The sequence below is a fragment of the Pinus tabuliformis genome, chromosome 7, assembly GCF_031772625.1.
Source record: "Pinus tabuliformis cultivar Carrire ecotype Pingquan chromosome 7, CPIR1, whole genome shotgun sequence".
Classification (NCBI taxonomy): Eukaryota; Viridiplantae; Streptophyta; class Pinopsida; order Pinales; family Pinaceae; genus Pinus; species Pinus tabuliformis.
This window is the reverse complement of record NC_142293.1, coordinates 206,598,068-206,670,156: the sequence shown is the minus strand read 5'-3', so window position 1 is coordinate 206,670,156 and position 72,089 is coordinate 206,598,068. Positions and strand designations below refer to the sequence as shown.

At 37.7% G+C, this 72,089-nt stretch overlaps 2 protein-coding genes across 2 annotated transcripts; both read right to left on the bottom strand.

Moving 5' to 3' along the window:
- Positions 1–3,755: 3,755 nt before the first annotated feature.
- LOC149246583 (uncharacterized) lies at positions 3,756–4,208 on the bottom strand. The gene has a single exon (XM_089441874.1). The coding sequence runs from the start codon at positions 4,206–4,208 to the stop codon at positions 3,756–3,758; it is 453 nt and encodes a 150-aa protein (XP_089298000.1).
- A 54,913-nt stretch (positions 4,209–59,121) lies between these two features.
- Positions 59,122–62,807, bottom strand: LOC149246582 (uncharacterized). Its single transcript, XM_089455715.1, has 2 exons — positions 59,833–62,807; positions 59,122–59,724 (listed from the first exon to the last, which is right to left on the bottom strand). Exons 1-2 carry the CDS (start codon positions 62,714–62,716, stop codon positions 59,264–59,266), a joined length of 3,345 nt encoding a protein of 1,114 aa, XP_089311841.1. The 5' UTR covers positions 62,717–62,807; the 3' UTR covers positions 59,122–59,263.
- Between the last annotated feature and the right edge of the window lie 9,282 nt (positions 62,808–72,089).

Genomic DNA, 72,089 nt, shown 5'->3' with positions numbered 1-72,089 from the left:
ATCTGCTTGGCATCAAGCCACGAACTGTCCTCAATAGGATGGTTCTTCCACTTGACTAGGTATTGCAGATACTCCTTCCGCCGAGTTCGTTTAGCCACCTGAGTGTCGAGAATGCTCTCGATCTCGGGAGGTTGAATGTAAGGCATCTGTCCCTTCCAAGCTTCTCCTCCATCCTGGGTATTTCATGTAGGTCGCGTGGTTCCATCTTCTTCCTTCTCTTCTGGGTCAGCCGTGTAGGGGAACAGGTCTGCTACGTTAAAGATAGGTGAAATGCCTATTCCAAGTGGCAACTGTATCTCGTAGGCATTCGTCGAAAATTTCTGAAGGACTTTGCAGGGTCCTATCTTCTTATACTTTAATTTATTATACGTACCCTTAGGGAAGCATTCTTTGCGCAAATGCACGAGGAATTCATCCCCCATGTTAAACTGTACTTCCCTTCTCTTCAAATCTGCTTGTTGTTTATACTTTAAGCTGTTGTCCTGCAATCTAATTTTTACCTGTTCATGTAAATCTCTCATCGCGTTAGCGAAATCTTCTCCATTTGCGCTTCACCTTTCCTGTAGTCCAAGATCCCGCAGTTCATGCACTCTGCGAGGATGCATGCCGTACAGGCTCTGAAATGGGCTGAAACCTATGCTGCGGTTAGGCGAGTCGTTATAAGCGAACTTTGCTTGTGCAAGCGCTCGATCCCACATCCGCGAATTCTCTCCAACCAGGCTTCGTAATAGGTTTCCCAAACTCCTGTTTACAACCTCTGTTTGCTCGTCGGTTTGCGGGTGATATGCAGAACTGTAACTTAGCTGTGTGTCCATTTTCTTCCACAAGGTACGCCAAAAGTGTCCTGTGAACTTCACATCCCTGTCCGAAAGGATAGATTTAGGCAATCCATGTAACCTGACAATCTCATTGAAAAACAAGTGGGTCGCGTGGGTGGCATCACTGGTTTTTCTGCAAGGAATAAAATGAGCCATTTTTTAGAATATGTCCACTACTACCATTACCGAGTCATAACCGCACTGTGTCTTAGGTAGACCTAAGATGAAGTCCAAGCTGACTGAGTCCCACGGTCTGCCTGGAACAGGTAACGGTGTATACAGTCCTGTGTTTTGACTGTGACCCTTTGCTAACTAGCACACTTTGCATCTGGCCACAAATCGTTGTACATCTCTTCGCATCTTTGGCCAAAAGTAGAAATGACTAAGCTGCTCGAGTGTCTTGTCCATGCCGAAATGTCCGGCCAAACCTCCACTATGCTTCTCTCGAATAATATTCTCCCTCATTGAGCAGTCAGGTATGCACAACTATCCTCCCTTAAACATCAACTTCTCCTATAGATTGTAGTCCAACCAAGGACTGTTATCTCTCACTAAGGGATTCTGACATGCCTCATAGGCCTCCTTAAAATCTGTATCAGTCTGGTATAAGTCTTGTAAGTGCTCAAAACCCAGCACCTGCATAGTGCTTTCCTACAGAAGTAGAGCTTTCCTACTTAGCACATCCGCCACCTTATTGGCCTGCCCGCTAATATGCTTCAATACGAAGTTGAAACTCTGCAAATACTCCACCCATTTTGCGTGTTTGTGGTTCAGCTTGTGTTGTTGCATTACATACTGTAGTGCAGAATTATCTGAAAACAACACAAATTCATTTCCCAATAGATAATGCCTCCAGTGTTTTAATGCCTGTATAACAACATAGAACTCCTTATCATACGATGAATATTTCTATTGACTTTCATTCAGCTTCTCACTGAAAAACGCTACAGGCTTATCCTCCTGGTTGAGTACAGCTCCAATTGCTGTCCCGCTAGCATCACAGCGAACCTGAAATAACTTCTTGAAATCTGGTAATCTTAGGATCGGCCTCTTAGTGATCTTTCTCTTTAACAACTGGAAACTTCTCTCCGCTGCCTCTATCCATCGAAAAGGTTGGCTGGCCTTTTTAATGGTGTCCAACATAGGTGCACAAATTTCGCTAAAATTCTTTATGAATTTCCTGTAAAAACTCGCTAATCCGTGAAAGCTACGTACCTCAAATAAATTTTTTGGAGATGGCCAATTCACTATCATTGCCACCTTCTCCGGATCCATCTTCAGTTCATTCTATGCTATTACAAAACCCAAATAAATCAATTCCTTCTGTAGAAAGGTACATTTCTTCAAATTTATTAGCAGTTTATTCTGTTGTAATTTCTCCAGCACTTTCCGTACATGTTGAAGGTGTTCTTCCCTTGTCCTACTGAAAATAAGTATGTCATCCAAGTATACTATCACAAACTTCCCGATGTACTCCTTCAACATCTCATTCATTAACCTCATGAATGTACTAGGCGCATTGCTCAGCCCAAATGGCATGACCAGCCATTCGTACAACCCCTCATTCGTCTTAAAGGTTGTCTTCCATTCGTCCCCCTCTCGTATCCGAATCTGATGGTACCCGCTCTTCAAGTCTATCTTAGAGAAATATGCTGCCCCGCTTAAACAATCCATCATATCATCCATCCGTCACAGTGGAAACCTGTACTGGATGGTGATTTTGTTAATGGCCCTTGAGTCAATGCACATCCCCCGCTCTCCTCCCTTCTTGGGAGCGAGAACCGTTGGAACTGCATAAGGGCTTAATCTTTCCCTTATCAATCCCTTGTCCAACAGTTCTTGCACCTACTTCCTAATCTCTTCATTGTCTTTGGGGCTCATTCGGTATGCCGCTTTGTTTGGCAAACTGGCTCCGGGTATGAAGTCAATATGATGACTTATGCTCCTTTTGGGGGGTAATTTGTCTGGAAAGTCATCTACAACTATGTCCGTAAATTCCTGCAACATTTGCTGGATTTCTGTAGGTAAATCTGATACCTCTGTATGCAACAACACTGTCCTTGCCTTCTTTACAACTGCATAACCTATCTCACTGTCCTCAACCTGTTTCAGAAACTGTTTTTCGCTAACCAACAATGTTCTTGGTTCACTTGTCTCTGTTGTCCCTTCTTCCTTGATGGGCACAAGCGTATGCTTGATTCCATCCTTAACAAATTTATAACAGTTCGTCAATCCATCGTGTACCATTTTCCTGTCGTACTGCCAAGGCCTGCCTAGCAGTATGTGACATACATCCATCAGCATGATGTCACAAACGACTTTATCCTTATATCTGCCTATTTGAAACTCCACCTCGCACTATTCATCCACCAGCAACTGATGGCCTTTTTGCAACCATGAAACTCTGTAAGGGTTGGGATGTTTCAAGCGCTTCAACTCCAATTTTTCTACCATCTCTGTGGACACTCAGTTATCATTACTACCACTGTCAATAATTAATTTACAACACTTACCTCGTGACTTACAAATTGTTCTAAACAAAGATTTACGGTGCGTCTGTTCGGTGACCTCCTTGACTGGTTTTAACAACACCTTGTGCAGCACCAGAGCTTCCCCTGTCTCTGGAGCATTTTCTGCTTCTTGGGGAGGTGTCGCTGCTTCCTCTGGTTGTGCCACATATGCACCCCGCTGTCCAGCTTGATCTACTTCTGGACATTCAAACGATCGGTGTCCCCATTTATGACACCTATAACACTGATAACCAACCCCTCTACCTCGGCCATTTCCCCTGCCTCGCTGGGATGACCTACCGCCTCTCGTGCTATCACCTCTGTCTGCTGATCTGGAAGCTTTGGAACTGCTACCTTCCTCATTGCTACTAGCAGTCCGGCCTCTGCCATATGACTGGCCTTTTCCCCTGTCGGCTCCTCGTCCTCTCTAGGCATTCTGCCTTCTGGTAATTTTCTCTTCAGCTTTCATCGCACTCTGATACGCTTCCTCAGTGTTTTTTGGAGACAAAATATTGATTTCGTCTAAAATATCTAACCTTAACCCATTAACATACCTGGCTGTTCTTTCTGCGGTATCCTCTGTATATCCGGCTCGCAAATTCACTCGATAGAACTCCTCCGTGTACTCCCTTACCGTCAATCCTTTTTGTTTCAGATTCTGCACCTGCCTGTGCAGTGCAATCTGATAGTCCTTCGGTAGAAATCTGCCCTTTAACTTGGCCACCATCCTTGACCAGGTTTTAATTGGCAACTTGTTCAATATTTTCCTCTCGTTCTGGACACTATCCCACCACAGGGTTGCGTGTCCCTTCAATTTCGTCGCAGCGAACCTAACTCTACGGTCTTCGCTGACTTCCTCGCACTCGAAATACTTATCCATCTCGCTGATCCAATCCAATAAAACTTCGATAGACAAGCTGCCGTCATAAGTCGGGAGTTCTGGCTTGGGTTTACTGCTTGCCACTAAAACAGATCTCAACAATCTCACTTCTGGGGTCTTGCCTTCTTGTCCATCTGTTGCTGCTTCAGTTTCCTCTTCACTATCATCGCCTATTTCTGGATCTCTTCGTCTCCCTGCCTCTACTGCCTCCAAACGGGCAGCAAGAATTCTAATCTCCTCTCTCAGTCCTTCCTCCGCTATCCTTCGAGCACCTCTGCCACGACCCCGCCTTCCTCTCTCCATTCCTCCAACTAACATAAACAACTGCTCTGATACCACTCTGATGTGACCCAGCCCATGCTTCCACGTAGCCTCGGCTTTACACCTGTTTCGGGCTTTATGACGTGGTGTGTTTGGTTGTTGTTTCGGCGGTTGTATGCAATATGGATAACAGATATTTTGTTTGGAAACTGGGAATAATTTAATGCATTAATAAATGCTCACCTACGATCCTCGGGTCTGGTTCCCTCCGTTTGGTCTTTGCCCAAAATGCTTTTTCCTTCCGGTCATTCGCGATGGTTCTGTTCTGTTGGGCGACTCTGCAAGGGTTTGTTTGTCACAACGTATGGTTTTTGCTCTGGCACATATGGAAATCTCTGGTTTTTCTTTGGGTATGGCTGTAAGTGAATGTCGGCCTTCCAAACTTGTTTGTGCAGTTGTCAATGGACTTCTCCTGTGGCACGAGTCTGTCTTGGCTCTAGAGGTGCGCTTGCTCGAATTCTTTTCACACAGTAAGTTCTTGGTCTCATTCTGTCATTCTTCTGCGGTTTGGTTTCGGAATTTGGTCTCTCGTCCGATGATTGTCACTTGCTATTGTTGTTATTGTCCTTTGTCTCTGCTACGGTGTGTAAATCGATTAACTTCTGGTGCCCATGAACTCAGGTGACAACATGATGGTCTTCCGCGGCTACAAACCAGGTAAATAGTTCCCTCCTTGATTTAGTTTGACCTTCCTCTGGTATTGACACTGACCAAGCCTGCTCCTTCTGTCTCAGGCTCCTTCGATTCGTCGGTGGCTCTGTTCCGCAAGCTCCTTGGTCCGGTCGCACTCAGGTTCGTTATATTTTCCTTCTGCTTATATTCTGCTTCGTTTCAGGTCTCACTGTACAGGTATGCTAACTGAACTTTGTTTGGTTTGTGCAGGTCAATGGTTCGACCTGGGTACGCGGATTTCTTACGGTTCGATCTCCAAATGTGGCAACCCTCTGCCGGTAGGCTCTGGCTCTTAAAGTCTGTCAATTTACAGTTAGGGTCTTTGAGTCTCTGTAGGGTTTGTCACTTGCCGTCTTGTAGTCGTATTCAGTCTGAATCGCTTTCAAAAGTGAAACTTAAGTCTGGTTTCAGTTCCTGTTCTAGTTGGCTGTCCCTCTTGGGTTGTAGATGATCCCTGTTATCAAACCCTAGGCTAGGGTTTGTCCTTTCGGTGGACGCTGGCACTTTTTTTTTTTTGGTTTATAAATGAGTGTAATATGTATGTGACTTGAACAACAACAATATGAAAGAAATTTTGTTGATCTCTGTTTGCTTATGAAAATATAGAGGGTTTGTCCGAAATTACCTTGGTTATGTTCTGTTTGCTCTGGCACTCTGTTTCGATATTATCTCCTCGGTGGTCTCACTGTGCTTTACTGTTCTGGCTACAATTTCGACTCGCTTGTTCTTCATTCTGGTTATGGTTGTATTTGCGTATTCGACAGTGTTTTCTGTTCGATGAGGACAAAAGGAAACACGACCTACAGTGGTCGTTTTCTGTCTGCTAGCATTGTATTAACAGTTCAATGAATGAAAATAAAATAGTACAGTATGTAGGCAATGACACAGATGGACAGTTTAGAAAAACGTTTTGTCTCTGTTTATTTCTTGATTCTAGAAAATGCTGAACCTTTTCCCTGTTTTACATTGCTACATTTATACATCTTTGGTTTACAGTTAATTGAAACTGTAATTGCTTTCAGTTGAACAGAAATAATATAGTTGTGTAACTTCTAGCTCTCAGTTCGGTTTACATGACAAGATCTTCATTTAGACAATTTTGTCTTTTCCTCTTTAAGTTGACAGAACAATTATTAAACTGTTGTTTATTACTGTCGGACAAATAACAACCCTAATCGACTATTAACTTTGACTAACACAACAATTAAAAGTAAAGAAAAATAAAATCATATCTCATGTCCTGATAAACTAAACATAAAAAAAAAATCCAAATACTCAAACAACTTTCCAACCTGGCAGAGACTTCACCCGGTCATGGTGAGCTGGATGCTCTTGCATCAATCCTAATACAAATGACAACAATGGTGAAGATGAATGTGAAATGGGACTAAAAAACGATTAGACATTGCAATAGATGTGGCCCATGCCATTGAATATATTCATCATGATTCATTTGTGCAGGTAGTGCATTGTGATTTAAAATCAAATAACGTGCTTATTGATGAAGACATGTCAGGGCATGTAACAGATTTTGGCATTGCAAGATTAATTGATGAAACCTCTACTAAGTCACTTACTTCAACACTTGCTCTGAAAGGATATATTGGCTATATTGCACCAGGTTTGACATTTAGAATGTTAAATGTTTGTTTGTTATTTCTAAATGTCTTACCAACATTTTTGTATGGAACAATAGAGTAAAATTTGATGAATGTTATCTTGAATGAAGAGTATGGATTCGGTGAGCCAGTGTCTACGAAAGGAGATATTCACAGCTATGGCATTTTGCTATTGGAAATTCTTACTAGGAAACGACCAACTAATGATATGTTTTTTGGAGACCTAAACTTGCACAAGTGGGTAAATCTAGCCTTTCCAAGCAGTGTTAAGGAGGTAACTGACAACAATCTTCTTAGGGAGGTGGAAGGAGATGAATTTGAAGAAAATAATGTATTCAATTTCATATCTTCTCTTATACAGGTTGGTTTGGTTTGTTCGAAAGATTCACCCAATGAACAACCAACTATGAGAGATGTTGTAATGGTATTGGAGAACCTTAGAAATGATTTGGGGGCAAATTTAGTTGCTTCTAGGAGATTAAGGAAAAGCATATCTAATTTTCTTAGCAATACAAATGCAACAAGGAGTGATACACATGCATCAAATGCCCATAGTTCTTCTTCATTTTAGTTTGTGAAAATTGCAATACCAAAAAATTTTAGTATTCACATTATTCATATAGTGAACCTTATTTTTTTAACTTATAATTGTTAAAGTAAACTTCTATTAGTATTTATATCTATATGTCATTATTGTCAAAGTAAAAGTACATGTTTTTGTAACACAACATTATGTGAATTGCAACTATACATTGGCTTATTTTATTATCCATTCTTAATGTCAATCTTTTTAACTATATAAAAAATAATTACACTCTTTGTTTTTGTATAATTGAAAGGACATGGTCATTAAAATAAGAAATCATCTATAACTTATAAACACATATTTTAACTTAATGAATTGATTTTATGAATTATCTTGGAGCTTGATTACTTTTTAATTTTATTTATAATTGTTCAACCAAATTTTTATTAGTATTTACTATCTATTCATAATTAATATTAATGTGAAAATCAAATTCTTCAAATTCTTTAACATGTTATTAACTAGATGAAAATTTTACATCTTATTATTATCACCCATGATGTAAATATTCATCTCCACAAAGTAAGTGCCCTTCACAAAACTTTATAGGAAATTAATTGTATTATATTTGGAGCATAAGTGAATGGATTATTATTTTAAGTTAACTATAAGTAATTTGTTTATGTTATTAACAATAGTTTAAATGTTGAATTCCCATTTAAATGTGATTTTCCTTTTCTTCATATAAACCAAATTAATAAGACATCAATAATAATTTTATTTTTTAAATATAAAAAATCTTCAATTTAAATTTAAATTATATATAATTTGTTTAAATTATAAAAAAAAGAGTTGAATTTTAATTTTAAATATGATATTTTAATTTTCCTAAAAATTAAATTGACGAACTACTAATAAAAATTGATGTTATACTATATACAATGTATTATTTAAACATTCACTTTTGATTTACAAATCATGCTAAAAGGTATGAAAATTGATATTATGAAACTAAGACTTATTATAATTTTTAGTAATTTTGATTTTTTTTCAATTATATTATAACTATATAATCTATAAATTTGCTATCCTCATACATTGTTGCGCAAATTTTGAGAGATGTCCTTAACCTTTCATCCCTTCTTGTCTTCAAAGGAATCTTGTTGACCATGTAGATATTTGGCTTCTTGTATTAAGGGTTCTTATATTTCAATGAACACTTCAATATGACACTTAATCTTATTGATAAAACAATGAGATATAGAAATTGAGGTTTTATGCTATGTTCTTATTGAGAAAGTAGTGAGTGATGAAAAATAAGGTTTTATGTTTAGTTGGTCTCTCTAGCTTCAAGTTGCTAGAGGTTAGTTGAATATGGTATAAATATGTTATTATTTCAAAATGGTAAATCAAATAGATTTCATTTCTCAAATTTCTAAGTGGCATGTTCACTGACTTGTTCATTGAATTTATCTAAAAATACCTGATTAGGCCCTATTCCAAATTCAATCAGAAATTTACAGTCTTATGAACTTAGATCTCCCTTCCAACTCGCTATTAAGGACAATTCCAATTACTTTTAATAATTTGGAAATGCTTCATTATTTTAATTTTTCTTTCAACAATCATATGGGGGCATTTCCAAAAGGAGGGTTTTTTTTTTTCCAAATAGAACAATTTCCATGTCTTTCGTCGGAAATCCTAGCCTTTTTAGAAAGATGACATTCCAATTACCTATCTCTCAAACAACAAGAGGTCGTTTTTTCATTTATGAAAGAGTATTATTGCTAATGATGGAGATATTGCTTCTATGCTATGTTTTCTACTTTTGAGATTCATTTGGAAAGGAAATAAGTGTATGCAAAATGTTGATTCTTGCAACATATCATCCAAAGGTTAGAGCAGAAAAGGATTTCATATCAAGAGATTCACATAACAACTAATGGATTTACCAACCCCAACTTGTTAGAAATGAGGAGTTTTGGTTAATTTATAAGGGAAATTTGAGCGATGGCACACTTTCTGTTATGAAATTTTTCTAGTTGTAAAATACAAGGTTGAAAAGAGTTTTAGAGAAAAATGTAACATTTTATAAAAGGTTCAACCTCCATTTTAAAGGATTAGTGTTCCAATTTTTGTCTAACAAAAGCTTGGAGAAGCATTCATAGACAAATATAGGTGACAACAATGGTGAATATGTATGTAAACTAGTAGTGAGAACACAATTAGATATTGCCATAGATGTAGACCATGCCATGGAATGCTTTCATCATGGTTGTTTTGTTCAAGTAGTGCATTTTTATTTAAAACCAAAGAACATGCTTTTCGATTAATACATATGGACCATATGATGGATTTTGGTATTGAAAAATTAATTAATGAAATCCATACTAACTCACTTCAACATTTTCTTTGAAAGGGTCCATGGGATAAATTCTCTCAAGTATGACATTTTAGAACATTAAATTTACTTGTTATATCTCATCAACAATTTTTGTACACATTGGTCAAGTAAAACTAGATGAATATTGACTTCAATGCACAATATGTATTAAGTGAGAGCATGTGTACCAAAGTAGATATTTATAGCTATGGCATTTTGTTATTGGTAATGCTTACTAGGAAGAAGCCAACTAGTGACATGTTTTTTTGAGGCCTAAACTTGCACAAGTGAGTGAAGCTAGTGTTTCTCACAGCAATTTCCTCAATTTCCTCAAAAGAGTAAAAAGACTTCTTGACGATGTTGTATACCAAGGTAATAATTTGCCTTGGATGGCTATTTCTCACAAGAATCTAATAATTTATTGTGAGTTGTTCAAATCATGTTTTTGACTATGGAAATGTATTGGACCGCATGAAAAGCCTCTTGGCACCCTAAATTTTGAAACTTGATAGCTTAACCAGGAATTTTAAAAATTTCGGGTAGAGTTTATCCAAATCAGGCGAGAATTTCCATTAATTTTTGAATAAAAATGTATAATCTTTAAACTACATGCTTGCGAAATTAAAATGTTGTAGTCTAACTTGTAGACAAATGACTTTTTTCACGGTGATTTGAAGATACAATATCAAATTCGAATGTGATTTTTTGTTATTTAAAATACATTTTTAAATGCATAAATAGATTTAACACCCTAAAAATCCATAAAGCACTAAAATTCTACAAATTAAACAACCTAAACTCAAGTTTTTAAAAATCTTTGTTTGATTTCAATTAAAATTAACCAAACAAATAAAATGAAAAAATCTATTTACTCCTATTAAAATATTATTAAATTTTACACTATTCACCCCGCAAACTTTACCATAATTAATTCTTTATTCTTTGCGTAGAAAATGAAGATTTTTTTTGACTTACAATAACTAATTCTCTCAACAGAGATGGAAGACCCTCTTGACTTATTAGCCTTCTGTCTTTCGACGAAAACATCGGCAACTAATTTTATAGGCAGAGTGGAAGCTTTTTTGACTAATGAGCCTTACATGTTTCAACGAAAACATCGGAAACCAATTTTGTTAGGAGAGTGAAAGACTTTTTAACTAGGGAATGTTATATGTTTCAGCGGAAACATCGGCAACCATTTTTCTCGGCAGAGTGGAATACGTTTGGACTCTTGAGCGTTAGATGTTTCAACATTCAACGAATACATCGGAGACCATTTTTCTCGGCAAAATGGAAGACTTTTGAGTAACGGGCGATGTGAGATTAAAATGCCTATCTTTATTAATTAAAATGCGATGTGAGAAATTTGACTCTCCTGATACTCTCCTTCAACAGACTGCTCGGAAATATTCCCGAGGAGTTGGTTTTCCTCCCACATATGCTTTTTATCTCTTACCAATTGTTCTTATCTACGAAAAATAGCATTGCATAATAATAAATTAAGTGGTGTTTTGCCATTTTCATAGGTAAGCTTTCTACCAATTTGTCTATTTTTTCATTATCAAGAAATAGAATACAAGGAAACATCTTTCCACATATTGGTAATCTTAGTAATCTCACCTTTCTAAATTTAAGTGAAAATCTTTTAAATGGTAGCATTCCACCATTACGAAAGCTTAGAAAAATAGAAAGGTTGTATTTAAGTAACAATAAGTTAGAAGGAAACATCCATAATGATTTTGAAAGCTTACACCACCTTGGCCTCCTGGACGTTAGTGGAAATAGTCTCTCTGGAAAGATTCAAAATTCCCTTGCACCCCTTAAACAACTACAAAGGCTTCATCTTCATCACAACAACTTATCTGATACCATACCTTCCAACTTAGGAGATTGTATAAATTTGGAATTGCTCGACCTCTCTCACAATAGGCTCATCGAAAATATACCACCTGAAATCACAAAACTTTCTCATATACAGTTCTACTTGAACCTATCGTGGAATTTATTAGAAGGTTCCTTACCCATGGAGATTGGTAAAATAGAAATGGTTGAAGCTATAGACATTTTTGTCAATCAATTGACTGGGCCATTCTCCCTTGCAATTGGAAGTTGCAATGAACGGTAATTATTGAACTTATCTCATAATTCCTTCCAAGGGTCTATTCCAGATTCAGTTGGAAATTTACAGAGCCTTGAAAACCTAGATCTCTCTTCCAACAACTTATCAGGTGTAGTACCAATGGCCACTCTCAAGAATTTGAAAATGCTTCAAAGGTTGAATTTGTCTTTCAACAATTTCACAGGGGAAATTCCAGAAGGAGGGTTTTTTGCAAATAGAACAATTGTCATGTCCTTCATTGGAAATCCTAGCCTTTGTGGACCACGAGTACTTCAACTTCCTACATGTCAAACACCAAGAGATAATTTTGCACTTGTTAAAAGAGTGATACTTCCAGTGAGTGGAGCTACTGCTTTTATACTATGTTGTTTACTCTTAGGATTCCTTTGGAAAAGGAATATGCCTATGAAAAACTTTGATTCCTAAAAACCCATTTTGCAAAAGTTAGATCACAAAAGGGTCTCATATCAAGAGCTTCACATAGCAACTAACTAGTTGGGAATGGGGAATTTTGGTTTAGTTTATAAAGCAATTTTGAGCGATGGCACACTTGTTGCCGTGAAAGTTTTCCACTTGTTAAAAGACAAGGTTGAAAGAAGTTTCAGAGTAGAATGTAGTGTCTTGCAAAAGGTTTGACATCGAAATCTGGTGAAAATCATGACCTCATGTTGCAACATCGATTTCAAAGGATTAGTGTTCAAATATATGTCTAATGGAAGCTTGGAGAAACATTTGTATCCTAATACAAATGACAACAATGGTGAAGATGAATGTGAAATGGGACTTAAAAATGATTAGACATTGCAATAGATGTGGCCCATGCCATTGAATATCTTCATCATGATTCATTTGTGCAGGTAGTGCATTGTGATTTAAAACCAAATAACGTGCTTATTGATGAAGACATGTCAGGGCATGTAACAGATTTTGGTATTGCAAGATTAATTGATGAAACCTCTACTGAGTCACTTACTTCAACACTTGCTCTCAAAGGATATATTGGCTATATTGCACCAGGTTTGACATTTAGAATGTTAAATGTTTGCTTGTTATTTCTAAATGTCTTACCAACATTTTTGTATGGAACAATAGAGTAAAATTTGATGAATGTTATCTTGAATGCAGAGTACGGATTCGGTGAACTAGTGTCTACCAAAGGAGATATTTACAACTATGGCATTTCGCTATTGGAACTTCTTACCAGGAAACGACCAACTAATGATATGTTTTTTGGAGACCTAAACTTGCACAAGTGGGTAAATCTAGCCTTTCCAAGCAGTGTTAAGGAGGTAACTGACAACAATCTTCTTAGGGAGGTGGAAGGAGATGAATTTGAAGAAAATAATGTATTAAATTGCATATCTTCTCTTATACAGGTCGGTTTGATTTGTTCTAAAGATTCACCCAATGAACAACCAACTATGAGAGATGTTGTAATGGTATTGGAGAACCTTAGAAATGATTTGGGGGCAAATTTAGTTGCTTCTAGGAGATTAAGGAAAAGCATATCTAATTTTCTTAGCAATACAAATGCAACAAGGAGTGATACACATGCATCAAATTCCCATAGTTCTTCTTCATTTTAGTTTGTGAAAATTGCAATACCAAAAAATTTCAGTATTTCCATTATTCATATAGCGAACCTTATTTTTTTAACTTATAATTGTTAAAGTAAACTTCTATTAGTATTTATATCTATATGTCATTATTGTCAAAGTAAAAGTACATGTTTTTGTAACACAACATTATGTGAATTGCAGCTATACATTGGTTTATTTTATTATCCATTCTTAATGTCAATCTTTTTAACTATATAAAAAAATAATTACACTCTTTGTTTTTGTATAATTGAAAGGACATGGTCATTAAAATAAGAAATCATCTATAACTTATAAACACATATTTTAACTTAATGAATTGATTTTATGAATTATCTTGGAGCTTGATTACTTTTTAATATTATTTATAATTGTTCAACCAAATTTTTATTAGTAATTACTATCTATTCATAATTAATATTAATGTGAAAATCAAATTCTTCAAATTCTTTAACATGTTATTAACTAGATGAAAATTTTACATCTTATTATTATTACCCATGATGTAAATATTCATCTCAACCAAGTAAGTGCCCTTCACAAAACTTTATAGGAAATTAATTGTATTATCTTTGGAGCATAAGTGAATGGATTATTATTTTAAGTTTAACTATAAGTAATTTGTTTATGTTATTAACAATAGTTTAAATGTTGAATTCCCATTTAAATGTGATTTTCTTTTTCTTCATATAAACCAAATTAATAAGACATCAATAATAATTTTATTTTTTAAATATATAATTTGATCAATTTAAATTTAAATTATATATAATTTGTTTAAATTATAAAAAAAAGGTTGAATTTTAATTTTAAATATGATATTTTAATTTTCCTAAAAATTAAATTGACGAACTACTAATAAAAATTGATATTCTACTATATACAATGTATTATTTAAACATTCACTTTTGATTTACAAATCATGCTAAAAGGTATGAAAATTGATATTATGAAACTAAGAATTATTATAATTTTTAGTAATTTTGATTTTTTTTTTAATTATATTATAACTATATAATCTATAAATTTTCTATCCTCATACATCGTTGCGCAAATGTTGAGAGATGTCCTTAACCTTTCATCCCTTCTTGTCTTCAAAGGAATCTTGTTGACCATGTAGATATTTGGCTTCTTGTATTAAGGGTTCTTATATTTCAATGAACAATTCAATATGACACTTAATCTTATTGATAAGACAATGAGATATAGAAATTGAGGTTTTATGCTATGTTCTTATTGAGAAAGTAGTGAGTGATGAAAAATAAGGTTTTATGTTTAGTTGGTCTCTCTAGCTTCAAGTTGATAGAGGTTAGTTGAATATGGTACAGATATGTTATTATTTCAAAATGGTAAATCAAATAGATTTCATTTCTCAAATTTCTAAGTGGCATGTTCACTGACTTGTTCATTGAATTTATCTAAAAATCCCTGATTAGGCCCTATTCCAAATTCAATTAGACATTTACAGTCTCATGAACTTAGATCTCCCTTCCAACTCGCTATTAGGGACAATTCCAATTACTTTTAATAATTTGGAAATGCTTTATTATTTTAATTTTTCTTTCAACAATCGTATGGGGGGCTTTCCAAAAGGAGGGTTTTTTTTTCCAAATAGAACAATTTCCATGTCTTTCATCGGAAATCCTAGCCTTTTTAGAAAGATGACATTCCAATTACCTATCTCTCAAACAACAAGAGGTCATTTTTGCGTTTATGAAAGAGTATTATTGCTAATGAATGGAGATATTGCTTCTATGCTATGTTTTCTACTTTTGAGATTCATTTGGAAAGGAAATAAGTGTATGCAAAATGTTGATTCTTGCAGCATATTATCCAAAGGTTAGAGCAGAAAAGGATTTCATATCAAGAGATTCACATAACAACTAATGGATATACCAACCACAGCTAGTTAGAAATGAGGATTTTTGGTTAATTTATAACGGAAATTTGAGCAATGACACACTTGTTGTTATGAAAGTTTTCTAGTTGTAAAATGCAAGGTTGAAAAGAGTTTTAGAGAAAAATGTAACATTCTATAAAAGGTTCAACCTCCATTTTAAAGGATTAGTCTTCCAATTTATGTCTAACAAAAGCTTGGAGAAGCATTCATATCCTAATATAGGTGAAAACAATGGTGAATATGTATGTGAACTAGAAATGATAACACAATTAGATATTGCCATAGATGTGCCCCATGCCATGGAATGCTTTCATCGTGATTCTTTTGTTCAAGTAGTGCATTGTTATTTAAAACCCAATAACATGCTTTTTGATGAAGACATATGGACCATATGATGGATTTTGGTATTGAAAAATTAATTAATGTAACCCCTACTAACCCACTTCAACATTTTCTTTGAAAGGGTCCATGGGATAAATTATCTCAAGTATGACATTTCAGAACATTAATTTTACTTGTTATTTCTCATCAACAATTTTTGTACACATTAGTCAAGTAAAACAAGATGAAGATTGAATTCAATGCAAAATATGTATTAAGTGAGAGCATGTGTACTAAAGTAGATATTTATAGCTATGGCATTTTGTTATTGGAAATGCTTACTAGGAAGAAGCCAACTAGTGACATGTTTTTTGGAGGCCTAAACTTGCACAAGTGAGTGAAGCTGGTGTTTCCAAACATAGCGAAGGACAAATTTCACATAAATATTTTTAACAAGGTGGATGGAGGTGAATTTGAAGAAAATAATGTATACAATTACTTTCTTTTCTACATGTTAGTTTTCTTTTCTCAAAAGATTCACCCAACGAATGACCAACTCTGAAGATATGGCAATGGTATTGGAGAGCCTTAGAAATTGTTTGGGGCTAGGAGATTGAGATGAAGCATATCTAATTTCCTTAGAAATACAAATGCAACAAGGAGTAATATGAATTCATTAAATGCTTGTTGTTCTTCTACATTTTAGTTTGTGAAAATTAAAATACCAAAATATTTTATTCTTGTTATTATTCATAGAATGCATTTTTTTAACTTATACTTGTTGAAGTAAATTTATATTAGTATTTATATGTACATGTCATCAATGTAAAAAAAAAAACTTTTGTAACACAATATCATGTGAATTGTAACTCTACATTTGGTTTATTTAATTATTTGTTCATAACCTCAATGTTTTTAATTGTATAAAAATTAGTTCCACTCTTTATGTTTTTATAGATGAAAGGATATTCTTATAAAAAATAAATTTATGACCCATAAACACATATTTAAGATTGATTTTTTTTTTTTTGTTTACTATGTTTCAATGTAATTGGGCTGTGGATATTACTTTTGATTAAAATTCAATGAAGGTCGAATTCAATGTAGAGTATGGATCAAGCGAGATGATGTCTACCAACAAAGATATTTATAGCTATGGAATTTTCTTATTGGAAATTCTGATCTAGAAGCAACCAACTAGTGACTTGTTTTTTGGAGATTGAAACCTGCAAAAGTGGGTGAACTCAATATTTCCAAACAAAGAGAAGGAAGTAATTCACCCCATTCCTTTTAGTGAGGTGGATGAAGATGAATTTGAATTAAGTGATGTTTATAAATGGCTACTTTGTTTTTGAAAGGTTGGCTTTCTTTTTTTGAAATATTCACCAATTGAACAGCGAATGCTGATGTAGGAATGGTGGTGGAGAGCCAAAGAGAGGATGTATGGGAAATCGTGGTTGCTTATGGGAGATTAGGACAAAGCATTTACAACTTCCTTAGTAGTAAAATTCAAAAAGGAATGATGCACATGCAATGGCTACCTAGATTTCTTCTATGTATTGGTTTGTGAAAAATGCAACTGTAGAAGATTATTGTTCGAGTTACACCTAATCCGACGCTTGGAGAAGCATTTGTGGCATAATATATATGAAAAAAATTGTGAATATGCATGTGAATTGAGAATAAAAAATATATTGGACATTATAATAGATGTGGCCCATGCCATCGAATATCTTCATCGTGATTCTTTTTTGCAAGTAGCGCATTGTGATCTAAAACCCAACAATGTGCATCTAAATGAAGACATGCCAAACTTGTAACATATTTTGTTATTGAAAGATTAATTGATGAATAATATAGTGAGTCACTTCAACACTTGATTTGAAAGGATCCATGGGCTAAATTGCCCCACGTATGCAATTTTTGAATGTTTAATTTTTACTTGTTTTCCTTATCAACATTTTGGTGTGCACTAGCCAAGAAAAATTTGATGAAGGATAACTGTAATGCAGAGTATCGATTGGGTGAGGTAGTGTCTACAAAAGGAGATATTTACAAATTTGGCAATTTCTCATTGGAAATGCTTGCTGGGAAACAACCAAATAGTGACATGCTTTATGGAGACTTAAACTTGCACAAGTGGATGAACCTAGCCTTTCCAAATAGATTGAAGGAGATAATTGACTACAACCTTTTTAGCAAGGTAGATGGAGATGAATTTGAAGAAAATAATGTATACATATGCCTAAGTTATTTGTTATAGGTCAGTTTGTTTCTCCTAATGAATGACCAACTACGATAGATGTAGTAATTGTTTTGGAGAGCCTCATAAATTATTTGTGGGAAAATGTAGTTGCTTTTAGGAAATTAAGACAAAGCATGGCCATTTTTCTTAGCAGTAAAGATACAAAAAATATTGATACACACACATCGAATAACCAAAGTTCTTCTCCATTTTAGTTTGTAAAATTGCAATACGAGAAGATTTTGATCTTTTCATTATTCATACAATAACATTTTTTTAACTAATTATTATTAAAGTAAACTTTTATTAGTATTTATATATATTTTTTGTTATTATGAAAATAATAAATATGTTCTTGTGTAACACAATATTATGTGAATCACAACTCTACATTTGTTCTAACTTATTATCCATTTATAATGTTATGTAGAAATTATGGTGTAGAATTGTAAGTGCCTGTGAAATTTTAATCTAAATCACAAGACACAATCCTACTTTATTGCTCTATGAAATTCCAGTCAAAATTTAGAACATCAATCACAAACATGAAATAAGAAATAACACTCATGCACGATATTTATTCCAGGGGAAAGCAAATGCTAAAACCCCTTAAGCCTGCTTGCATTAATCTGTTGAATAGAGATATATTACAACTGATTACTCAGACCAAGCACAACCTATAAGTGAATAACCTCTCTCTTCTCACAGAGAATCTCTGACCTAGGCTTAGTCAATTTCAGACTCTGTTTGAGCCCCTATTTCCTTGCGCAATTTTAGAGGAAATTAGGCCCCTATTATTAAATAATTTCCTCCAAAAATCTTGTGCAAATCCCAAGGTTGATCATTTGATTGCATGCAACATGTGTACACTCAAGACTAGTCTACAAATGATGTTACATTGTCGTGGAATCTCCATCACATCTAGGGAACTCGAATTCTTTGCATGCACTAGCTATTTTGGGATGATTGATCAGTTAACTAGATGATAACTAAGTTAAACTATTGTCCCACAACACAACTAACCTTCCACTAGTTCCTCCAATGTTAAAAATAGTTTAACTAAAAACAACTTGAAATAATTGACCTTGATTACAACAAATTAGCAATCACACATGCTTAACTGAAGTCCAAATCTGCTAACTCGAATTTACTGAGCTAACTAAGTGACAAGAGCCATGTCACCTCATTTAACTACATCCAAGTTGTCTTCTATTGGAATTTCAAAATTTTCTCATTTTGACCAAGGCAAAATCAAATTGAGACTTTCTTGCTACATTTTTCAACGCACTCTTTCCGCAACAAAGGGATTATCAACCACCCCTATCTTGTACCTATGAAACTCGAACTTCCCTCTTGAAAAAACCTTTATCAAGATGTATGCATCTTGTTCCTTTGTCAAAATGTATTTTAGCAAATTTATTTGCCCCTACACATAGTCCAGTAAATGGTAATAATGGATATCTATATGTTTGGATTGATCATGAAATATCAGATTCTTCTAGAGCTTAATGCAACTATGATTATCACAATAGATCACAGTTGGATCCTTCATCTGACCAAACTGTCCCACAAGTATCTTTCTCATCCAAATAACCTCACATGTTTCTTTACTTGCAACCATGTATTCTGCTTTTGTCGAGCTGAGTGCTATAGATCTTTGCTTCTTGTTGTACCAGGAAACCACTGCAAACCCAACATTGACAATTCCACTTGATGTACTCTTTTGGCTGGATGGAAGCCCTGCCCAATCTACATCTGTGAAGCCACACAACTTTACTCCCTTTTCCGTCCGTACCATAATCCATAATGAGTAGTGCCTCTGAGGTACTGTAAAACATGCTTAGCTGCCTTCCAATAAAATTTGTTTGGCCTAACCATAACTTAGATTAGCTTGTTGACTGCATAGCACATATCCAACCATGTTTTTATTAGATGCATCAATGAACCCACTAGCTACCGATAAATGGTAGCATCCACCTCTTCACCTGAAGTGGCATCCTCCTTCCTCTAGTTGGTTGCTAGAGTTGTCTCCATGGGTTTGTAACTCTCTATGTAGGATCTTTGTATTATCTCATTTGCATAATTTCCTTGAGACACAAATAGTTCCCCATCGACTTGCCATACTACCAACTCGAGGAAGTAGTGCATGAGACCCATGTCCTTCATTTCAAATTCCCTTGCAAGTTCCTCCTTGCAAGAACTGATTAGCTTCTAATTAACAATTAAAATAAAATAATCAAAATATGAGACAATAATAAGAAATTTACATCCTACGAAGACATGATAGAGGTTTACAACTACTTCACTTTTGGTGAAGCCAAAACTGGTGAAATAATTGTCGATCATGGTGTACCATGCACAAGGTGCTTGTTTGAGATCGTACAAGGCTCGCTTGAGTCTACACAGATGAGAATCTTGATTGAATGTATCAAAACTTTTTGGTTGCTCGATGTACACCTCCTCCTCAATAACGCCATAGAGGAATGTTTTTTTACATCCATCTGGTCGATCTTCCACCCCATATGCACGACCAGTGCAAGAATTGATCTAATGGATGAATACCTTACTATAGGAGAAAAGGTTTCCTCATAGTCAATTCCCTTAACTTGAGAGAATCCTTTGGCCATAAATCTAGTCGTATACCTCCATTTGTTTCATGATTTACTTTGAAGATCCATCTTGAACCCACTCTTGATATATCTGTTGGTCTTAGGACCACTTCCCAAAAACTTTTCTTTACAATGGATTCATATTCCTCCACCATTGCATCAAACTAAACAGGTTTCTCTACTTCTTACTCAGAAGAGGATGGCTTAGTATCTACTGTTGGTGGCTAGGATTGTCCTACTTTTTGGTCTCTATCCTATCCCAAACACACCACCTTAACCCCTGTTCTAACCCTAAAGGCCTATCTATTCGTGTACTTTTGCCCAATTGCACACATTGTTGCACTTCTCTTATGTTTTTCATATGCAAAGGTTATATATGTACTTAATCATTAAATTACAAGTTTTATATCTTAAAATGTATTTGCAACTAATATATTCCTTTCCTAAGTAATGCGATGGAACCAAAGTGTTAATCTATGTGAAAGATTGGGTTGGTGCAGGAATCGTCTTTGTATCAGTCAGTGTTCTTGCACTTTCGAGGCAACTGCCAATTCTTTGTTTGACTCACTGCTTATGGACGAGACAACTCAGTAGACCGCGCAGATTTCTTGCTAAGAGATCAATTTCCTTGTTGGGCTTGGCATTTAGAGAAGAAGGCGAGATATGAAGGCTGGACTTTGGCTGCAAAACTCTTGTTTAGATTTTTTGCAAACAACCAAAAGGCTAAATATATCATGTTGTTATATTTTTTGTTGCGGCCAACATCCGAAGTATGTATTTAATAGCGTTTCTCTATAGATATTAGAGAGCGATGCTATATTAAACTTTTGCTACCATTTGTAATTTCGGAGTATCACCATTTTTGGGTTGTACTAGGGGATCCACAATGTGTATTTGCTCTTTTTGAAACTTAGTACAAAGGAACATGCCAGTTGTGAACTTCTTTGTCTCGGTGTCACTATGATGCTCCATTTGAGTGCTTGAAGTTTCCATTTCGTTACAGGGAAAAGAGTTGGTTGGCTAGGTTCCAACCATCCTAGCTCATTCTTCCTTTGTTAAAAGTGTGTTAGATTTATTTTTATTCAAGGTTAGTGAAGCAGATCATGTTTGGATCCTTTCTATAACTAGTAAACTTTAACTTCTTGCAAGCTATGTGATCTGGATCTAGGTGCGTGTGTGGTTCATTTGCATTCACTTTTGTTTCCTTACATTCTTTTCTGCAAATGTGTGCTGCCTTTTTATTTACAAAGAAAACATACATATAGCTTCCTGCACTGGTGTGTTTTCATTTCAGTAAGATTGAAAGTTTCCTTTATCCATTGCATCTAGTTGTTTTTATTTTTGCAGGTCTATTATTCTTTTGCAAATAGTGTTTTTCTTTTTAGTGAAGCATATTCTAATATTCAAGTTCAGATTTAGATTTGATTAATGTCCATAAGCTTGCACTAATTTTTTTTACATTATTTGGGTTTGTACCTGCACTTGTTACTGGATTTAATATTGAATTTATCAGAAGGATTCCTTGAGTTAAAATGATTATTTATATAAGGTTGCAGATCTAATGTATTCAATAAACAGTCATCTCAGGAAAGAGCTTGCTGATGTTTGAGTCGAAGTAGTTTCCAAGTAAAAATGTTTCTTATTTCAATATAAATTTCCTTTGGCTATGAAAGCACTTTTCATTTCCGAGCATGTGATTATTTAATGGTTCATTTTTCTTATAGAAGTTCACTTTACAGCTTTGTTTTCCCCTTGCATTTATTTTCTTAGCTGAAATACTTTTATTTATTACAACCAATTTGGAAACCAAGTACAAGAACTATGGTTTCCTAGTACAAGAACCTCTGTTCTAGTACAAGGAATCGACATTCAGAGTATAGGAATAAAGTGCTATAGTACGAAGGCTTGGAGCTATTGTATGCAGGTCAAGGTCTTCAGTAAGGACCTAATATACATACTTCCAGTATAGAAGCTTCACTCTAGTATAGGAAGAATGCTCCAGTATAGGAACCTTGTTGCGGTACAGGAACGACAACTTGGTATAAGAAGGGAAATCTTAAGGAAGACAGGCATCCTAATTAGTTGGATCATTCCTCTGTCTTAAAACCATAATGAAGAGAATCTCAAATAGTTATTTTATCGATTCAGATTGTTCCTGATGAATTGAGAGTTTCCTTTATTTGAATTTTGCAAAGCACATTCTTTTCATTCAACACGAGAGTTTTCTTAGTATTCATTGTCATGTGATCTATCCTTTCGATTTTGAAATTTGTAATAAAAGAAGTAGGAATGAAATTAGAGAAGGTTCATATCATTTCTTGGCATTTCCTGTGCTACGCCTCGAAGTGCACGAAACCCTGGGTTGACAAATTAAGTGTTGAAAGAAGTTTTCTTAACTACAATTTTTTAGGTCCCTATAATACTAGTGATTCCCCCATTACTATTGCCATTGTATCCCTTATTATTATTGTTGTGCCCCTAGTGTCCCCATATTGTTATTATTATTCCCCATAGAAGCCCACTATTGTTATTTTTGTGCCCTTATATTATTATTGTTAGGTCGGCTTTGGCTATATTATGACCCCTTAGACTCCTATATATAGAAAGGAAGTTTTGTCATTTGAATCATCCAAGAATTGTTCATTTTTGTAATGTAGAGGAGGTTTCCCCCTCGAAGAGGCTGAATTCTAAGGCTTTGATCTTTCTTTTCTATCTTTTCTTTAGCTGGTTTCATAACATTTGGTATCAGAGCTTTGGGTTCTAGGGTTTCGCTGCTCCAAACAGGTCATTGTGGCAATTTTTTTTTTTTGGCAAGATCGAAGCTAAAAAAAAACCCATTTGAGACGATATAATGCTAAACCTTGGGTCCAAATTTCAGATCTTGTGTCACTATATTGTCAAAGATATGATCTGAGGAAGTTAAGGCTTTTGCAAGATCTATAATTTCATCTTAAACAGTTCATCGTGGAAGTTTCACTGTAACTCTTTCTCTACGAAATTTTAGAAGCAAAACAAAAATCCCATTTGCGAGAAAATCTCTATGAACCTCTCGTCCGAATTTCAGATCTTGGCTCGCTATATTTTCAGATATATGATCTAAGGAAGTTAGGGTTTTTGCAGAATCTCGAATTACATCCTAAACATGTGACCTTGGTAAAATCATCATAACTTTCTCTCTGAGCATCAGTTTGAAATTTAGTAAGAAGTTACAGAAATAGGATGGACTGTATTTTGTTTGGGTATAATTTTTAAAACCTAAGGTCGAAACAGTAACACATGACACTTCATACAAGTTCGCTCTAATGAGAAAGTATATAAGAAGGCCATTGCAGGAGGTGGCGCATAACTCTTTCTTGGAGAATCCAATTTCAATAAGACTGGTGGCATTCGAAAGAGGCCACAGAGTGATACTGTAGGTTGCAATTTTAGACATTGGAGATTCAAAATTACAAAGTTACAGTCGTTTCAATATCAAGCTCCTACAAAGTGAAAAAAGGTGTGTAGTTTTTTTTAAATTTTTGCATAAGTTGGGTTTGAAAAATTAGTTTGAAGGAATTCAAAGGGAATAGTGAAGCTTTATTATCATTAATTGATGCCCCGAAGAAAGAAAATGGAAACACCTAGTAAGCAATATGGAAGCTCTAGCATGACTCATGAAGAAGAGGAAGAAATGCAACATGATATATCAAAATTACAAGACCAAGTGCAAGAAATTTTACTCACACAAAAAGTAACAGAAGCTAATATGGATGGTTTAAAGAAAGATGTAGAAGCTAAGATGTATGGCATGGAAGCTATTAGGTTCCTATACCAATAGGAGTCATAATTTTTGAATGACTGAGATTAAACCATGTAATATGTATATACCTTTGCTTTCTGCAAATGTTTTCCATATTCAAAAAATTAAAAAATGTAAAGAGGGTATGTCCTTAAAGAATAATCAAAGGCAAAAAACAACTGAAGGTCAAAAAATATGAAAAATATGAACCCCAAGAAAGGAAAATACCATGAAAGTGAGCAAGTCAAAATGCCACTCCTAGTTACCTTGAATGCAGAGTAAAAGATTATGTGCAGCTTGTACTTTATGCCACAATCCATGATAGTCAAAATGTTTAACCTTGTTTATTTCATGCTTTCAATTTAATGTTTATAGATAGAGAATGAAAATCTGACCAAACAGTGTAATCTTGGCAGATAATTAGATTAGGTAGAGTAAATAAAAGGAGCTCAATTGTTTAATCTGAGCCCCTGGATATAATAAGGTTAGACTTAGTTAGATTACTATTGTGAAGGAAAAGAAAAATGTTTCAGAAGGGTTTTCCAGCTTAAGTGCACCCTAATAAAGAGAAGAAAAAATGGTAGGATGAGTAGGTGGGTAAGTAGAAGAATGGTTGCAGAATTGTGATGATTGTTAGATAAGAGCATAATATTCACCTTCATCATCAAAGTTCTAAGTATGGATGAAAATCTAGCATGTATTAAAGTTCACAAAGTCAAATTGATTAACCTCCCTCACTCATTACATTTTTCACTTAACTAATTTCCAAGAAAAGTCTTAAGTACCTAAAATCTTAAGTCAAAGGGGCTCAGAGCATTTCTCTGACTTCTGGAGGGACTAGACCCTCAGCCCAATGACTTATAGGTCCTAAGTACTAAAAGTCCCCTCATGAACATTCACCCCCTTCAATTCACTCATATTCCCCAACAAATCCCTTTTCCTAAGTAAAAACATCATTTCCCTAAGGAAAAGTCATTTTCCCCTAATAAACCCCTTTCTCTAAGGATAAGACCTTGCTATCCTAGAAAAAGTGTCATCCCCCATGAAAAGACCCCTTTTTTCTCAAAAACCCAAAAGAACACTTCAAGCCTAAGTATAATGTGTTTACAAAAATCAAATAAAGCAGATACATTATACTTTAGTGCTTTCATTTCCATATTAATTTCTAACTTTATAATTATTAATTCTCTAAAGTGAGTAACCCTTACTGTATAGTTATATAGCAAAAACCTTTTTATTAATACCCCGCCCCCAAAAGTTTTGAAATATAAACTTTACAAAACCCCTACCTAAATAAAAAGATTAATTAACCGATCTGCAGTTAATTAATAATCAACCTCGCCAATAAAATCACCCTCGACATCCTTAATCTTCCATAATCTATTGATTAAATTAATCCCGCTGCTCTTAAACCTTTATCAAGCCCCTTCATTAAACTTCATGTCAAAGCTCCACCTCGATCACCGTACGATCGACTTCCTTTGATCCAATGGTGGATGATCATATTAGGCAGCCTCTGATGTCCGACCTTTACCCGCCCGATATGGTTGTTTTCCCTTAGGCCCTCGGTGCTACGTGGCGCCCGATGAGTGGAATTGGGTGGCCTTCCCTCAAAACCACCCATGCCTCATAAGCAGTGCAATGGCCCTTCAATACCTCTTCCCCGCCATTTCGATAAACCGCCCATCCATTCATTTAATTGACTTTCGCGCCATATTTCGAAATTCCACCTATTAAAACTTATAACGTGAAAACCTGTGTTTTCATGATTTTCACTCGCTGACTATGTAAACCTATGAAACCCTCTAGCGCCTCCCTAAATCTCTGCAACATGATTTCACCATTTGTTTTCCGCCCAAAACTCTATTGCGACCCATTTCCCAGCCATCCCTGTGCTAGAGAGCCATCAAGCGCCCTTCATGAAGACCTGTGTTCTCTTAAATAATATTGAATTTTTCCAGGTTATCAAACTAAGATCAGAGCTTGGATAAACAGTTCTGATACTAGTCACAGAACTGGTTTATTCCAAGAATCAACAGAAAACCTCATTCAGAACTTATGCTCAGAGGATGAACACAATTATGCAAGGAAACAAGGAAGAAGACAACTAAACAGAGCATTGACAGTCAAAACAGAGCAACCAGACAGAGAATACAGTTACAAGACAAGTGAACAAAATATGCATGGACTTAACCTATATCCAATACCTGATACTGATAGACACAAAAATAAAAGAATTTACTGACGAAATACACAATAAATAGTAAACAATATACAGTGGAAGGTAAAAACACAGTGGGAATGGTGACTGATGAGCCCCAAATTTGGTAACATTTTGGGCTCATTTGGCCTAACTACCCTTGCTCAACCCTTCATTTTTCATAACTTATGCATCATTTTTTAGTATATTTATGTCATTTGTACGAATGAGGGCAGTCACTATTCCTAGGTGGCTAACACGTGCTTATTTCAGGTTTTTTTGACATTTAATGGAGCAAAACCACGCAGATGAGGGCTAGGAGACAGCCAAGATGGGATTGAGATTTTGTAGGAAGGTTGTCCACAGCATTGAATGGCCTTCCTCGTGATCTTCACCCCCAACTCCGAGCTCCAACAGCCACCACCACCGAGTTAGAAGGCAGCCAAACGGATTTTGAGGAAGCAGCAGATCACTCTTAGTTTGGTCAGCCAAATCCCACTAATTTAGGAGGCCAGCTTGGCCCTCGTAATGTATAAATGATGAGGCTGTAGCCTTCTAGAAAAGACTTTTGAAACCTTGTTGCATATTCTGAACTTCGAGCTGATAGCTCTGTTTTGCTCTTTTGTAAGCCATTAGTGGCATGTTATTTGACTTATGATTTTATCTTTTAATGGAAAGCAGGCAGATTTGAGTTCACTTCTGAGTTCTTAAAGGAGCCATAGCTCTCGGGTTGGGCCCAACCTGAGAGCCTAAGGCCTCCTTCCTTTGTATTGTTACCTTTCTTTCAGCATCATATTTCTTTTCCTTTACATGCATTTGGAAACGCAGTTTGCTGAGTTGAATTTCTTGGTGTGGTTAAGTAGGTTAGTTTTATGAACAGAGTTGCTTCAGTAGTTTAGAATAGAGTAAGGAGATTGGAGTTAATAAGAGTTCCAAAAAAGGGTTTATTGCACACTCATTTTCACCTCTATTTAGGGGCTGGAATTGCAGACAGTGCCACCCACCAAAAACAGTGTTTTACATGTTCATGCAATATTTGATACAATGTTTTCGCTGTAATAGTTTTCCATGCGTTTAGATCTTGTGGAATGATTCTTTGCTTCAGTTCCATGTATGATTTCCCTTAGCAATAACGTTGTCGTTCTTTGGTTTTACTAAACAGTTAGAATAGGATCAAGATATTTCGGTTATGTGCAGGACGTGGATGATTTGTTTTGTTTACACTGTGCAGTGCTACTCCCTCACTCCCTTATCCTTCTAAGTCATGCCTAGGCCATCTACTCATCTCCCAGTTAGACCACTTGCCTCCCTACTCTTCTATTACCCACGTTATTCTACCTTTTCGGCCTTCCATTCCCTCTACCCTCCTTTAGACAAACCAACTTAGCACACCCCCTCTTCATCTCATCTCTCTGTCCCTGAGTCATTACACACCCCTCTCCTACCTCCCTATCCATCCATGTAGCCTCTTCCACTCATCCATCACCCAAAAACCCGATTGTAGACCATCCTGTAGGAATTACTGAACTTCCTGTAGAAATTTTGAACATCCTGTAGAACCCCTGCAGACTTCCTGTAGAAGCTCATAAACACGGTTGCTTGGCATCTAAACTTTGTGAACTTCTCTGAAAGGATTTTAGGGACTCCTTAGACCCTCTCTGAGCCTTCGTGACCTCTTCCAAGCATTCCTCCCCTTGATCTATCCTTGCACAGTAAAGACCCAGTTAGAAGCACACTCATAATAATTCCAACCACTTGAACAAAAATACAAAAATATGTTTTCTTTAGATCAAAGTAGTCTAGACACATGCATCTCACCTTCCTAGAAGTAATGGCATCTCTTTCAGTAGTTTGCATTCCCACCTTTGCATCAGTAGGACTAGCTGGTAGAATTAGGGTTTGCTAGGGTTTGTGTTTCTTGTTGGCTTTCAGTTCCTTTCTGCAAGTAGGTTAATTTCCTTTGAGTTAGATTTCATTCATCAGTTAAAAAGCTTCTTCTAAGAGCTCATAGAAGTTGGCTTGAGCCCCTAGCGGACTTGTGCCAGCTGACCAAGTGACAGCTGCGACAAGAGCTAGTACTTGTGCATACAGCACCGTCGCTTCCAAGTTTGTTACGAACTACCGGGTTGATAAAATTAGAGAAGGAAGCTCCAGGAGTTGTAGCATTATTGCTACAATACTAGAGCCCACCATCTTTTTGGCGCCGTTGCCGGGGAAGCGTCAGAGTATTAGTAATTGTTGCTTTTCTTCTATTTTCCTACTCTCGCCTTCTGCTAAGTAGTTGATTTCATTTCCATTCTGCAAAAGTAGCATAGACATTTCCTACTTTCATAGAGTAACATTTCAATTCCGCAATTTCAATTTTGCAAGCGTAGATTAGCATTTCAATTCTGCAAGCGTAGACTAGCATTTCGATTCTTGCAATTTCATTTGAGCAAAGTAGACTAGTTCTTCCCTGCTTTCATTTCAATTCTGCATTTTCATTTCAGCAAGATAGTTAGTTGTAGATCAATCTGTTTCAGTTTTTGCAGGTACTAGAGGAAAAAACAAAAGCAATCAAAAGTCTTTCCATTTCATGCCTCGTTGGAATCGAGATAAAATAGGCAAATTATTACCCAACACCCCCACCACATCACTGAGTCACCCTTCTCTCTTCTGTGGCGATAGTGATCCAGAAGAACCTATAGGCGAACTTCCTGAGATATACGAAGATCCTATAGCAGAAGAAGAGTTAGAGACCACTCCATCTGAAGCTATGGCTGACCATAGGGGAGAAGATGAGAGAATAGAAGGTGCCTTCCCCATCCGAGAGACCAATGGAGACATGAAAATGAAGAACATTAGCCCCTCCGCTTTACCTCACTTCCATGGGATGACTACTGAAGATCCTGATACCTTCCTGTTTGAGTTTGTTGTCCTTTGTCGAACCTATGACAATACTGAAGATGAGCAGAAGCTGAAACTCTTCCCCTCAACCCTTAAGGATGCAGCATTACGCTGGTTCATGGGCTTACCTGGGAACAGTATCACTACTTGGGCTCAGATGCAGCAAGCTTTCAATACCAAATACCGGGACTACTGTAGGTCCAAGGAAACCAAGGGAGAAATCTTTCGGATGACCATGGGGAATGATGAGTCCTTAGAGGATTACGAGGAAAGGTTCCAACTTAGCTATAAACGGGCCAGGTGCACACTTGACCCTGAATCCCTCAAGTTGGTCCTGCTCCGAGGAGTCCCTGAAGACATCTTAGATACCCTTCACATGCTAGCTGGAGGAGATATTTACCAACTACCTTATGAGGACATAAAGACTGTGTTTAGAAACCATTCTAGGGCAGCCCGGAAACGAGGTAGAGGAGACCTCCTCTCAGCTGGTATTCTTTTCTCCAAACATGAGTTTGCAAATCAATTAGAGGATCTCAAGAGTGAGGTGAGACAAACCATTTCCATGCAACTTGATACATTCCGAATCCAGCAGAAGAAAGAGGAAGTTGAGAGGGCCTTGGCTATCTTCTGCCCTAGGTGTACGAGGAAACATCCCAAGAATGAATGCCCATTACATTCGGTTGAAGTATGTTTTGTTTGTGAGGAGGACCACCCCACAAACCAATGTCCAACCTTACTTGGGCTTAAAGCCATGTATCAAGGGACAGAAGCCCCCACTGAACCTCTCTATTTCCTTAACCAAAGGAGGCCACAAGGACCTAGACCTTACCAGCAGGGGATGCAAGGGACACCCCAAGCTTATTACAGCCCCAACCAATCTACTCCTATGCCTTCCTGGGGTCCCCCTGCTCATCCTTCCTGGTCTATGCCTCCTCCATGGTCTTCCCCACCTCAGTACCATACTCAACCCACTACTCATTCGTATCACTCACATGCCCAGCCACAGCCTCAGTGGAATGCACCTCAATCGGGGTGGAGGCCCCAGTACAATACTCCTCCCGCCATTTTGCCTCCACCACCAGCCCAACCACAACCATTACTTCCTGCTCCTCCAAGGCAACCTCAAATGCCTGCTCAACCGAACCCGAACCCCAACAGCAGACAGGGCCAGCAGGCATATACTGGGGAAACATCATGCCCTACCTATGCTGTGGAGATCCAGGAGATCAATCTGCGGTCTGGAAAGACTCTTCCGGATCGCCAACCTCCTCCCCTAGAGGAAGAGGAAGATAAACAGGAAAGTGAACCAAAGGCTACTCCACCCTTTCCTGAGAGACTAACGGCCGCCACACAACCCAACCTAGAGGAGGATGAGCTTCTGGGAGAACTCAAATAGTTGTGTTTGAAAATACCACTTCTCTAAGCCATCAAAGATGTACCGATATACAACAAACTGGTTAAGGAAAAGTGTTTTAGATACCCAGGCAGGCGAAAGAGAGATGCTTCAACCATCAATGTCATAGGACAACTGTCTGATCTTATGTTGGGACAAGTCATCTGCCCAAAGTATCTAGATCCTGGGAGTCCTGTAGTAGATGTCCACATCAATGGCACCATCATACCTCACACCTTGATTGATCTGGGGGCTGCCATTAATGTGATGACCAGAGATACCATGCTCAAACTCAACCTTCAGGGTTCCTTGAGAAAGACCTCGACAGTCCTACAACTAGCAGATCGCTCCACCGTGACTCCCGAAGGGATTGTAGAGGATGTCTTGGTCTCTGTTGACTCTTGGGAATACCCTGCAGATTTCTTGGTTCTGCAACCAAAGGCAAAGCTTACTGGATACCCTCTTATTTTGGGAAGGCCTTGGTTAGCCACTGCAGATGCTTACATAAGCTGCCGTGCAGGAAACATGACCATAAAAAATGGTCCTATGTCCAAGAAGCTAGTCCTGTACCCTCCTGCCCAACCCTCATTAGAGCATGACTTACCACTTTGGTTGGAGGAAGGAGAAGAAGACGAGGTGTACTCAGCACCTTTGTGCACCCTAGACACCACTAGGGGAGATCCCCCAACCGAGGATGATTTGATTGAGACCTTGATCCAGAATCCACCTCCCAGTGCACTGTCCTTAGAGGAATTGGTGGAGGATGCCCAAGCCAACACCTTAGTGGACCTTTGTGTGACCAACCATGTCACTCCCAGAGTCAAAACTGTGGAGTTCAGCCCTGAGATAACGTTAAAGATCAGCTCCTCCCTATCTCCTTCCCAGGAAAAGGAGCTGTGTAGTCTGTTGGCCAAGTCATCTAGATGCTTTTGCTTGGAGCTATAAGGAGATGAAAGGAGTCCATCCTTCGGTCTGTACCCATCACATCTACATCAAAGAGGATTGTAAACCGGTTAGGCAACCCCAAAGGAGAATGAATCCAGCCCTTAAGGACATCGTCAAGGAAGAATTACAAAAACTGTTGGATGCCGGATTCATTTACCCCATCTCGGATAGCGAATGGGTGTCCCCTTTGGTGTTGGTTCCCAAGAAAAATGGGAAGTGGAGAATCTGTGTGGACTACCGAGAATTGAACAAAGCTACCAAGAAAGACCATTTTCCTCTACCTTTCATAGATCAAGTGTTGGATGGACTGGCAGGAAAGAAGTTTTTCTCTTTCCTAGATGGGTTTAGCGGGTACAACCAGATCCAAATTATCCCGGAAGACCAAGATAAGACCACCTTCACTTGTCCTTGGGGTACCTTTGCTTACCGAGTCCTTCCCTTTGGACTATGCAATGCTCCTGCCACCTTCCAGAGAGCTGTCTTGAGCATATTTTCTGAGCTGGTCCATGATGTGGTGGAAATCTATATGGATGACTTCACTCCTTATGGGTCCAACTTCCAGGAAGCATTGTCCAATCTGGGAAAAGTCCTAACCAAATGCATTGAGATGAACCTGTCCCTTAGTCTTGAAAAATGTGAATTCTTGATGATTGAAGGGACCGTGCTAGGCCATACCATTTCTTGCCAAGGGTTACAGGTGGATCCTTACAAAATTGCTCTCATCAAGAAGGTTCCACCTCCTTAGAAGGTAAGAGATGTCCGAAGTTTCTTAGGATTAGCAGGGTATTACAGGAGATTCATTAAAGACTTCAGCAAGCTAGCCTCGCCATTGTTTGGCCTCTTGGCAAAAGATGTGGAGTTTAAATGGACTGACGATTGTCAGAGGGCTCTGAATGAATTAAAGGACAAGTTGGTGTCTGCCCCAATCTTGAGAGGTCCAAACTGGGCCCTACCTTTCCACATCCACACTGATGCCTCGAACAAAGCCATAGGGGCAGCCTTAGGACAAGTTGAACAAAAACTTCCATATGCCATTTACTTTGTTAGCAAAAACTTATCCAAAGCAGAACTGAACTACACTGTAAGTGAGAAAGAATTCTTGGCTGTGGTCCATGCACTGAACAAGTTCCGACATTATATCACTGGCTATCAAACATTTGTACATACTGATCATGCTGCAATTAGATATTTAATGAATAACCAAATGTGAATGCTCGTATTATTAGATGGTTACTTTTGTTGCAGCAGTTTGATTTGACTATCGTTACAAACCAGGTAAAGAAAATGTTGTTGTTGACTTTTTGTCTAGATTGGATTTTTCTGCAGATGAGGATGGAACAGTGGATGACCAGATGCCCGATGAACATATGTTTGCTATTTCAATACTCTCTGCATGGTTTGCTGATATAGCAAACTACCTTGTTTCAGCACAGTTCCCTCCGCACCTATCCTCAAGAGAGAAGAGCAGAATCGTTAGAAAAAGGGCCTCGTTCACTTGGATCGGGGGCAACCTGTTCGAGCTTGGCCCTGATCAGATCTTAAGGCGTTGTGTAAGGGAGGAGGAAGTCTTTGATATCCTCCTCACCTATCATGATGGGCCTTGTGGAGGACATTTTGCAGCAAAGAGGACTGCCTTCAAAATCCTGCAGGCAGGCTACTATTGGCCCATGCTTCATCAAGATGTCAGAAGGTATATCAGCCAATGTGACCGATGCCGAAGGATGGGGAAACCGACTCAAAGGGATGAAATGCCTCTCCAACCTCAAGTGACTCTTGAGCCATTTGAGAAGTGGGGTATGGATTTTGTGGGTCCAATCAACTCTCCTTCGAGGCAAAGGTCTCACATCATTGTGTGCACTGACTACCTGACAAAGTGGGCAGAAACCAAGGCAATCAAAGCAGCGACAGAAGAAAAGGTGGTTGAGTTCTTAAGAGAAAACATCTTCTACAAATTTGGCTACCCAAGAGAGCTAGTCACTGATCAAGGAAGCCAGTTCACCTCCAACTTAATTGAAGACTTACTAGCTCATCACAAAATCAAGCATAGGACTTCCACCCCCTATTGACATCCTCAAGCAAATGGGCAGGTGGAAGTCACCAATAGAGCATTGGAAGGGATCTTGACTAAGGTGGTGAGCAGAAGCAGGAAAGATTGGGCAGATCGCCTGGTTGAGGCCACATGGGCTTACAACACCACTTGGAAGACCACAACCGGCTTCACACCTTATGAGCTGGTCTATGGGAAGAGAGCTTTGTTGTCAATTGAATTCGAGTACAACACCTTGAGGATGGCAGCTCAGCTGGACCTAGATCTCAGCCATGCCCAACAAGAAAGGTTATTGCAGCTGAATGGATTGGACGAGCACCGAATGCAGGCCCTTCTTTACTCAGAAGTGGTTCAACTTCAGAGGAAGGTGTGGCATGACCAACACCTTAATGACAAGCAATTTCAGCCGGGAGATTGGGCGCTGTTGTATGATTCCAGGCATAAATATTTCAAGGGGAAGCTGAGAACCAGATGGCTGGGACCATATGTAGTGGAAAAATGTCATGACAATGGATCTGTTCTTATTCGGACCATTGATGAGGAGGCCATCCCCATGCTTGTCAATGGGCATCGGTTGAAGATCTACAGAAAGCCTCTGTCAAGGCAAGAATTCATCAAAACTGTGGAAAAATCAGTGCTGGTCATAGAGAAGGGTTCTGCCTCTGTTTTGGGCATACCCTGAGTTCAAAAATAATAATAATAATAATAATAATAATAAAGATCCTTGGGTGAAAACCTTTCTGAGGCGCTCAAGGCAGATGGCAAGGGTGAAAACCTCATTGAGGCACCCCTGCTGTTTTTCAAAAAAAAAAAAAAAGAGATTCGAAAAAGACCCTTGAGTGAAAACCTCTCTGAGGCGCTTAAGGCAGATGGCAAGGGTGAAAAACTCATTGAGGCGCCCCTACTGTCTTTCAAAAAGAAAAAAAAAGAAAAAAAACAAACAATAAACAAAAAAAACAGGGACAGCAAGTTCACAATGTGGCAATGCATGCAGGTTGCAGGTATTCTATGAAGGAAAAGAGGTCCCTCAACTCAAAGAAAAGGGTCCTTATTATGCTACCAGGTGACGTCACCAGCACCCCCTCCGAAAACACTCATCTTCTCCAAGGTATGGGCACGATTTGATCACAGTATAGTCTTCTACAGGAAGCTACAGACTTTCTACAGGAAGTTCTGTATTTCTACAGGAAACTTTCTGTAAAAGTTTTGGACGGCCCAGAACTAATTATGTGGGGAGATCTAACGATCGAGGACCGGCATGGAGGCATGCAAGCTACTATTTTGTCCATCACACACTGTTGTCACCTCCTTCTACCACCCCAGTTGCCATGCAATGAAAATACCTGCACAATCAAAACAAAACACTGAATTATCAGAGGAAGCACTTCTCAAATAAATGGAAAAGAAGATGCAGAGATACCATGCAATACTCATCACAGCTATCTAAGGGCCCTGCGAGCGTGATCGTGATGCCACTGTCTTCACCTTTAAACATGCACCCGAGGAGGAAAAACTGGTACGGGACATCCTACAGGAATCCCGTAGCAGTTCAGCCGGCTAGAGTGTACACCATTAAATCGCCTGCAACATGCAATAATAGAGCGGGCACATGCACCACCCGCAGCCAGGTAATAAGCATCATAACCATTAGCAGCCTGCGAAGAGGAACCACCGTGCATGTGCATGAAGCAACAACGATCAAAGCAGCAACGAGCAAACCTCATCACCGTCGTCCTGAAACCTGGAAAATCATGTCGCGGCCGCACAGGTAAGTGCCTCGCCCTTTCTTTCGTCGAATTACATGAATAATACTTTGAAATGTTTGCAAGTATGAAATGAACGGGTTGAGCAGTTGTATGGCCATTCAACTAGCCACGACGACCAGTCAGATGGTCTAGTCAGATGTGTAAAATGGTGGTCGTGGCAAGAGGAACGGGTAGTGGACACGTGAGAACCGTCCAGTCGGGGAGAAGCGCGTTTTAACAGAAATGACGGCGGTGGATTTGCGGGGAATGATGCAGCAGTCAGGGAACTTGCAGTGGAATGAGTAGATGACATCGTCCAACGGACTGGCAGGGACAACTCACCCCCGCGCCATGAATTCCGCCGGATTCAAATCTATCGGCTAGATCGCCACCTCACGCATTTATCGTCAGCCGTTTAGAAGTCGAGTGAGTGTCCGAATTCCTATGAAGCTCGTTACTCCAAGTCTTCGGCCTGTTCGAATGTCTGGTAGCGGCACAGAAGGCGCAGAACCACTGCAGTTCTCTCCAGAACCCGTGCGCTGCTTCTACAGGAAAGCTATGCTACAGGAAGCTCACTGCCACGAGGAAAATTGGGTTCTTCACGTCAAAGGTGGTGAATTGGAGAAGGTAAGCCTGACCTGTACCTCCCATGCAATTGGTTTCAAGGGTGGCGGAGTCGACGTTCTACAGTCTGATCTTAAAAATTGCAAGTATTGTCTTCCGTTTGCATGAATTGTCGTCGAAGTGTATGTAAGGTTTTATACAGGAGGTGATTTTTAAGGCTCATCTATAGATAGTCTTCGCGAATTGTGTGCGTGGTAGAGGCATAATTCTACGCTCTGTCCCAAAAGGCTAGTTCTTGAATACACACCTGCCACCTCCAGCTAACGTAGCAGGTTTTCACCATGCCGGGCGGATTCATCAGAAAGGAACCGACCGACTCAAAGAAATTAAGGGAGAACCCTGAGGTGGTAGAGCTGTTCACTCGCGCGCAATGGATGTCGTTCTGCGACAAATTGCAAGGATATGATGATGAGGTGGCAGAGGATTTCTTGCGAGCTCTGAAGCCAAAATCCAAAACACTGGCCAGTGTCAATTTCAGGGGTTTGAGTCTCAGACTCACCCCACAGTTCATCAGCCGAGTCACTGAGCTCCCAATGGGGGTACCGTGGGACAAGGAGGAGAGGAAATTAGGCCAAAAGGCTAAAAAGGAGTTCTTCCCACCAGAGGAGCAATTCTCAGAAGATAAGAACGGGGTTCGCAGAACTAGCTTACTGCCACTTTGGAGCGAATTCAGCCTCCAAATTATGGAATACATCACATGAGAAGGACGGTTTAGCATTGTGTATGGGTACCATTTTCGGCTACTCACAGAATTAAGGCATCAGATGGACCTACCTGTAGAGAACAAACTAAGTATTCCCTACTTTCTACTGCAGTCTATGACTGAATGTGCCACCAAGTTGAGAGAAGGCACACTAGACCAGGTAGCTCATCACGGGCTCATTAAGCTCCTCGTGGAGGATGCACTCCACACATACAAAGTCCCTCTCTCATGGGAAGGCTTCCGAAATCTGACTAAGGATGGTGATATAAAAATGTTGACCGAAGAGCTTGGTTCCTCCAGCAGCGAGGAGAAGGAGTCAGTACCCATAGAGAGGAAAGAAAAAGGCCAGAGACCCACGGCCAAAGCACCGAAGAAAGAGCAAAAGGAGAAACAAGAGAAAAAGGGTGCCAAAGAGAAGGATGACACACCCATGTTGACGGCCAGAGAGAAAAGATTACAAAGTAGGGTGGACAAGACTGAGCAGGTCCACGTCAGTAAAGGCACCTCGACAGCAGCCTCGACCAAGTCAAAAAGCAAAACACACTCAGCAAAACAAACTAAAACGGTGCCACCTGTTTCTACAGGAAAACCAAAACCGGCTTCTATAGGAAGCCAGAAATCAGCTGATAAAGGGCCTTCTACAGGAAGCCTTGAGAAAGGAAAACCCAAGGAAAAGAGAGCCGACATTCTTGCAAGGGAGGCAACAGCCGTGCTGGCCGCCCTCAGTACACCTCCTAAGCCAAAGGAAAAGAGAAAGAGGGAGGCCCCTCTATATTTTAACGCTAGGAGAAGTGTGAGAATCAAAACGGGCAAGCCACAGCCTCCATCCAGCAGCCCAATCACTATAGAGGATGCCCCTACTTCACCCAGGGAGAGGTCCCCCTCAAAGATATCAGTCACCTATGAGAGGGGGAGCCCGAAGACAACCACGTGGAAAGAAAGAATGGATAGGTTGGCTTCAGAAGCCCGGCTACAGGATGCTGAGGCCGCTCTACAGGAAACCTTAGCCCGGCTCAAGGAGACAGAGAGGATGGAGGGAGAAGCACCCTCATCACCACCAAGGGAAGACGAAGTAGAGCCACCAAGAGAAGAAGAGAAAGAGCATATTCCGGAGCCTAGCCCTCAGCCAAGTCTGAGCTCATATTATAACTTCTTAGAAGCTGGCAAAATTATACCACAGAAATTCACTGTGCCACTGTTCTTTGCATTGGAGGAAGAGAGAGTACGAACCCACACGTGGATGAAAATAGCCAAATCAAAAGGTGTGGCAGACATAGGCCCCTTGGAGGAGCAACTCAAGGAGGCAAGAAAGGAATTAGCTATGGCTAAACACGTGGCAAATTGCCAGCGGGTGTTCCTACAGGAAGAGAACGAAAAACTTAGACTGCAGCTACAGGAGCTAAGGAGAGGAACGGGCACATCCTCAGGGGACATCACAGCAGAACAGCAAGGTAGAGAAGGACTGCAAGTCAGTCTTGGGGAGCCAACCTCGCATCTACAGGAAACAGAACTGCAAGCACAAATTGAGATACAAGCTCTCAAACAACAGTTGCAGCAGAAAGAGGCACAATTGGCCTGCATGGCCAGTTGGGCCATGGATGCTATACAATGCAGACAGCCGGCCAAATCCTATGGCCTGTACCTGAGAGACCAGTGGCTGCAATTTCAAATCAATACCTTGGCGCAAAGGGGTATCTCTCAGCTCCAAGACCCGCAACACTTCATTGAATTATGCAATACCAGTTCATCAGAGGATAAGGCCAAACTATCAGAGTTCTACCTCCATAATTTGGCCCTTCCTAATGTGACTTCATGGGATCCCAACACGGTCTTAGGGGATATGCAGTTAATGGCATTTGCCTCATGGTTGAACAATGAAGACAAAAGAGCAGCAGAAGCCAAAGCGGTCATGAACCGAGAGCTGAATGAGCCATTACTAATTAGAGCAGAGCTAGGGGATCAAACTGCATTAATATTGGCACACCAGCACTTATCCACCGACCCTCAAGCTTTATTGAAATATATGGATCAGCAGGCCCAGGCCATAGCGCATTTCGAGGATATGGAGAGACTGTTAGGGGACAACTGTGTTCAAGCTTGCACCCGCCGATGGAACACATTGGCCCACAGTCTAAAAATCAGAGAATATCACACTCCAACTCGAATGAGGGAAGCTCTAGTACGGGTGCCCCTCTATAAGAAATCCATGCAGAACCTCCAGGCCAGCTGGATTGGCCTCAAGCTAAGCCCACCTCTGCTGTTAGGATTGATGGAAGGCAGCACAGACAAAGATGAGCATGAACAGTGGGAAGAGGTGGAAAGAAAGGCTGGGTTCCATATCAGTGAAGAGGACACTACTGCAGAAGCCTGGGATGTGAGGGTGGCAGTGAAGGCAATGAAGGACGAGGAGCTGGATTAGTTGCTCAAGGATGAGCAATCATTTTAGCTGGGGGGTGATGATGAGCCCCAAATTTGGTAACATTTTGGGCTCATTTGGCCTAACTACCCTTGCTCAACCCTTCATTTTTCATAACTTATGCATCATTTTTTAGTATATTTATGTCATTTGTACGAATGAGGGCAGTCACTACTCCTAGGTGGCTAACACGTGCTTATTTCAGGTTTTTTGACATTTAATGGAGCAAAACCACGCAGATGAGGGCTAGGAGACAGCCAAGATGGGATTGAGATTTTGTAGGAAGGTTGTCCACAGCATTGAATGGCCTTCCTCGTGATATTCACCCCCAACTCCGAGCTCCAACAGCCACCACCACCGAGTTAGAAGGCAGCCAAACGGATTTTGAGGAAGCAATAGATCACTCTTAGTTTGGTCAGCCAAATCCCACTAATTTAGGAGGCCATCTTGGCCCTCGTAATGTATAATGATGATGTTGTAGCCTTCGAGAAAAGACTTTTGAAACCTTGTTGCATATTCTGAACTTCGAGCTAATAGCTCTGTTTTGCTCTTTTGTAAGCCATTAGTGGCATGTTATTTGACTTATGATTTTATCTTTTAATGGAAAGCAGGCAGATTTGAGTGCACTTCTGAGTTCTTAAAGGAGCCATAGCTCTCGGGGTTGGGCCCAACCTGAGAGCCTAAGGCCTCCTTCCTTTGTATTGTTACCTTTCTTTCAGCATCATATTTCTTTTCCTTTACATGCATTTGGAAACGCAGTTTGCTGAGTTGAATTTCTTGGTGTGGTTAAGTAGGTTAGTTTTATGAACAGAGTTGCTTCAGTAGTTTAGAATAGAGTAAGGAGATTGGAGTTAATAAGAGTTCCAAAAAAGGGTTGATTGCACACTCATTTTCACCTCTGTTTAGGGGCTGGAATTGCAGACAGTGCCACCCACCAAAAACAGTGTTTTACATGTTCATGCAATCTTTGATACAATGTTTTCACTGTAATAGTTGTCCATGCGTTCAGATCTTGTGGAATGATTCTTTGCTTCAGTTCCATGTATGATTTCCCTTAGCAATAACGTTGATGTTCTTTGGTTTTACTAAACAGTTAGAATAGGATCATGATATTTCGGTTATGTGCAGGACGTGGATGATTTGTTTTGTTTACATTGTGCAGTGCTACTCCCTCACTCCCTTATCCTTCTAAGTCGTGCCTAGGCCATCTACTCATCTCCCAGTTAGACCACTTGCCTCCCTACTCTTCTATTACCCACGTTATTCTACCTTTTCGGCCTTCCATTCCCTCTACCCTCCTTTAGACAAACCAGCTTAGCACACCCCCCTCTTCATCTCATCTCTCTGTCCCTGAGTCATTACACACCCCTCTCCTACCTCCCTATCCATCCATGCAGCCTCTTCCACTCATCCATCACCCAAAAACCCGATTGTAGACCATCCTGTAGGAATTACTGAACTTCTTGTAGAAATTCTGAACATCCTGTAGAACCCCTGCAGACTTCCTGTAGAAGCTCATAAACACGGTTGCTTGGCATCTAAACTTTGTGAACTTCTCTGAAAGGATGTTAGGGACTCCTTAGACCCTCTCTGAGCCTTCCTGACCTCTTCCAAGCATTCATCCCCTTGATCTATCCCTGCACAATAAAGACCCAATTAAAAGCACACTCATAATAATTCCAACCACTTGAACAAAAATACAAAAATATGTTTTCTTCAGATCAAAGTAGTCTAGACACATGCATCTCACCTTCCTAGAAGTAATGGCATCTCTTTTAGTAGCTTGCATTCCCACCTTTGCATCAGTAGGACTAGCTGGTAGAATTAGGGTTTGCTAGGGTTTTTGTTTCTTGTTGGCTTTCAGTTCGTTTCTGCAAGTAGGTTAATTTCCTTTGAGTTAGCTTTCATTCATCAGTTAAAAAGCTTCTTCTAAGAGCTCATAGAAGTTGGCTTGAGCCCCTAGCGGACTTGTGCCAGTTGACCAAGTGACAGCTGCGACAAGAGCTAGTACTTGTGCATACAGCACCGTCGCTTCCAAGTTTGTTACGAACTACCGGGTTAATAAAATTAGAGAAGGAAGCTCCACGAGTTGTAGCATTATTGCTACAATACTGGAGCCCACCAGTGACAAGTCATCATAGTCAAAGTGTATCAGGGTTAAAGTGTATCAGATTGAAGACCAAGTCAAGTAAAGTAGCTATCATGAAGACAAACAACAGGGAAGATAGTTACAAAGTATACAAATTCATGTCAAAGTGAAGATAGATGAAAAAACAAAGCGGTAAAAGTAAAAGGTAAAAGTAAACAGTAAAAGTAAACATGGAGGCAGTAAAGGTTAAACAGAGATGAAAACACTTTCACCAGCAACAATGAAGTTGATCCAAAGTAAAAGTGAAAAATCAGTTAAAAGAAATTTAAGGTTAAAAGATGAAATCAGAGCATAAATGGTACATTCTTAAGAAATTTCTTGTTTAAGTAATAGTTTTGCAGAAAATATTATGGCAAATCCAAGATGTATTTTGAGAAACTCGAGGAGTTTCTTGTTCCTAAAAGGCCAATCTACAAAAACCTTTTTCATGTTTTACACAAGCTTTACCAAAAGGGATATAAGTGAATGTCTTCACAGCCTATGCTTCGGACTGTGTAAAGTCCTGTTATAGGCATAATTTTGCAGAGAATATTGTGAACAAATGGAGCAGAATTTTGGGAAAATGAGAGAGGTTTATCTCAAAAACATTCTTATCTACAATAACCTCTTTCATGTTTTACATATATATCTCGGATTGAGATATACAAAGGTATCACTGGACCCCAATTTTGCAGAATTTCTAGGGCAGAATGCACAAAGGAAGGAGGCAGTTAGTGACTTGGAAGCCTCATCATCAATTAAGAGTTGCTATCAAATTAAAATTTCTCTTCTTAGTAACCCTCAATCAATAAATATAGTGCCAAATAGATTCATTAGTTTTGAGTGTCCTTTATTTAAGTTCTATTAATGTAAAGCAATTTGAGATATTTGCAAAACCAATCTTGGTATTTTTTCAAGATATTTCAGTTTAGAATTTGTATAAATACTTCTTCATTTGAAGTATTTGGGGTGGATTCAAAGACATTTCTTTAGACATTTTCTTCTCAAGTTAAGGAGCTATTGTATTAATATTGGATTGGCTTGCTGGATCAAGGAATAAAGTAAAGACATTTCACAGGATTCTTGTGCACAACAGAAATCAAATAAGTATTATCTCTCATGTTTATTATTGCTTTCTCTTCATGTTTATAAATAATCACATGTGTTTCTATGAAATCTGAATGGTAAACTAGGAATGCTATTTCAAAATTAGCTTTAAAAGCTATCTATGTTGACTGTTTACATTCTCAATGTTTTATACTAAACTATCTTAGTTTGGGAATTCTTAATTGCTCCCTTACTTCCATAGTTTACCCCCTTAGGTCCATAGTAAAGGATTCTTAATTTCCCTTTGCTACTGATCTCCTCCTATTCTTCATCTTTATCTTGTCTAAGGATTCTTCATTGCCGTTTCACCCTGGTTAGGACTACCTCACCTATCTGAACCTGTAGATTTGCCTTTTGCTTTGCTAGCCTGCCCTGTGAACTCCTCCTTTAGTGATTGATATGATCCAGTGAAGCCATCCATTGATTGACTCCATAGCCTAATGGCTTGAAGGCCTTGTTTTATCCATCTGTTCCTAGAATCCCACCACCCAACCAAAATTAAAACCTTATGAGCACTAAGGACTAGCCTAAAATTCCACCCAAAACAAAGTTAAATTATAAAGAGAGAGCCCTCTCTGGACTTAGGTCGGCTAGAACCTAAGTCTAAAAGATTGGTTTGTGGTTACCTCAAAATTTTCTTTCTTTAACCTTGAGAAAATTCTGAGTGATAACAGAAGCTAAGATGGATGGTTTAAAGAAAGACGTAGAAGCTAAGATGAATGACGTGGAAGCTAAGATGGATGGCATGGAAGTTAGGATGGATGATTTAAAGAAAGGCGTGGAAGCTAAGATGGAATATTTTGACAAAACTTCTACAAGAAATGCATACTAATGGTGAAAGGGTAGTAAAGGAAACACATGATGAGAACAAAATAGATGTTAATCATGATTTCATAGACTAAACATTGGATCGAAGAACCACCATGTTTCAAAGATCGATATGAGGAAGCTTGATGACAAGGATCCTGCAACATGGATACTATAGATGGAGTAGTTTTTCGATCTCCATAATGTCCAAAACACACAAAAGGTATATTTGGAACCAAATCAGTTTGTATGGTATCGATGGCTTTGCTCTCATAAACAAATTGTCACTTGGGCTATTTTTATGGATGAAATGATAACACATTATGAGGATACGAAAAGCAACACCTTTTTTAGCCAATTGATAAATCTCAAACAAAAGGGTTCAATGACGGAGAACATTGAGGACTTCAAAAAATTGAATATAAGGGTAAAAGATATTCTAGAGGAGCATATGATTAATGTGTACATAGGGACTTTAAAGGATAACATCCAACATGAGGTTCGCCTTTGCGAACCTGGTTTATTGGAGAAGGCTTTTAGGTAAGCAAGAAAAATGGAAAGCAAAATTATGGCAACAATGAAGCCTACCACTCACAATCATAAAGATGGAAGTGTTGTTGCCCCTATCCATCCACAACTTACAAGGTTGACACCACAACAATTGGAAGAAAAAAGAGCAAAAGGGCTTTGTTACAGTTGTAATAGAAAATACACTAAAGGTCATAAGTGTGCTGAGAAGAAAATATTTTACATAGATTGTGAAGAGGAGGAAGAAAAGGAAGAAGAAATGTAAAAAGAAGAGGATATACACCAGGAAAAAACCCTAGAGAAATAAGAAATGAATCCAACCATATCTTGTAATGCATTGGTTGGAATTACCACTCCTCAAACTATCAAGATAGAAGGGCATATCAAGAAGAAAAAGGTAATAGTGTTGATTGATTCGGGCAGTACCCATAATTTTATTCATTTTAATATAGCCAAGGAATTGAATTTCTTCCTATATCCAACACCAGAGTGTCAAGTGATGGTTGTAAGTGGAGGAACCATAACTTGCTTAGGAAAGTGCCATAATATCAAGCTATCCATGGGAGAATATGTATTGAATAATCCAATGCTTTCAATTCCAATGGGTGGTGTTGATGTTGTACTAGGAGTCAAATGGCTACAATTCTTAGGTACAATATCTTTTAATTTTCAAAAACTTTTCATGAAATTTTCTTTAGAAGGAAAGGAAGTTGAATTAAGGGGTATCGCACGGAAACTAGGAAGGATAATTAGCTCTAACGGAATGACAAAACTTCTAAAGAAAGAACAACGGGGCATAATTGCACAATTATGTTCACTAGAGGTTCCCGCATCGAAATCATCTATTTCTCTAGATCTCCAAAAAGCCTTGGACAATCATTCCAAGGTATTTGAGACTCCCAAAGGCCTCCCACCTATTTGTGATCATGATCATGCTATTCATTTGATTCCAAGAAGTGTTCCTCCAAACATTAGGCCTTACAGATATCTCTATGCCCAAAAGAGTGAAATTGAATGTATGGTTGCAGAAATGCTAGAGGTTGGTATAATTCAACCTAGTCAAAGTTCTTTCTCTGCTCCAGTAGTATTAGTTCACAAGAAGGATGGATCATGGCACATGCGTCCAGATTATAGGTAGCTCAACAAGCTCAATATTAAATATAAATTTCCCATTCCTGTCATTTATGAATTGCATGGATCAAATTACTTCACCAAGTTGGATCTTCGTTCATGATATCATCAAATCAGAATGAAGACTGAAGAAATTCCAAAAACAACATTTAGAACTCATGCGGGTCATTATGAATTTTTGGTCATGTCTTTTGGCCTTACCAATGCACCTTCTACATTTCAAGGTTTGATGAATTCTATTTTCAAACCCTTCCTTAGAAAAATTGTGTTAGTATTTTTTGATGATATACTAATCTACAAGAAGTCTTTGAAGGATCATGTTCAATATGTTGACAGGGTGCAAAAACTATTAGAGGAGAAATAATTATATGCAAAAGCTCCAAATGTTTCTTTGGAGTACAAGAGGTGGAATATTTGGGTCACGTGGTATCTCATGAAGGTGTTAAGGTGGAACCTAGAAAAAGTAAAACCATTAAGGAATGGAAAATCCCCACATCCATAAAGCATCTACGAGGATTTCTCGGGTTCACAGGATATTATCACAAGTTTGTTAAGAATTATGGGAGAATAGAAGCACCTCTAACAAAATTATTGAAGAAAGATGCATTTTCATGGACTCCAGAAGAAATGAAGGCCTTTGAATATCTTAAAGAGGCAATGTGCCAAGCATCAGTCTTAGCTACACCGGACTTTACAAAAACCTTTATTGTGGAATGTGATGTCTCAGGAAATGGAATTGGTGTTGTTTTAATGCAAGAAGAAAGACCCATTTCTTTCGAAAGTCGTCCAATCAAAGGAAAGTATTTACAAAAAGCTATTTATGAGAAGGAAATGTTGGCAATACTACATGCACTTAAGAAATGGTGACCCTACCTAATGGGAAGGCACTTCAAGGTAAAAACAAATCATGATAGTCTTAAATACTTTTTAGAACAAAGATTATCTTCAGAAGAGAAGAAAAAATGGGTCACAAAGATGTTGGGTTATGAATTTGAAATCATCTACAAAAAAGGGAAGCAAAATGTTGTGGCAGATGCACTCTCAAGAAAGGATGATGATGTGGAAGCATTTCTTTGTGCCATTGCTATTGTCCAAGCAGATTGGATAAGCAAAGCAAGGGATGAATGGAAGAATGACGAAGAAGTGTGGGTACTCATTCAAAAGTTACAACAAGATCCTAGTACATCTGATACATTTAGCTGGAAAAATGATTCATTATGGTACAAAGATCGATTATACCTATGTAAGAATTCCTAACTCAAACAAAAGATTCTTAGGGAATTACACACCTCTCCCTTAGGAGGGCACTCAGGATTTCTAAAAGCTTACCATAGGGTTAAGAAGGATTTTTTTGGGATGGCCTTAAATTGGATATTCAAAAGTTTGTGGCGGAATGTTTGGTTTGCCAACAAAATAAAGTTGAAACAATTAAGAGCCCAGGTCTATTACAACCTTTATCCATTCCAAGCCAATGTTGGGAGGAAGTTCAAATGGATTTTATCACGAGTTTACACAAGTCTGAAGGAAAGAGTGTTACCATGGTGGTAGTTGATAGACTTACCAAGTATGCACACTTTTGTACATTATCTCATCCATTTAAAGCGAGTACAGTTTCTATTGCATTTATGGAAAAAATTCAAAAGCTACATGGAAACCCAAAGATTATTGTAAATAGAGATCCCATTTTCATTGGAAATTTTTAGACATAATTATTTTCTTGTCTTGGTACTTAGTTAGCTCATAGCTCATTTTATCATCCTTAATCTAATGGAAAAACTGAGATAGTAAACAAATGTTTGGAAGGATATCTTCGTTGCTTTGTATCTGATAAACAAACACAATGGGTCAAATGGTTTCCTCTGGCTGAATGGTGGTATAACACTTCCTTCCATACAATAACAAAAATGACCCCATTTATGGCAATTTATGGATATCATCCACCATCCATCGAATCATATTTAAGAGAAAATTCTAAGGTTCAAGCAGTGAAAGATCACATAAAGCATCAACAACAAGTTCTCCATCCCTTAAAGGATAGCCTCACCTTGGTGCAAAATAGAATGAAACAACAGGCATATCAACATCGCAATGAAAGAAGTTTTGATGTAGGTGATTGTGTATTACTATGGCTACAACCATATAAACAAATGTCCCTCAAGCAAGCTAAGAAGGATAATAAATTATCACCAAAGTATTATGGTCCATACAAGGTGTTGCAAAAGATAGGTACTATGGCATACAAATTGGAGCTTCCTACAGCTTCCCGAGTGCACCTAGTTTTCCATGTGTCATGCTTAAAGACGGTTATAGGTGACAAGCTCCCAGTTCAAACAATATTGCTAGAACTTGATGAGGAAGGAAAAATCATATTGGAACCTAAAGCAGTAAAAGAAACATGAACTCAATAGCTCGAAATTGATCAATTTCAGAGTATCTCATTAAGTGGAAGAACTTACCCATTGAAGATTCCACATGAGAGGATGAGAATTTTATACAGAAGCATCCAGAACTACTCAAGCATTGAGGACAACACGTTTTTGAAGGAGAGGGGCATGTTAGGCCCCCATAATATTATTTATTCCCCCATTACTATTGCATTGTATCCCTTATTGTTATTGTTGTGCCCATAGTGTCCCCATATTGTTATTATTGTGCCCCATAGAAGCCCACTATTGTTATTTTTTTTCTCTTATATTATTATTGTTAGGTCGGCTTTGGCTATATTATGACCCCTTAGACTCCTATATATAAAAAGGATATTTTTTCATTTGAATCATCCAAAAATTGTTCATTTGTGTAATGTAAAGGAGGTTTCTTGCTCGAAGAGGCTGAATTCTAAGGCGTTGATATTTTCTTTCTATCTTTTTGTGAGTTGGTTTCATAACACAATTCCTACACCCAATGTTTCGATGCCGTTGCGGGGGAGGAATTTCTAAAGATTGGTAAGAAATTTTTTGTTTTATTTCCTTTGCAGTGGGGGTAAGTCTGCTTTTATTTTTCTGCAATGTGCTTCTATTGTTGAAGGATTTCATAGTGCTGATTTATTTATTCATTTGCAACATTTGATTTAAGATTTCTTTTTTTTGTAAATTTAAAAGTTTTGTCATTTTTTGGACTTTATTTTAAGATGAATGCCTAAAAGGGGTAGAGGTTTGAAGCCCAATAAGGGGCGAGGGAACACTGATAAATCTGAAACTTTTTCTCATATTGGACCTTATTTTTGAGGTAGAAAGTCCAAATAGAAACAAACTCATCATGTAGGAACTGTCCACTTGGACTTTGGAAACAATAGTTCAGGTGTGACACAACCCAAGAAGGGGAAGAAGGAAACTAGTGGTGCTCCAAAGACCAATTTGAGCCATATTCAACCTTCTCACTTTAACGGCAGTGGTTTGATGAGGGGAACAAAAATGGCAGAGCACGAGGATCATGTTGACGGGATTGGAGAGAATCAGGTAATTGAGGAACAATCCACCTTTGGATTTCCAATAGTGGATCCTGAAACAATTACTAAAATGAAGAATATTCCACCGTCAGCTCTCCCTCATTTCTATGGTAAGGTGCACAAAGATCCTGATTATTTTCCTTTTGAGTTTGATATCTTATGTAGAGGCTATGATTACTCTTCAGATGCCCAGAAATTAAAGTAATTCCCTGCAACTCTTAACGACTCAACCTTGCGTTGGTTCATGGGACTCGGAGGGAGAACTGTAACTTCTTGGGACCAAATGAAGAGGGTGTTTTTGACTAAATACCAAGAATATTGCAAAACTAGAGAAATGCAAGACGAGATATTTACCATTGTGCAAGGTGATGATGAGACCTTGGAGGATTACTTAAATAGATTTGTATACATCCTCCAGAGGTCAAAACATAAATTTGACATAAGTACTATTCAGACCTTGTTCTTAGGTGGACTTATTGAAGATTCTAGGCATAATTTGAATTTATAGGACAAGGGGATATTGCTCAGAAAACTTTTGATGAAATTTGTGACTTGTGTAGGAAATTTTCAAGGAATCAACCTAGATCTAGTAGAGCAAATCGAAGTAGAACTAGTAAACTTGGATCCACAGATGCTATGATTATTGGGTTAGAGAATAAAATGGACAATATGAAAATTGAAATAATGAATACTATTAGAAAGCAAATAGATTCTTTAAAAATTCAACAGAAATTGGTAAATTAACAAGAGCCTTTGTCTATTTTTTGTCCTAAATGTAGGAAAGACCATCTTTTAAGAGAATGTCCTGCGGATCTAAAATGTGTGATTTGTGCAGAAAACCATGCCACCAAGAAATTCCCCTCCATACTAGGATTAAAATTTGTATTTGAAGGAGAGCATTCTGAACCTGAACCATTACATGCTATGGGAGCATAGAGAAATTGGCCTCAGGTAAGTGCAGGTATGGTTCCTCAATCTCCACCACATTTTTTTGGTCATAATGCACATCCATATTCCTATTATAACACTCATCACTCTCAACCTTGGCAACATGGGAACCATTATCACTATGGGAAACCCCCTCAATCCTAGCAACAAGGATGGAGAGGGTCAAACCATTCACATTAGTCCTATCCTACACAGATGTCATCATATCCTCATACATATGCACCTCACCATATGTCACAACCATCCTTTCCTCCTACCTCAACAAATTCAACTGATGCCACCATTACCTTTACCACAACTTTCTCGACCACCCCAACTTCTTGCTCAATCGGTTCCAAATCCCAATAATAAGGCGGTGAAATCGATCTGTTCTATTGAATCACCCCCTTCTCCTATCTAACAAACCTTGCCGGTTGGGATGCATGAGCTTCAATTGAGATCAAGAAGGGTAGTCAAACTAGAAAAACAAAAACAACCCATGGTGATCGTTGAGGAGAAAAACGAGGAGGAAACTCCTGGTCATTCAAAAAACAACGACACCATTCAGCCTATTCCCACACCATTAGAGTTACCATCTTCTTCAAACTGGCCTCCCTATCCAGAGAGGATAGTTATGGAGAGGAGTGACCCCAAGTCTAGTCTAGATTCTGAGTTGAGGAATCTTTGCATAAAGGTCCCTTTGCTTTAGGCTATTAGAGAGAGCCCCATCTGCATGAAAATCATTAGGGAACTTTGTCTCAAAAAGCCATGAGGTAAGAGAATAGAACCTCAAACCATTCAATTTGTTGGTCAAGCAACCAAGTTAATGACAGGATGTGCACAAATGGAAAAGTAGAACGATGCTAGAAACCCAATTGTTTTAGTTCAGATAGGCAATATCCTTGTCCACAATGTGTTAATAGACCTGGGTGCGTCCATCAATGTCATGACTAGGCAGACCATGGATCAGCTTGGGTTGGTCCATATTCGTCCTACCCCTACTGTGCTTGAACTTGCAGACAGATCAAAAATCAAGCCAGAAGGTGTGTTGGATGATATGGTTGTCTCCATAGATTCTTGGGAATACCCCACGGACTTTATTGTGCTTCAGCCAAAAAATCCTGTGGGTGGACATCCCTTGATTCTGGGACAACCATGGATTTCCACAGCGGATGCTTACATTGGATGTCGCTCTTGTGATATGTATATTTCACATGGAGACTCTAGGAAGAAAGTCACCTTATATCTGCCTGCTAGATCTATTTAGGAGATTAAGGACACTTTGTGGTTAGATTATGACAATAGTGATGAGAAGACTCAACCTATGTCTTTGATCCACCATCATACTGCGTCTACCAAGGAGGGTGAATTACTAGATTTCTTGAATAACCTGGACACAATGCCCAATTTTGACATGTTTCGTCAAATCTTTAGCCCAGGTTTTCAAGGGAATTTGGATTCTCAACCCTCCTCATCACCGATATTAGTAGCATCTTCCTGCGCTCTTTAGCCTGAGACTACTCTCGTTGAAATTAGTTCAAGAAAATCCCTACATATTAGTTCAGACCTGGACTCATCTCAACGAGAGAAACATGTTGGTTTGTTGCATGATCACATTGATGCCTTTGCATGGAGTTACGAGGACATGAAAGGCATACCTCCTGAAACATGTACTCACCATATTTATATTCAAGAGGGAGCCCGACCTGTTCATCAACCCCAAAGGCACATGAACCCTGTGCTAATAGACGTTTTGAAAGAAGAATTACAAAAACTCTTGGATGCTAACTTTATATATCCTATACCCGATAGCCAATGGGTCTCCCCATTGGTAATATATTTGAAAAAGGATGGGAGATGGCACATTTGCATTGATTATCGAAAACTTAATAAAGCCACTCTCAAGGATTACTTTCCCCTTCCGTTTATTGATCAGGTGCTAGATACCCTTGTTGGTAAAAAGTACTTTTCATTTTTAGATGGCTTAAGTGGGTACAACCAAATTCAGATCGCACCCACAGATCAAGATAAAACCCCCTTTACATGTCCATGGGGTACATTTTCTCACCAAGTGCTTCCCTTTGGACTATGTAATGCCCCAACCACCTTTCAAAGGGTCGCGCTGGCTATTTTTGTTGATCTTGAGTGCATTGAGATCTATATGGATGATTTTTAGTGTTTGGTAACTCATTCCAAGAAGCCCTCAAGATAGAAAAAATTCTTTTATGTTGCCAAGAGGCTCACGTTACTTTGAGTGATAAAAAGTGTAGATTAATGTGCAAAGCAGGAGTATTCCTTGGACATTTGGTTTTCAACAAAGGTATCCAGGTAGACCCAGCCAAAATAGAAGTTATATTGTGTCTTCTTGCACCCAAAACACAAAGGGAAGTAAAAGGATTCCTAGGACATGCGGGCTATTACAGGAGGTTGATTAAGAACTTTTCTAGGATAGCTACTCCATTTTTTCGATTGTTAGCTAAGGATAGTGAGTTTTTCTTGTCCACAACTTGTCAACAGTCTTTTGAGAAATTAAAGGAAAAATTAGTATAGGCACCAATTTTGAGAGGTCCTAACTGGTCCCTTCCATTCCACATTTCCTTTGATGCCTCATATACTACCATTGGTGCAACTTTAGGATAGGAAGAGAACAAACAATCCTATGCTATTTACTTCATTAGTAAAAATTTGTCACTCGACGAATTGAACTATACAGTGACCAAGAAAGAGTTTTTAGCCATAATTTTTGCTATCAATAAATTCAGACAATACATCACAGGATATGAAGTCTTTGTGCATACTGATCAATCTGCGATAAAATATTTAATGAATAAACCATTGACTAGCAGTAGAGTGACTAGGTGGTTACTGTTGTTATAAGAATTTAATGTTACTATTGTTGATAGACCAGGAAAATCTAATGTTGTAGCTGACTATCTTTCTAGATTGAATAATCCTGGTGAAGTAACTCCTGTTGATGATGATTTCCCTGACGAACATAATTTTGCTATGTCAACAAAGTCTCCATGGTTTGCTTACATATCCACCTATTTAGTCACCGGAAAAACACCACCTCACTTATCCGCTCGTGAAAAGCGGAATATCATATTAAAAGGTGCTGCATATTCTTGGATCCAAGGAGACCTCTTTTACACTGGACCAAATCTTATCATGCATAGATGTGTAAGAGAGGAAGAAGTGTTTGATATACTAAAATCTACCCATTGTGAACCTTGTAGTGGTCACTTTGCTGATAAGAGAACTGCATATAAAATCTTACGCGCTAGATACTTTTGTCCTTCTTTGTTTAAGGATGCCAAACAGTATGTCAAGCGATGCGATAATTGTCAGCAAATGGGTCAACCTGTTCAAGCCAATGAAATGCCTTTATGTCCTCAAATTATGATTGAGCCCTTTGAAAAATGGGCTATCGATTTCGTAGTACTAATATTGAATTGCAACAAACAAAAAATTGGGGTAATCACAATTATCCTAGGTCAAGGAAGAAAACTATAAAGGAAACCACAAACTACTTTTACAGCTGGGATCTAGCCTTTCCTCATTTCATGTTAGATATTATTTGTGAGCCCAGTTATTTACATTACCATCAACCCCTGGATTTCTAATGAGTCAACCTGTTCAAGCCAATGAAATGCCTTTATGTCCTCAGATTATGATTGAGCCCTTTGAAAAATGGGCTATCGATTTTGTAGGGCTAATATTGAATTGCAACCCCTGGATTTCAATTGCCAAAATTTAAAAGGGCTCAATCATAATCATAATTTTAAGTGTCCAAATGCATACACGGTTTCACACCCACAAGCTCGAGTGCAAAGCCCACACCCTTGGGTTCTTAGCCCACAAGTGACTTTGTGGTGCCAATTCCTCCACAACTCTATAGCGTAGGTTTTGGAGTACCTCCCAAGCTACCAATCTCAACACTCCCTCTTAGTGAGGGAGGTACTTCCAACACTAGGAAGTCTCCATCATCATTACCGATGACACTAGCCCATCTAGTGTCTACCAATGCAGCATACTCTGTAGAGTGAACCACACTATCTCATTAGTGCCTCTGCCTCATCTCATTTGAACCTAAATATCTCAACACTTCCATAGGGGTTGCTCCCTTTGAAGCTAGAATCCCTCTGAGTTAGCAAGATCTCCATTGGCGTAACATGTTACTCATCTCGTGTCCTACAAGGTCAGTCTAAGTTGCAATCGAACACGACCATCATCACTGAAATTTAGTCCTGCAAGCACTCATCCTCCTGGGTTAAACACAACACGTGCATATCCCTCCAATCTCGGATATGCAACATCCTTGCCCAAAGAAGAAACTAGCCTGCCAACATGTTGTTCATCACATGAAGGAATCTCGATCATACCAATCTCTTCCATGCTAAAGCAATCCTAGAGTTGTCCCAACGATCTATGGCAAGTCATAGGAAGTCCATGATTAGTAACCTGTCCTACAACAAACTATTGTTCACCAAGTTCACTACCAATCCACCAAAACTCCCAGCCAATCTCACTGCCAAGCCAGTCAAAACCACATCTCCATGTCTTCAGCTGAAACATCTGCTCCATGATCTAGAAAATCTCAACTCCCTTTGATTTGCTTCACTGTACACACTCTCATTTACTAGCCCTTCAAAGTAGCTTTCATAACACAAAGGTAAAAACACATCACACAAGTTGACACACTTATTTTATTGATTGTTCATGGAGCAATTGAATCTATTACAAAGAAATTTGTCTATCTTGAGAAAGCATTATGCTTCTCACATAATTCTCTACTAATGCAACTGATATTCGCCTGCCTTGATCACCTCTTGATCTCGGTTCATGCACACAAGTCTTCCTCTGCTGCCTCCTTGACTTGCTTTGCAAACCTTGTCATCTTGCTTCAATTTTGCTCCTCCTTCCTTACACAGTTGAGCCCCTTATTCCTTGCGATGATCCCTTATTTCCTAGCGCACTTCAAATCCTATTTTTAAGGACCCCATCTCCACACAACTAGTGCACAACCAATTCTTCTAAATTCTAGCGCATATATTCCTCCTATTCTTTAGGACACAATTCCTATGCTCCACAATCAAGGCTCTCTCACACTAACTCTTGAGCTATGTCTTGTCACAAACCTTTGTGCACAAAATAATGTGATTTATGTGTGTGTTTATCCTCTCTTTATAGGTGAACTTGATCCATGCAAGGACACCCAACTTAATTTAGAACTCGAGCTCTGATATCGAGTTAACTAAGAGTGTTACTCTCTCCTTCCAATCATCACTGGAGTTGTTAAATCGTGCTCTCTTCACTCAACATTAGAGATCTAACTCGTGCTTCATTCAATCTTGATTAAAGGCTAACTTTTTCTAACTGAATTGCTAACTACCACCTCGCTCTATAGTTAAACTGATGAAGACTTCGCTTTAACTGAAGCTCCAAACCTATGCATGCTAACTTGATGATTATTCCAGTAAAGTGGAAATAACTCATCCTAACTAAAGTCTAACTCATGAGGACAATTCAAGGTCTTCATTGGCTAAGGCACAAGTTAAAAGACCTTGCTTGCTACATTTTCAACAGATTGGAAAAGCTATTGTATGTAACTGCCAGCCTGTGTGATGTTGCAAAAATATGCATTGAATTCCTAGACCGAAAAGTGTGAAGACTAATAAATTTCATACCCAACATAATCTCTTTCTTATCAGATAATTTCCCAAGCTATCTCACCTAACCCCTGTCACAAGTTCTCAGAGTAAGTCTGCTTGATTTTCTATTCCAAAAGCTCTCTAGAGAGCGGGCTTCCACCATGGGAATTCAATGTGTTTTGGTCTAAATTCTAACTGAAATAATTAAAGGGCATTTGTTGGTGTGTAATAAGTTATATTTACTACAATCCATCTTGATTGCCCGTAGTTTGTTGCAACAATGCTTTGATCTCCTTGGTTGTAACATCTTCCTATGTGGATTGTTCCGCTCGAAAATCTAGTGCAAATCCATTGAGAAGGTTATGATTGTAACATCTTCCTACGTGGATTGCTCTACTTGAAATACATCTAGTGCAAATCCATTGAGAAGTTTATGATTGCTTAATTTTAGATTAACATCAAGACCAAGTCCATCCAGAGCCTTATGTGGATAAAAGCAATCTTGACTTTTTTGAACAAAACCTGTGAATGTTTAGGGCCTTTCCTTCTCTTATGCTTACCTCCACATGGAGTCCATCCAGAGCCTTATATGGATAGAAGTAATCTTGAATATTTCAAACAAAACATGTGAATGTTTAGGGCCTATCCTTCTCTTATGCTTACCTCCACATGGATCAGATCGTGAGAATCTCTCTATTGTGCCTATTGTATCTCTTGGTGCTCAACTGACCTGCAATTGGATATGAGTCCACTAGAACTTACAAGAGGATCATCTTGCGCATAACCATGAAAAGAGTAAACTCCATCTTGTTGAGATTTGGTAGCTTGGGAGATATTTAAAGCCCTAATGTTTAGGGTTTTGGAGGTTGGAGTACCACAAAAGTGCTTTGTGGGCGTGGAACCCAATCTTGGAGTTTTTTACCCATCAGCATGGGGCCAAAACCAAGAGGAGGTTGTGTGATTTGACACATGGAGGTGTTAGAGGACCCTTATAGGAGAAAGGGGTAGCGGAAATCACTCAAACTGGTGCTTTAGAAGTGGATATATATATATATATATATATATATTTTTTATTATTTTTTTTTTTTTTTTTTTGTGGTTGTAAGTTAATTTGGCACATTGAGCAGCTTGGCTTAGGGTTAGAATGTGCCCAAGTTAATGTGTGATGGAGCGACATGTGAGAGTATAAATAAAGAAGAGTTGGAGGCTATTCCAATCACATCAAAATGTATTCAACATCAAAGAAATACCTCTAAAAAAGACAGTGGATCTGAGGCAATGAAGCAAGTAGGAAGGAGCACGAGTTTTGGGAGGAATCTCTCTTGGTTTGGGTGCAAATTCTCTTGCATGCCTAGGCCGCAGATCTGAGGTGAATTTTGTCTCAATCTCCTAGAAGAAACTACATATCACCCCCAAATCATTGCTAAGGTTCTCCAATATCGTTACCACATCTTTCAAAGTTGTTCATTCATTGGTTTAATGTTTTGAGAAAATCAAACTAACTCATAGCACATAAAGTAATTGTATGCATTATTTTCTACAAATCCATATCCATCCACCTCGCTAAAAATACTTAAGAGAGATACTTCCTTCACTATGTTTGGAAACACTAGCTTCACTCACTTGTGCAAGTTTACATCTCCAAAAAAACATGTCATCTCAAAAAAAATTGGTTGCTTCCTAGTAAGCATTTCCACTAAAAAAAAATCATAACTATATATATCTACTTTGGTAAACACTATCTCAATTAATCCATACTCCATATTGAATTCAACCGTCATTATATTTTACTTTACCACTGTGTACAAAAACTGTTGATGAGGAAAAACAAGTAAAATTAATGTTCTAAAATGTCATACTTGGGACAATTTACCCCATGGATTCTTTCAAACCAAATGTTGAAGTGAGTTAGTAGGGGTTGCATTCATTAATTTTTCGATACCAAAGTCTACTATATGGACCATCATGTCTTCATCCAAAAACACTATCAGATTTCAAATAAAAAAGTACCACTTGAACAAAAGAATCATGATGAAAGTACTCCATCGCATGGGCCACATCTATGGCAATATCCAATTGTGTTTTCAAAGCCAATTCACATACATCTTCACCATTATTCTCATCCCTACAAATGCTTCTCCAAGCTTTTGTTAGACATATATTGGAACATTAATCCTTTAAAATGGAGGTTGGAACATGATGTGATGATTCTCACCAGATTTCAATTTTGAACCTTTTGTAGAACACTACATTCTAATCTAGAACTCTTGAAAACCTTGTCTTTTGCAACTAGAAAACTTATATAGCCACAACTATGTCATCGCTAAAATTCCTTTATAAATTAACCAAAACTCCTCATTACTAACAAGTTGGCCTTGGCAAATCTATTAATTGCTATGTGAAGCTCATCATATGAGATCCTTTTGTAATCTAACCTTTAGACAATATGTTGCAAGGAATTAACATTTTGCATACACTTATTTCATTTCCAAATGAATCCCAAAAGTAGACAACATAGTACAACAAAAATAACTACATTCATTAGCAATAATACTCTTTCACAAATGCAAAATGATCTCTTGTTGTTTGAGAGATAGGTAATTGGAATGCTTGTGGTTTGAAAAAGATAGGGTTTCCAATGAAGGACATGAAAAATGTTTTTTTTTGGATAAAAAAACCCTCCTTTTGGAATTTCCCCAGTGAGATTGTTGAAAGATAATTTCAAATACTAAAAATTTTTCAAATGCCAGAGGAATTGGAATTGTCCTTAATAGGGAGTTGGAAGAAATATCTAAGTTCATAAGACTCTACAAATTTCCAATTGAATTTGGAGTAGATCCTAATAAGGTATTTTGAGATAAATTCAATGAACATACCACTTAGAAAATTGTGAAATGAAATCTATGTGATTTATGGTTTTGAAATAATAACTATTTATACCATATTCAAGAAACCTCTATCCATTTGAAGCTAGAGAGGCCAACTTAGCATAAAGCCTTAACTTTCATACTCGCTACTTTATTAATAGGAGCATAGAATAAAACATCTTCCATATCCCATTTTTTTGTCAATAACATTAACTATCAAATTGAAGTTTTCGCTAGAATATAAGAATCCCTGTTATAAGAAGCCAAATATCTACATGGTCAACAAGAGTCCTTTGAAGAAAAGAAGGGTTGAATTGAAAGGGTAGGGAATCTCTCAGACATGTCTCCAACAATGTATGGGGATATAAAATTTATATATGATATAATTATAATATAACTAAAAGAAGTTCTAAATTGTTAAAAATTATAATAAGTCATAATTTTGTAACATAAAATTTCATGTCTTTCAACATGATTTTTAGATCAAAATTATATAGTTAAATATTCGTGCATTGTATACAGTTCACCATCAAGTTCCATTAATGGCTCACTAATCTCATTAATAAGAAAATTAAAAAAATCATATGTAAGATTAGAATTTAACTTTTGAATTTTTATTGATAATATAAACAAATTATATATAACTGAAATTTAAATGGATCAAATTATATATTTAAAAGAATAGAATTGTTATTGATGTTTCATCAATTTGATTTACATGAAAATTTTAAAAATCACATCTAAATGGGAATTCAAAATTTAAATTATTGTTAATGACATAAAAAAAATTAGTTATGGTTAAATGTAATATATTAATCCATTAATTTGTGCTCTAAAGATAATACAATTAGTTTCATATCACCTTTTGTGAGAGAGGTTCTTATTTTGTAGACATGAAGATTGACATCATGGATAATAGTAATAAATCACATTAAGATATAATTTTTTCATTTGGTTAATAAAGTGTTATTAAAGAATTTAATTTTCACATTAATAATAATCATAAATAGATAGTAAATACGAACAAAAGATTGGTCAAATAATTAAAAATAATATCAAAAGTGTAATTAAAATCCAATATAATTCATAAAATCAACTCACTCATCTAAAAAAATGTGTTTGCAAGTTATAGATGATTGTTATTTTTTAATTATATCCTTTCATTTATAGAAAAATAAATAATGGAATTAATTTGAGACAATTAAAAACATTGTCATTATGAATGGGCAATAAAATAAACAAATGTACAGTTGCAATGTCACAAAAGCGTGTACTTTTTATTTTGATAATACTGACATATAAATATAAATACTAATAGAAGTTTACTTCAACGATTATAACTTAAAAAAGAAACAAGTGCCATTGTATGCACAATGGAAATATTGAAATCTTCTGGTATTGTAATTTTCACAAACTAAAATGAGGAAGAACTATGGGCATTTGATGCATGTGTATCACTCCTTGTTGCATTTGTATTGCTAAGCAAATTAGATATGCTTTGCCTTAATCTCCTAGAAGCAATTGCATTTGCCCCCAAATCATTTCTAAGGTTCTCCAATACCATTACCACATCTCTCATAGTTGGTCGTTCATTGGGTGAATCTTTCGAACAAACCAAACCAACCTGTATAAGAGAAGATATGCAATTGAATACATTTCTTTCTTCAAATTCATCTCCTTCCACCTCCCTAAGAAGGTTGTTGTCAATTACCTCCTTAACGCTGCTTGGAAAGGCTAGATTTACCCACTTGTGCAAGTTCAGGTCTCCAGAAAACATATCATTAGTTGGTCGTTTCCTCGTAAGCATTTCCAATAACAAAATGCCATAGCTGTAAATATCTCCTTTGGTAGACACTGGCTGACCAAATCCATACTCTGCATTTAAGATAACATTCATCAAATTTTACTCTATTGTTCCATGCAAAAATGTTGGTGAGACATTTAGAAATGAAAAGCAAACATTTAACATTCTAAATGTCATACCTGGTGCAATATAGCCCGTAGATCCTTTCAAAGAAAGTGTTGAAGTAAGTGACTCAGTAGAGGTTTCATCAATTAATCTTGCAATGCCAAAATCTGTAACATGCCCTGACATGTCTTCATCAATAAGCACATTATTTGGTTTTAGATCACAATGCACTACCTGCACAAATGAATCATGATGAAGATATTCAATGGCATGGGCCACATCTATTGCAATGTCCAATCTTGTTTTTAGCCCCATTTCACATGCATCTTCACCATTGTTGTCATTTGTATGAGGATACAAATGCTTCTCCAGGCTTCCATTAGACATAAATTTGAACACTAATCCTTTGAAATCAATGTTGCAACATGAGGTTATGATTTTCACCAGATTCCGATGTCGAACCTTTTGCAAGACGCTACATTCCACTTTAAAACTCTTTTCAGCCTTGTCCTTTAGCAAATGGAAAACTTTTACAGCAACAAGTGTGCCATCAATCAAAATTCCTTTATAAACTGAACCAAAATTCCCTGTTCCCAACAAGTTGGCCTTGGCAAATCCATTAGTTGCTATATGAAGCTCCTGATATGAGATCCTTTTGTGCTCCAACCTTTGCAAAATGGCTTGTGAGGAATCAAAGTTTTGCACAGGCATATTTCTGTTCCAAAGGAATCCCTTTCTTTTCCAAAGGAATCCCAAAAGTAAACAACATAATATAAAAGCAGCAACTCCACTCACTGGCAGTATCAATCTTTTCACAAGTGCAAAATGATGTCTTGGTGTTTGACATGCAGGCAGTTGAAATACTTGCGGTCCACAAAGGCCAGGATTTCCAATTAAGGACATGACAATTGTTCTATTTGCAAAAAACCCTCCTTCTGGAATTTCCCCAGTGAAATTGTTGAAAGACAAATTCAAGCTTTGAAGCATTTTCAAATTCTTGAGTGTGACCACTGGTATTATACCTGATAAGTTGTTCAAAGAGAGGTCTAGACTTGCAAGGCTTTGTAAATTTCCAAGTGACTCTGGAATAGACCCTTGGAAGGAATTGCGAGATAAGTTCAATAATTGTAGCTCATTGCAACTTCCAAGTGTAGGGGGGATTGCCCCAATCAATTGATTGACAGAGATGTCTATAGCTTGAGCCATTGCAATTTTACCAATCTCAGTGGGCAAGGAACCTTCTAATAAATTCCATGACAAATTCAAATAGAACTGTAGATTAGAAAGTTTCCCAATTTCATGTGGTACACTTCCGGAGAGCCTATTGTGAGATAGGTCAAGCAATTCCAAAATTATACAATCTCCTAAGCTGGAAGGTATGGTCCCTGATAACTTATTGTGATGAAGATGGAGTCTTCTTAGTTGTTTAAGAAGTGAAAGGGAATTTGGAATCTTTCCAGAGAGACTATTTCCACTAAGGTCCAAGAGACCAAGGTGTTGTAAGCCTTCAAAATCATCAGGGATGTTTCCTTCTAAATTATTGTTACTTAAATACAATCTTTCTAATTTTACAAGTTTTCCTAATGGTGGAACATTCCCATTTAGAAAATTTTCACTTAAATTTAAGTAGGTTAAGCTGCTAAGATTGCCTATATGTAGAGGGATGTTTCCTTGTATTTTATTATTTGATAAGTCTAACATAGATAAATTAGTAGAAAGTCTACCTATGACAAGTGGCAAAACACCACTTAATTTATTGTCATGCAACCATAAGTACTTTAAGCGAGAACAATTAGTAAGAGCGGTAAGAAAAGGCATGTTTATAGCATTGCCACTATCTAGTTGATTCTTATGCAAAATTAAAAATTCAAGAAAAGATAACTTAGCCAACTCTATTGGCACCGTCCCACTCAGCTTGTTATTACTTAAACCGAGAAATACCAAGTTAGAGAAATTTCCAATAAACTTTGGAATCTCTCCACTAAGTTGATTTCCCGCCAAATTGAGTTTTTGCAAGTTTAACATATTTGACAAAGATGTGGGAATGCGACCTGACAAATCATTACGGAAAAGAGAAAGTCCTTGCAAACGGGTGAGGCGACCCAAGGAAGAGGGAATGGTACCTGTCAGCTCGTTATCTCCCAAGGAAAGGACTTGTAATTGCCGGAGGGAACCCAACTCGCTCGGGATATTTCCGGTCAGGTTGTTGAAGGAGAGCGCCAGAAGAGTCAAATTTCTGCAACTGCAGAGTTGAGTTGGGATATTTCCGGTCAGATGGTTGCGCTCGAGAACCAGAATAGTCAAATTTTTGCAGCCGATGAGTTGACTCGGAATGGAACCGGTGAGACTGTTGGCTTCCAAAGTCAACTGAATCAGCGATGAAAGGTTTCCCAAGGAAGAGGGAATGGTACCTGTCAGCTCGTTCTCTCCCAAGTAAAGCACTTGCAATTTCTGGAGGGAACCCAACTCGCTCGGGATATTTCCGGTCAGCTTGTTGAAGGAGAGCGCCAGAAGAGTCAAATTTCTGCAACTGCAGAGTTGAGTTGGGATATTTCCGTCCAACCCATTGTGGTCCAACCCGAGCTCCCTCAAACGAAAGAGGCGTCCCAATTGAGGCGGGATATGACCAGTGAGCTCATTGCCTCTGAGAATGAGCGTGCGGAGAAACGACAAATTGCCGAGCGATGGAGAAATGGAACCGGTCAGATCCATCAGAGTGAGGTCGAGGGAGGCCACTCTGTTTGGATGACGGCGGCTGCAGGTGACGCCGGTCCAGTTGCAGAAGGGGTTGGCGGGAGTCCAATCTGCGAGGGAATGATGTGGATCGCTGGCAATCAGGTTCCTGAATGCCACCAGGGATTGGTGGTCATTGTGGAAAGAGTGGGATCCTTTCCCAGGGGTGAAGGAAAAGATGAGGAGGAGAAAGAGCAGCTGAAAAGAAAAAGAAAGAGCGGGCATGGTGGTTGAAATCGCAGGCTCTGGGAGAGGGGAGGGGAGAAATGCAGTGAGTATAGGTGGAGAAGTGAGTGAGTATTTATAAGGAGAGAAACCGCGTGTTTCGGCGTCGTGTATAGTGTGAACGTAGAAAGGGGGAAAACGTGAAGGAGAAGGCATCAAAGAAGTCTTTCAAAAGTCTTCCACTGCTGAGAAAAGTGGCGTCGTGAAGAGACGTAGTACCGTGTATAGTGTGAACGTAGAGGGGAAAAGGTGAAGGACAAGGCATCAATCATCACAAAAGTATTATTTAATCTCACAACGCTCACGTCAAAAGAAGTCTTTCAAAAGTGTTCCACTGCTTTGCTGAGAAAAGTGGTTTCCGATGTTCTCGTTAAAACAGGTATAATTATAAAGTTTGGTGTGAATGGTTTCTCGTTAAAAAAAAACCAATAACTTTAGGTAATCTGAAAATGGGTTAATGTTAGTCCAAAAAATATTATTTAATCTCACAACGCTCGCAAGTCAAAGAAGTCGATCAAAAAGTCTTCCATCGCTGAGAAAAGTGGTTTCTGATGTTCTCGTTAAAACAAACGGACAAGGCATCAATTATCACAAAAAATATTATTTAATCTCACAAAGCTCACGAGTCAAAGAAGTCTTTCAAAATGTCTTAAAGTGGTTTCCGATGTTCTCGTTAAAACATGTATAATTATAAAGTTTGGTGTGAATGGTTTCCAATAGAAGCACCAAAAACTATCATGCTATCATATAATCTCCCATCAGTAAAATATAAGTTGCTTTAATTTACTAATGATTTGATAAAACATTTTTAAATTTATTATTACGCAGATTTCGCAGTAGATTTCGCAGTTTTTAAACTTTATTACGTTAATTTCGGTATTGTAGAGTAGAGTTCTTTTTAGAGTTACATGATTTAAAAAGTTATGTTATTAAAAGTTTTGTTTTTGAAATTGTATTATTTTGTTTTTATTAAAAAAGGTTTATTTATAATTGTGAATTTAATTTTGTTATTTTTTATTATTTTTTAAATTTATTTATTTATAAAGTGATTGTTTGAGGTTTTATTATGGGTGGTTTAGTAACTTTCATTTTTTATTATTTTTTTTTGTTTTTAATTTTATTTCATTTTATTTTTTTACCATTTTCATAAATTATAGTTTTTTCTCATAAATTTTAAGAGGAAAAAATAATTCAAAAAATCAATAATTTTTATTTTTTATTTTATTACTTTTTAATTTGACTATATTTTTTCCCTTTACCTTTTTATAATTGTCTTTCCTCCAAGCATGGAGAATTATACAATAAAACTTTATTTCAATGAATATAATTAAATTACTAAAAATTAATTCTAAAAGTAAGAAATTAATAAGTTAAAAAATAATTTGAGTGTAATTTTCTTTGATTGTCTTATATATACACATCTCATTCTTAATTCTACTAAAAGCCTAGAGACCTTTTTTCATTATTGTCTGTATTTAAATATGAGAGATTTGGAAAATGGCAATTTGTGAAGTTAAAATTGGCAATGTGATTCTTGTGTTATTATTATTCAACATAGTTGTTATAGTTGTTATGACTGATACAAGTGAAAATTTTCATTTTTATTTAGAACTAAATATTTGATATATTCATTTTTTTATTTATATCTCTATGTTGTATGTTTAAAAAAAATTAATATATTCATATTTTCATCTCTAATGATGAGGATTTAGTAGCGCCTTGGTGTGGTTATTTATATTTGAGCCAAAATGTCTCCCCATCTACAGTGGCAAAATTGTGAAGTAGTAAATTCCTGCAAAAATTGTCTCATAGGCACGTTGTGCATTACAAATCAATATGATATCCTTGTGCATTACAGATCAATCTAATTGCGAAGTAGTAAATTCCTCCAAAAATTGTCTAATAGGCACGTTGTGCATTACAAATCAATGTGATATCACTGTGCATTACAGATCAATCTGATATCATCTCATACTGCACAAGTCAACCTCAACAAGCTTTCCTCTTAAGAGTATGCAAGCTACCCCTATGTTTTGGGCATTAATATAAGTATTATTATTAATTTACATAACAATTATTTGTATAGTTATTTGTCTTCAAAGTAGTTTGTTTCATAGAAAAGTGTAGCTCTCATTTGAAAGATGGAAAATTTCATGGGACAACCATGGGTTGATTGCAAATTTTTCTAGCCATCTTCTTCATTATACATTGGTGAAATGATGCATATTTTTTCAACTAGAAAATGTGTTTTAGTAGCTAGAAATTGTATGGTATAGCAAGGTTTTAACTGTAGAAATTCCAACCATCTATTTCTTCAAATAATTTTTATCTTTTGCATGTGCTTTTAGTTGCAAATCATATTGTTTATGTTGGAAATTGTATGTGGCAACATGTTGTAAATTGTGAAGAGATTTTGTGAATTTCATTTATAGTTTATCCATCTATCCATCAACAAATTTTTATTGTTTTTATTTTAATTTGGCAATATTTAAAGTAAGTGGTAGGCACTAAAAATGTCACTTTGCATAACACAGATTGTGGTTATGTGTCTAGCCAAGTTGGTCGCAAAGTCCAATTTCACTCATTCACACCAATTGAGCTACCGTCCATCTCATTTCAATGCACAAATGCCACCATGAAAAAGTTTCTAATTGCAGAATCTTTTCATTGTAGCATTTTTGCATCCAAATATGATGCATCATAAAAATAGTAATGGTAGAATTTTATCTAGAAGTGAGATTCAATTTCAGTTAGTAACGTCAAATGAGCTAGCAACCACTTCTTGTTGAAGAACCTTTCTGATTCTTTCTAACTTATGCATGTTTACATTTTTTGCAGAGAATATCCTTTGGATAATACATTAGCTTTCAAGCACCAAGATAGCAGTTACTATGCACCCAACAAGTAATTGTATAAGTAACATGAGTAATTAATCGTTCTCGGATGTAGTATTAGGTTATTTTTCTATGCAAACAAGCATGATTATCTTATTGAGTATTGAAGAATTTTATGTTTTTTACTTGAACATATCGAACAATTTGATATTTCTTTCTTGAGAGTGTTGATATTAATAAAATAGCTTCCATATGCATTGAGGATTCAAGCATCAAGATAACAGTTACTTTAAACCCAATAAGCGGTTGCATAAGTAACACGAGTAATTAATTGTTCTTGGATGTAGTATTATGTTATTTTCTTATGCAAACAAGCATGATTATCTTATTGAGTATTGAAGAAGTTGAATGGTTTCCCTTTCAACTTGATCATATCAAATGAAAACTAAAATCGATTACTAGTAGAAGCACGAACTCCGTGTAATCTCATGTAATCTCCCGCCACCACTGTTGCCGATTCCTCTCGTAAAAAAATAACTAAATAAATAAATGAAAATAAAAATAAGTTGGTCGCGAAGTCCAATTTCGCTCATTCACACCAATTGACCTAGCATCCATCTCATTTCAATGCACAAATGCCACCATGAAGAAGTTTCTAATTGAAGAATCTTTTCCTTGTAGCGTTTTTGCATCCAAATATGATGCATCATAAAAATAGTAATGGTAGAATTTTATCTAGAAGTGAGATTCAATTTCAGTCAGTAACGTCAAATGAGCTAGCAACCACTTCTTATTGAAGAACCTATGAGCTAGCAACCACTTCTTATTGAAGAACCTTTCTGATTCTTTCTAACTTATGCATGTTTACATTTTTTGCAAAGAATATCCTTTGGATAATACATTAGCTTTCAAGCACCAAGATAGCAGTTACTATGCACCCAACAAGTGATTGTATAAGTAACATGAGTAATTAATCGTTCTCGGATGTAGTATTAGGTTTTTTTTTTTTATGAAAACAAGCATGATTATGTTATTGAGTATTGAAGAATTTTGTGTTTTTCACTTGAACATATTGAACAATTTGATATTTCTTTCTTGAGAGTGTTGATATTAATAAAATAACTTCCATATGCATTGAGGATTCAAGCATCAAGATAGCAGTTACTTTAAACCCAATAAGTGGTTGTATAAGTAACATGAGTAATTAACTGTTCTTGGATGTAGTATTATGTTATTTTATTATGCAAACAAGCATGATTATCTTATTAAGTATTGAAGAAGTTGAATGGTTTCCCATTCAACTTGATCATATCAAATGAAAACTAAAATCGATTACCAGTAGAAGCACGAATTCCGTGTAATCTCATGTAATCTCCCGCCCCGCAGTTGCCGATTCCTCTCGTAATAATAATAATAATAATAATAATAATAATAATAATAATTTAGCAATGATTTGATAAAACATTTTTTAGTTTATTATTTAAGAAAGATGAGGCTAACACATATTTCGCAATTTTTAAACTTTTGTAAACTTTATTACGTTAATTTCGGTATTGTAGAGTAGAGTTGTTTTTAGAGTTAGATGATTTAAAAGTTACGTGTCACAACCCTTCACGTAAAAATATACATAGTAAAAAAAAATTAACTATGGTATGTTGACTACCACTCAAACTCCTTAAATGTGGACATACCAACCATTAACTTATGCATCTATACGTAACCTACGCTTGTCACACCATATATAAACTTATGCAGCCGATCTTATGAACATATATCACCCTTATACTATATGGGGTTCACTATAATAAAGTTAAAGTTGTGCATATACGTGATGGCTTTATGTTTGCGTTGTGATATAAACTGTGTTAATTTGTCAAGCCCATGAACATTGACATCGGGCTCTTAAACCTTTAGACCCTTTCCAGTACACGGTGCATTAGCTGTTTCTCGTTTTTCGAAGATCCAAGTGCAGGTTTGACATGCTTCTCTACCTACCGCACCGGTTACGAGGGTTCACTGCTGGACAGGTGGAATGGCTGGTACACAAGGCCATGTGACACCTTGGCCTTGGGGCCCTCGGCCTTCCCGCCTCTTCTTCCCGCTTCATTTGGACGTCCCAGATTTAGTTTGGCAATCGGACGGAGGATATGACACTAAGGGTTTTACTCCATTACATAAACCCCGTGAATTAAGGGCAAGGTTCATTTGTTCATTTGCTATGTGTTCATTCCGTCGGTTCGGCTCCCTACTGCGACTATGGTTTGGTCCCTCCAGCTCACAGTTTAACCTGTCACCGCTCTGGAAGCCGCAAGAGACCAACTCCAGATTGATCAGGTAACCTCCCATCCTGTTACACGGTTATGGTTCTATTTTTCTTCCACTGTAAGATGCATTTTAACTAAGTTTGTTCTTTGCTGCAGGCGAGCCCCAGTGAGGGTTGCGCAACCCGGATTCAGAAACGAGGTAAAGGACCCCAACAATTCTCCTCTCGGCGGATACAGGTTGGTTTCCTCCTAAATTCTCTGGTTCAATTTTTAAAAGGCTCGGAACTTATCGTTCTGAGCTATCTCAATGCTTAACTTGCAGACCTCCGAGGCTGCTGCTTGCACTTGGGGTCTGACGAGGTACTCCCATGAGAACCCTCGATATCTCGTTATGTAGGGTTCATTATTTGTTTGAAGTTTCTCCGGAAGCTCGATTTGCAAATGGGAACAGTGTTCCAGTTATTATTTCTTTACAGTCATGATAGTTCCATACAGTCGAGCTAGGGTCTTTAGGGTTTGTATAGTTTCACTTTAGTCTGGCCGGAGGTTTGCCTTGTAAACTACGGAAACAGTCCAAGCTCATTGCTACTTCTATTTCACTGTAAAGATGTATATATTTCATGACAGGGTATAATATTGTTCGTTCATGAATAACAGACAGGAACTTGTTGTTTGGTTAATTGCTCCTGAAGGCATAAGCCTCTCTTCAGATCTATGTTAAATTATTTCTCTTAATTCACAGCCGCTTGGCTTGATGGTCTTTGACTGTGTTCGGCTGTCTGTATTTTGGTATTATTTCGTACATTTACACGCTGTATAATTTAGCGCTACCGAACTCATGTTTCCTTTCGATTGTCATGCAAATAGTGATTAATCATATACAGGTTCATTCCGGTAGCATATGGTCCTGGTTTATTATTCTTCTATAGATGCTTTCGATACCGCGATACATGACCATCTTTGTTGTTTTTCTTTACTTATAAAAAATAGCATTACTCAGTTCTTCGGTACTCATGGGTATGAGGGTTTACACGGGGTTTAGGGTCTATTCTTAAACCCTCGATCCTCATCCCGGAAAGAACTTCTCGGTGATTTTTATGAAATATTTGCGACTCAATCGCATAGATTTACCTGCAAGGACAACGTCCCAGATAGCTGTGAAATCTTTTCTGTTCTGAGCTAATTTGCGTTCGTTTATATACATATCATGATTATGTTTGACTGTATGAACTTGCGCATTCTATTCTGTTTCATATATATATCATAGTTATGAGTATCTATGTATGGCCATGCGCATACTATCTTGTTTCAATGACGTATTTCGACTACAGCCGTGACCATGTTCCGAGATCTGGGTTGGTCCAGACTCGTATCTCAGGGTTTTTCAAGTTGTATTAGTAATGGATTCGGACATCTCAATTACAGGTTTTTGTGTTATAAATAACTTCTGCTTGTCCATTCTATGGTTAACGCTGCCTGCTCGTGCTATACACAGGCCTTGACAGACTTTAATGAATCATTTAATCAATGCACAAACTAACTTAATAGTACAGAGATTTCCAGATAGTCTATAAACCTAACCCTTCATGTATTGCCCACTGTCGGACAGCCTTCTATACCTGCGTTAACAGCAAGTAACCTTTCTCTCTACACATTAAACGATTCCAGGTGCACTGGCACCGTACTAAGAACTATATGGTCTTCTTAAGTATCTATGCTTTAATACAGAGGATAGTCCTTACACTATAATACCAAAGAATGCTGAAGTTAGAACACCGTACCTGGTTTATAGATTCATTATCAGATACTCAAGCAGTCACCTGTGCTTTGAGTTCGCTCGTCCACCCAGCCATGAGATCCATCTTCTGACGGAATTCTCTCCCCCGAGCTATCTTGCAGGCCTCAAGCCCTCAACAAGATCTGAGCACCTAGTGCCTGGTTATCTGGTCTTTACCAAACATAACCTTTTTTCCTTTCTCGTGTTTTTTTTTTTTTTTTAGGTTCCTTTTCTCAGAGAAAAAATCTCCTTTTCTTGATTTCCCCAAATCAGTTATCAAGAATTAGTTACCAACTAATTCGTAACTTATTTTACGTTGAGTTAATTACGTGAGGGATATGACATACTCCCCCCCTTAACAGGAACACCGTCCTCGGTGTTCATCTTTCATCAGAACTAGATATTTTACTCGTGATATACCATCTAAACCACACAAAATGTGATCCTTTCTCTTTGAAATCAACGATTTCATTCCAGGAAAAGACGACAACAAAATAGTAATGATGTAGTCATAAGGAATATCATTAGTTATAAGCATCAATAGTCATAAGCACTCGTGATTGCAAAAATATGCAACTTCTAATCGCTACCACTTGACCTTTATTCATTCATAATAACAATTCTCTATATCAACTTACCATTACTCACCATTTATTCTTGGAAATCATTCTTGGAAATCATGAATACTTTCATGTAAGCCTTTTAATAGTGGTTGGACAATTCTTCAACCCTCCATGGTAAGTAATTCCTGTAATATATGACTAACAAATTCAATTGCATTAGTCACTATATTTTGAGTCATGAAATGCTTTTGACTATCAATTCAACTGTGCAATGCTAGATGATTTCTAAATCACACTACTTTTACAAATACTTAAAGAGAACTAACACTAATCATCAAATGATGAATCACTGCTCTCGTGCACACTGAACGAATTCTCACTAAAGACATTCGCAAGTGCTTCTAGATGTACCAAAAGAGCACCTAGCTCTCTAGTCATCAAAACAGTCAATCACTGCACCAAGCATGAACTGTCTTGGCTCCCACTAAGATGTTCACAACATTAATAATGCAATAAAGGAATTAAAATTTCCAATTCTCCTTATTGAGCACTAAGCTCATTTCTTGTTAAATGTGCATAACACAACTATATGTAAAATTCATTTTTAACTTAACATATAGCTGATTAGTTAATTCCTTTAGCCATGAGACCACAATGGACTAAAGAATTCCCAACCCATGGGAACTGGTTCCCACAACCAAACCGAGTCATTTTCACATCCAGACAGTTTCTTTGACATAGACCTTACCAGGTCTAACATGGAATTCCACTGGCCAACCAGCTCAAGAATTCCAGGGAGAGTAAATTTGGGCAAACAAGTACCATCAACCCCCCGGGCAGGTAGCTGCCATCAACCAACTCCGGGCAGACAAGTACCATCAACCCCTCCGGCAGGTAATTGCCATCAACCCAAGGCATTCCAGCCTTTCACAATCCGGGCAGACAAGTACCATCAACCACTCCGGGCAGGTAACTGTCATCAACCCAAGGCATTAAAGCCTTTCACAATCCGGGCAGACAAGTACCATCAACCACTCCGGGCAGGTAACTGTCATCAACCCAACTATCCGCAACTGTCTGGTATGTTAAATTTCACTTTTATTACTCTTTCTCAAAGTAATTTACACAATGAACCATATGAACATTATCATTAGCACAACAGACATGCATGTATACCATGCATTTACACTTAACCCCCAACATGGGTCCATAACATCAAGATTGATGGGAAACATATCCATCATACACGTTGTATGCATGCAAATTTTCCAAATAACATAATTCATGCATATCATATAACATCATTCTTCTCATTTATAATTGCATTTCACATTGCAGCAATTTATGTGATGAGTTTTCTTGTTGCCATTAAGCTACTACTACTTAATCCCATCAGCAACGTTAGTTATAAATATGCATCAGTTAACACGTATTCCATTTCCGAGAATGTTCATGCATACAATATTGTCATGTCTAAAAGCATATGCAAATACTCATTACTGTATAAATGTCAACAACAGTTGAGTTAATAATCTGCACATTTCCAATTTTGCCATAGTCTGTGATCTTACTCCAAATTGTCATTACTGGAGTATTATCTTACGTTTATTATGGCTAGCTTTAATCATGCATCGTTAGTGTAATTAAACATAATTTCTCTAACATGCAAGAACATATCTCTTATGTCACATTGACTAATCTGTGTGCATACTATTGCTTATCATATAAGCCCTTCTTTAATGTATGCAACACTTATTCCCTTCACTATAAGACTACCATCATTTCATACGACAAACCACATACCTCTTTCTTAAAGGAAGTCATTTTAATCCTCATTTCTCTATCTTCCGATGTGAGGATTCCTCAAGATTCCCTTTTAGGAAATTATTAAAGATATCTATCTTTCGGCATAAAAGTCAAGATACAAAAACAAGG

Bases quoted from the DNA above. Each gene is read 5' to 3' on its own strand.
- LOC149246583 (XM_089441874.1), bottom strand. From the start codon at position 4,208: ATGGATAAGTATTTCGAGTGCGAGGAAGTCAGCGAAGACCGTAGAGTT.
- LOC149246582 (XM_089455715.1), bottom strand. From the start codon at position 62,716: ATGCCCGCTCTTTCTTTTTCTTTTCAGCTGCTCTTTCTCCTCCTCATC. The intron at 59,725-59,832 runs GTATGACATTTA...TCTTAAATGCAG, and splicing joins TACGGGCTATATTGCACCAG to AGTATGGATTTGGTCAGCCA.